The sequence below is a fragment of the Leptodactylus fuscus genome, chromosome 1 (genome assembly GCF_031893055.1).
Source record: "Leptodactylus fuscus isolate aLepFus1 chromosome 1, aLepFus1.hap2, whole genome shotgun sequence".
Classification (NCBI taxonomy): Eukaryota; Metazoa; Chordata; class Amphibia; order Anura; family Leptodactylidae; genus Leptodactylus; species Leptodactylus fuscus.
In genome coordinates this window covers 220451583-220512530 of record NC_134265.1, presented here as the reverse complement: position 1 = coordinate 220512530, position 60948 = coordinate 220451583, and the positions used below count along the sequence as shown (strand labels likewise).

Sequence of the window (60948 nt, the reverse complement as noted above, 5' to 3'; positions counted from 1 at the left end):
GGTTTTGTGGTTACTGCACCACCAGGAACTAAAAGTGACTGAAATTAATCTGTGTTTCACTTAGGGATCGTTCACACTACCGTCGGTGTCCGACAGCTAGTGTCCACTGCTAATGTCCATTGCCACAGGTATGACCTTACTCTTCTCCCAGTCACATACATTACCACTAATTGTGGGTTCCCCCTACGCCCAACAGCAGCACAACTGGGGTAATCCTGCCCCTATGAGCTGTTAGGACAGGTGGAATATTTAATTACCTAACAGCAATTAACCCCTATAAGAGGTCAGAGGACCAACTCCCCTTTGTGTTTTTTTCTGTCCTGTGGGACAGGACAGGTGGACGGGGGAGAGGTGCTTTGGCCTCCTATAGGGGTCCCCTCTCCCCCCCTAAAGATTGTACCTTGCTGCGTGGCTCTCTCCCTGCGCCGGTCCGGGTTCCCTGCTGGAGCAAGTGGGTGTCACCTGATGGTCCCCGGGATCTTCTGCTTCCAGTATCCTGGGTGATGACCATTGTATCTAATCCTCCGCTCTGCAGGCGGCATCGCGGACGTCCGGGCGCTGCAGGTTCCGGCAGGTAGGAACCTTTTGTCTGCCGGCGGGGGCTGGGAACTACTTCTCAGCTCCCAGGTTCCGTCCGAGCCGGGGACTGCTTCCGGGGAAACCACGCATGCGCAGGCCGCGCGACTAAGGTATGTGCCGCGGCAGGCTGCGCAGGATCATAGGAAACAATGAACAGCAGGTAAGCAACTGCTGTTAGTGTGTCTTCCCTCCCCCCCCCCCCCCCCGCTTGCTCGAAGGGGGGGGCGAGTTGTTATGAAATTAGGTGGAGCTCGGACCCAGGTGAAGGGGGCGTGGCTCCTCCCCAGTCCCTCCCCCAGCCGACCTATTTAAACCCCCCCTCCACCACAGTATGGTACCTGTCGCTCCGGTTGCAGGTACTTCTGAAGCATTGTTGCCTCAGGAGAAGCTCAAGAGCTGGAAGTTCAACTGCGTGTTATCAAGGTTGGTGGTGGTGGTGCTGGGGGGAGGGGCTGCTGCTGTTGTGGCTACTGTTGTTGCTGAGGTCCGGATTTTCTGTTTTATGCTGCTTCTTTCCTCCTAGTATGTCCTCCTCATCCTCTTCGACCCTCCCTCGGAGGAAAACCACTGCGAAGAGGAGACATCTGTCTTGTGCCCGATGTAATATCCCCCTCCCTGACGCCTGTGAATACAGGTACTGCCAGGGATGTAGAGCGCCTCCCTCCGAAGCTACCCCAATCAGAGAGATGGTCTCCTGGGTTAAGGACTTCGTGTCCCAGTCCATGAGGAAAGTGGATGAGACCATTTCCCACCTCGCCAAGAGGCCTTGGTTGGAGCCTTCTGAGCCCTCCCTCCCGCCCCTAGAACGCCTTCACATCGGGGAGGTTGAGTCTTCAGAGGAAGACCCGGTGGTGGTGGAGAAGGAGGTGTTTCCCCTCGAAAAGATGGGTAGACTTTTCAGAGTCCTCAGATCATGTGATCGGGAGGCAGGGGAAGGGCCAAGCAGGAGGGCAAAGTCCTTTAAAGCTAGTGCGGACCTGGTCCAGGTAATGGAAGGCGAGTGGAGGCGTCCCGAGAAAGCATTTACACCTTCCGCTAGGTTCAGGGCACTTTTTCCTATATCTGAGTCCCAGCAGGGGGCCTGGGGACCACCGCCAAAAGTAGACGTGGCAGTTGCCAAACTATCCCGCCGCACAGTCCTGCCAGCCGAGGACGGCTCAAGTCTGCAGGACCCGTTGGACCGCCGCGTAGAGGGGTCCCTGAGGCGGGCATACTCTGTCGCCTCGTCGCAGGCCTCCGTGGCCATATCGGCTAATGAGGTGGTCTCTGCCCTACAGGCCGAACTATCTTCCCTTGCTAGGGATATAGACACGGGGGTCCACCGGGACGACCTCCTATCGGCTATGTCCGATATTAATTTATTGGTGGACCACTTGGCTGAATCCTCCAGGTCGCAACTAAGACTCGCCTCCAAATCTATGGCCCTCACCACTGTGGCCAGGCGACCGTTGTGGGTTAAACCATGGAGGGTGGACAACTCCTCCAGACTAGGGCTTTGTACCCTGCCCTTTGAGCCCGGTAGGCTCTTTGGCAAAGCCCTGGACAAAATCATGGAGGATCTGGCGGACACTAAAACTAAAAATCTGCCGCAGCCGCCAGAAAGGAGAAGAACTGCCTTTCGAGGCCGAGGGTCCTCCACCAGAGGTTTCAGGGGGCGTGGACGCTCCGCTCCCCAGGGCCGAGGTAGAGGACGCGGTACTTTCCGTGACCGTAAGAAGGATCCCTGACCCATTAGTGGTCTGCCATCCTGGGAGAAAGCGGGCCCGTCCATCTAGGGCCCCGACGCAAAGGTCCCAGGGTCCTTGGCTACATCTAGGCTCCACCGGCCGAGAGAACATCTTGCCCTTTTTAGGGCCCCAAACAACTTCATCTTTGAGTACCCGTCCAGAAGGATCTCCCTCCAGGCTTCGTGGTTTCCAGAATCTTGGGCGAAGGACTCAGGTTCATCTTCGACATAGACCGCTTCCGTCTCGGGACACGGCTTCCTTAGGGAACCTTCAGGCCAGGTACACTCGCAGGATCTCTCATAGCTCGGCCCAGGACCTTAGATCAATGGGACGAACACCCAGATGGAAAACCTTGTCTTCAAGTTTCCACCCTCCCAGATGGCAGAATTTCAGCCCCCCCTATCTCCAGGGGAGTAGTATCCACGGGTCTTCCCCCAGCTCCCTAGTAGGGCTGGGGAGCCCTTTAGGGGGACAGAAGGCCTCTCAGAGCCAGGATCAAAGAAGACCCGTTAAGATTTTTCACGATTCCATCAAATCGAATCCAGTTCCGGGGATTCACCAGGGACTCTCCTACCTGGAGGCACCTTCTCTATGTCAAGAAGCTGCGAGTCCGAAATCGCTGTCCCTAGGGACTAAAAGAGCCTATCCAGTGAACCATCAGTGCCCGGCCATGATTGGCCCGGCAGACCCATCTTCACGATGGCAGGTCCTCGGTCAGGTTTACCTAGACCCTGTTGACCACAGATGCCTCCCGGTCCAGGGGAGCTCATCTGGGGGAGACCATGGTACAGAGCACCTGGCGTTACCTGAAGAGAACGCGCTTACCCAGCTGGCAAGAAATTACCAGAGCTCAGGTGAAGCTTCTGACGTGGACTCCACAAATTCGGGAGTAAAGAACCAGGACGGACAGCCTGTTCACAGCCGTTTACGGTCATCCCGGACAGAGGACCCTCTCCACGTCACCAGACGCCAGGATCCTCATCTATTTGGATCTATGTATTCCCCAGCGGCCAGCGGTTCAAATTCCAGGTTACAGTCGGTGGGACTGACTCACCAAAATGCGGAGGACCTTAGCCAGGTCATCCCCAGACCAGGATGCTCTCCACTATCCTATCAAAGGATGAGGTCTCCCCGAGGTGGATCTGATGGCCACCTCAAACGGCGCTGCAATATAGGAACGTCGCTCCCCAGTTCGGGAAGACAATCCTCCAGCGCTGTATGCCCTGTCAATACCAGGGAGGATCAGACGGAAGTGCGTCTACCCTCGTCAACTGAGGATTCGGAAGGTATTGACAAAACGCAGGCAGAACCGGAACTTGGCAAGGAAATCGCCATTCTGGTTAAAAAGGGCATGGTTCACCGTCCTCACTCTCATGAGACGGAGGAACACCTGGAGGCTTCCACCAGTGTAAACTCTGGTAACCCGGAACAGCCGGCCCTATCAAGGCCTGAACAGATGCAACCTCACTGCCTGGAGGTCAGCCAGCCTTTAGCTGGCAGAAGAGGATTATCCCAGGGAGTGCTAAGAACTTTGGCGCACTCAAGAGCAGAGTCAACTAACCAGAGCTACCAGAGGGTCGCCCGAATCTTTCAGAACTGGTGTTCGAGTAACCAGCGCGACCCTGATAGGAATGCAGTCTTGGAGTTCCTACAAGACGGCCTGGAGAAGGGGCTAGCACCTGCTACCTTGAAAGTCCAAGTCTCAGCTCTGTCCGCACTCCTGGAGACCCGGCTAGCACTAGATCCTCTGATTAAGCAATTTTTAAGAGGGGCTACTAGACTCCGTCCTCAGGTGCAGCCACCGGTCCCGATCTGGGACCTGGCCGCAGTTTTGCAAGGGCTCTGTGCGCCCCCCTTTGAGCTCCTATCTGAGGTGGATTTGAAGTACCTAGCATACAAGATAACTTTCCTGTTGGCAATAACCTCCGCCAAGAGGGTCGGTGAGCTACAAGCCCTAGCGGCCTCTGAGCCATTTATAACCTTCTTTCCAGACAGAGTGCAACTGAGGTTTGTCCCAGGATTTTTGCCAAAGGTACCCACGCCTCAGAATGTTAACCAGGCAATCGTCTTACCAGCGTTTTTTCCCTCTCCCACCTCTGAGTGGGAGGAAAGGATGCACAAGTTGGACTTGGTGAGAGCATTGCAGATTTATCTAGAGCGGACTGCGTCCTTTCGGAAGTCAGAGAATTTGCTGATCAATGTGTTTGGCCACACCAAAGGGACCAAAGCATCCAAACCAACTCTATCAAGATGGATTAGAGAAGCCATTATCTGCTCCCTACGTGCTCAGGACCTCCCGGTACCAGACCTTATCCGTGCCCATGCCACCCGAGCAGTGGCGACATCATGGGCCGAGAGACGTTTTCTTTCCTTGGAACAGATATGTGCAGCGGCTTCTTGGAGTTCTCAGCTAACTTTCGCCAAACATTATAGACTTGAGTGGCGAACAAGGGAGTCCACAGCATTTGGACATTCGGTATTGGCATCAGCTTGCCAGAATCACCCGCCCTAAGGGAAAGCGATACTTGCTAAATCCCCAGTTGTGCTGCTGTTGGGCGTAGGGGGAACGAAAGATTGTGAATGACAATCTGTTTTCCCTTAGCCCAAACAGCAGCACAAGGCTCCCTCCCTATGCTGTAATTGTACTATTTGTTTGGATGTCATATTACTTCTGTTAAATAGATGTCTAAAACTTTACTTGCTACTAACACAAAGGGGAGTTGGTCCTCTGACCTCTTATAGGGGTTAATTGCTGTTAGGTAATTAAATATTCCACCTGTCCTAACAGCTCATAGGGGCAGGATTACCCCAGTTGTGCTGCTGTTTGGGCTAAGGGAAAACAGATTGTCATTCACAATCTTTCGTTACATATCTTACATTGCTTCTAATGGAAAAGAACATGTGTATCCAGACAAACAGTAGTAAGCGCATGTGGCTGGGAGCGCAGTATGACAGCAACCCCTATGTTGTGGTTTGTGTTATATGACCTTAGTTCAGTGTCGTCAGCTTTACAATTATTGCCCGGCACTCCGAGGACCTCATCTTTGATTTTTTTATTTAAATCGGCACGCCGAACAAAAAAGGTTGCCTACCCCTGCTCTAGATGTATACTGCCCATAGCTGGGTTTCCGTAATGAAGGCCCCGGCCTCCCCCTGAACGCCTGAGGAAGACTCTTCCCTTTATCGTCGGCTAGCCCCTCCATGATGGGGTCCAGCTCCTTGCCAAAGAGCCTACCTGGCTCAAAGGGCAAAGCACAAAGGTTATATTTCGAGGTATTATCCGCCCTCCAAGGTTTTAACCACAGAGGGCGCCTGGCTGCCGTGGACAAGGCCATAGCCTTTGCCGCAATCTTCACCTGGTAGAAGGAGGCCTCCGCCAGATAATCCACCGCCATGGATGTAGAGGAAAGGGAATCTAGCAGCTCATCACGTGGAACCCCCGAATCGATATCTCTGTTTAAAGTAGATATATTCGATCTCAACAATTGCACCACTTCACTGGTGGCGATTCCCACTGACGCCTGAGCGGCGGCCGAGGTATAAATGTGGCGCAGAGAACCCTCTGTACGCCTATCCATAGCGTCCTGTAGATTGGAGCCATCTTCTGATGGCACTACTGTACGTCTAGATAATTTGGAGACAGCCATATCAACGCGCGGCGGCGGACCCCAGCGTTCAAATTCCGCTTCTTCCGCCGGGAAGAGGGTCCTAAACCTCCTTGAAATTTGAAAAGATCTTTCAGGCCGCTTCCACTCAGTTTCCATGGATCTTGCCAATGCTGGTTCCACTTTAAAGGATCTTGGTCCTCTTTGTTCTGACGCCTCGCCCCTATCGGGGCGCACAAGTTTCAACAGCCTGGGCATTTTTTCCAGAGGAAAGGAGGGACCCGCAACCTCTGATTCATCATCCGTGGAGATCTCATCCAAGACCTGAAATTCGTCCTCCAGAGGGACTGACCTCGACGGAGGGTCCAAACGCGGCCTCTTAGCGAGGTGAGAAATAGACTCCTTCATTTCCTGCATCGAGTCCTCCACATATTCTTTGACCCAGGAAATCACCTCCCGGAATTGGGACTCCTCCGGTTGCGGGCCTCGACATTGGCGGCAGCGGGAGTAATCGTAGTCGTCCGGCAAGGGGATGTCGCAGCCCCTGCAAGGTGCATGTCTGCGTCTCGACCCAGACTCCCTACGCCGGTCATCTCCAGAGGAAAGTGAGGAAGACATCTATAACAGAGAATATACCATAAGCCACAGCAAGGATATAGGAGTGGAGGACTCCACCATATACCTCTGATACCTCGTCTCTGAGGGATAGCCAAGGCTGTGGTATCACCAGGAGCTTAGGGAGCTGACCAAGCCAACAAAAGCCTGAGCAGCAACTGCCAGAACCCACGGTGGGATTATATAGCCCCACCAGGAGAAGACCGCCCCTAGGTCCGCCTCCAGGCCGAATGCAAGGGCTACCAAGCCCAAACCCAACACCCCTCTTACCTTTCCTGTATCCCTGCCTCCTTCTCTCCTCACAGCCTATTGCTAAGATAGCCAGGGGGAGCCGCGAGCGGGGGAGGCAGGCCGTCGGACGCGGGATCCACGCATGTGCAGACCACCGCCGGAGGAGGAAGGAGCAAGCCGGAGGACGCACACACGCCATGCCGGCATCAAGCGCCAGCCGCCTCGGCCCCCGACATATAGCCGGCAGACCGGGACCCGCCGGCTCCAGGTACCACATCACACCCGGATACACGCACAGGGGGAGAGAACCTCCCCCCCCTCCACCTGTCCTGCCCTCAGGACAGAAAAAAAACACAGTGGGGGGGAGGTCCTCTGTCCTTTTATAGGGGAAGGCTGATGTGATTAAAAGTTCCGCCTGTCCTAAATGGCTCACAGGGGCAGGAATACCCCATACGTTGTGCTGCTGTTTGGCGCAGGGGAAAAGTTGTTGTTGGACAGATTATCACCTGACCTCAATGTGAGACACACAACTCTTCTGGCTGATTTTGAGAGGGCCAGAGACCTAGAAGAAAATTTTCTGACATCTAAGGGGGAGTTTACATGGAGCAACGTGCCGCGTGATGTGACACGTATACGGCGTGTGAGATTTTGAGCGCTGTATACGCACCCATTGCGTTCAATGGGAGCCGGGATCGTATATGCGGCGTTATTTTGCAGCCGTGATTTTGCGGCCGCAAAATCCCACGGCGTATATGATCCCGGCTCCCATTGAACTCAATGGGTGCGTATACGGCGCTCAAAATCTCACACGCCGTATACGTGCCACATCACGTGGCACGTTATTCCGTGTGAACTCCCCCTAATTGTGAGTCATATAAAAACTCTGCAGCAGTTTTCAAGAAGGGACATGAATGAAATATTTCTTCCCTAGCAGCATCTACTTCTAGCTCTCTAGTTAGGTGGTTGAGCCAAACTCTAAGAGCCCTGGTCACTGGGACAGAGGGTAATGGGGGTATTACAAGCAAGACTCTGAGAGCCCTGGCCACTGGGACAGAGGGTAATGCCGTTTTACAGGCCCCACTGCAGAAGTAGGATTTATTTTTTATAAACAAGAGAATGAGCTTTATGGTCCATTGGCTCTTTCTGGAGCGCTGAGTCTTCAGATAGGAATACAACCTTTCTGGATAACATGGCCACTTGAGGACTGAGTCCCAGCTTTTTGTCACAGAATCATCTAGTTTGTAAATAGTTTTGATCCTCATCCATTCCTCCACCACTGGGTGACTTGGGAATGACCAGTACTTGGAAGCCAGAAAATAAAACACCCTTTGCCTTTTAGGCTTATACTGCACAGTTTAGTCTGGCTCCACCATGACTTAACACTTGTAAGTAATTTATTAAGGCCGTCTATAGGCATCAAATAAAATTCTTCAGACTGATCTGAATTAGAGGCCCTAGAGGAGGAATCTACTTCAGAGTGAGAAGGTGCAGCTGACTCCTGTATACTCTCATCAGTAGAGGAGGACGCTCTGGCTCTTGTAGTTCCTCGTGCAGATTTAACCCCTGCACTGCCTCTGATATTTGCTGTTCAACCAGTTTAAGAAACCACCTGGATCCTCCATGGATAATGGAGCTGCAGGACATACATAGGGCTCATATGTGTCAGAGAGCAAGTCATCAGGCAATGGCTGTCACACTTATCACAAACTCTGTGTCTTGCTTTATGGAACCCTTTCCTGGAGCTTTCTTGAGAAGATGACATCTAAAACACAGAAAACACATACTTAGTAGCTGCACAGCAAGCATTAGGTATACACATGCAAACATACATGAGGCAAAACAGCAAATATAGCATGATAAACAGAGGCTATAAGACGTAGGCCAAACCTCCAAACTCTTCTGGCAGATACACGGATGGGGATGGCTGCAGGCATGTGCCATACTTACAGTATAGGGTAGAGTAGTCAGCTGTGTGCACTATAGCCAAGGAAGCAGCCAGCATTATGAGATGCTGGGAGCATTGGTGCACATGGTGATGCCACTTCTGCCCTTACTCAGCCTCGGCTGAAGGGAAAACATCACTTCCTGGAGAACTCACTTTCCTGAATATGTTCTGCCGGCATAAGGGGGGGGGGGGGGGGGGTATAGAACCCCAACATATGAGCTCTTGCAACAAGATTGTTGTTTGGGCGCCGCCATAATGGTACACCTTCGCCACTGAGGGACAGAGATCAACCCTGTATACAGTGCGGGAAAGCCATCCCATCTGCCTCGATGGTAGCAGATACACCATTATCCTGGGGGATGGATCCTGTCTCCATGTCGGTTACCTATGAAAGAAAAGATAAATACACTGTGTCCTACTCTCTGTGTCCTATTTATGCCTGGGGTCTGATTGGTTAATTGTTTGACTACTGCTTAACCTGTCTCTATGTGGTTGTACCTAGGGAACTATAACCCATGTGTATTGTGCTGCCGAGGGTGACCAGGAAACCCCATATTGTGCCGCTGGTAGGACGACAGGGAATGTGGATTTGCCTTAGGACTCCTGCAGAAACAAGTCTCAGTTATTTTCTGCATGCCTGCTCTTCCAGGGGTTCAAGGCCACTTTCAGAGAATGGAGTAGGAGATCCTACCAGTTTGGGAACAGAACAAAGGAATTCTGAGAGAGGAGGAGAAGTATTTTGGTGCAATTTACCTCCTTCCTGAGGCCATGGTGGGCATCATATATGGGGAACCCTCAGCAGACCGCAAATCCACTTTAATCCCGGTTTCACCAGGGGTTGTTCTTGGAAAGACCACTTTCTCTTGTTTACTCACTGAAGCAGGAAATAGACTTTTGTCTTCAGAAACTTTATTTTTTTCTGTTCTGCAGCTCCTGCTGCTCTTCTCATACTTATTTCTGCTCCTGTAGAGGCAGAATTCCTGGGGATCAATCTCTGCACAGCCTCCACTGCAGCAGTTGGCAATAGAGATGAGCGAACACTGTTCGGATCAGCCGATCCGAACAGCACGCACCCATAGAAATGAATGGAAGCACCTGTGACGCTGACTTTGCCGGCGGCCGGCGTCACAGGTGCTTCCATTCATTTCTATGGGTGCATGCTGTTCAGATCAGCTGATCCGAACAGTGTTCGCTCATCTCTAGTCGGCAATAGGACATGCTTCAGATGGTCCAGTAGGTTAACCCCCTGGAATACTTTTTTTTTTTTTCTGCTTGGACCCTACCCCATGTAGATTCACTTTGCCCCTTGGTCCCCACCCACAGTCCCTCTGTAACAAACAGATGCCTTCGGCCAGTCTGAGCTCATCTGTCCTCTCTGCCTTCCGGTGCTTGCTTGGTTGCACATATACTAAAATTGAACGATCACAGAAGATTAGCAGACCCCTGTGCTAGGATGACAAAATATATCGCAGCTATGTCATTCTATTACATTATCCAAAATATATACTCTAAGTCTTAGTATTTTATATATGCAAGCACTAGCCTATGCTTGCGACTTAGCCTGCGTGTTGTTGGCGTTGATGATCTGCCTATATTCAGTAAATTGCTGCAGTCAATGGTTCACCTCCTCCGGCCTTTCGGCAGCTCTCAAGCTGGCCTGCCGCTGTACTTGTTCCTCACACCGTGCCTGTGATTGTTCCATCATCTCAGCAGTGGGCTGGGATGCCATATGAAAGCGTTGTTGGCGTCGATAACCCCCCTGAGCTCCACTTGAGGAAAAGTCTGTTGACTTCTGGCTACCTTCATAGCTCTTGCTGTTTTAGAATTTTGCGACAAATTAGATTTTCTTTTTCCCGGCATGTTTGTCAGCACGCTGCCTGGAGCAGATCAGATAATATGCAGATGCTGGTACACAATGGACTTCGTGTTAGCTGTGTGTTTGCATAGAGAAATAACAGACCAGGCTTTATCAGCAACCTGCAATTAGCTGAAATAGTACTGTTGCCAAGAGCAGTGTAATATAGTATATGAACATAAATTCAGTCATGAAGCCATGTCAATTACTGGGATAAAAAGCCTGTGTGTTAATCGAGGTTACAAGCTATCTATGTGCCACATTTCATCCAAATCCGTTCAGCCGTTTTTGTGTAAACGAGTAACAAACAGACAAACTTTCACATTTATAATATTAGTAAGGTTTGTTCTCTTAATTGCTAATTGTAACCATCTGTCTTGTAGAAAAATTATATTCTATAATGTAAGATTCCTTAAGTGGTGGTAATCATTAACTCATATCAAAGGTATCTTAAATACTGATGGAGAGACCCATTAAAGAGTTTGTCCAGGCATTCATTCATTTATTTTATTTTACATATGGCGGGGGAGATGACACAAAAAAAAAATCATTGCTCACTTGTCCCCGGTGCTCCAGTGTATTCTCATGGGACTCTTCCTGAGTTCTGCTAAAGCCATTGATTAAACGATCAGTGACTTCAGGAACAGACCCATGATGTCACAGGTAGTGACATCGCATGCCCTTCGCTGAGGCCACTGATTGTCCTCAGCAGTCACATGTGGCTGGGACGTCCGCCATACCTCAACACCAGGAGGAACCAGAGCACCGTAGAAAGGGGAGGGTTTTTTTTTTTTTTTTTCACTGCCCTTGGCTGATTAAACAAAAAAAAAAAAAAAAGAAATTAAATGGGTTGTCCATTTTGGCCTGGACAACCCATGATATAGCGGACATATGAGAAACATCTGTTTGAGCTCATATGTCTAAAGCTTTCTGTGAGAAATGTACTAATGAGAATAGTGATTCAAGTTAGTTCATCAAATAGGAATGCAGAGATTATGTAAAGAACGAGACTTTCAAGTATTAAAGTGACTTATAGGCCCTTCCCTTTTGAGTACACTCCCAAATTAAATTGTAACTATGGTCCGTGAAGTGGTATTCTAAAACAGTAAATCATGGGATATTGCTAAATATGAGATCACCTTATTATAGGTGGGAATTCAACCACGAGAATAAAGGGGCTGCAATGTACCACTGTGCATTTACTACGCGCCTATCAGAATGTAATAGTTTGGTGTTGAGCGTATGATTTTCTCAATTTGGGGCAAACGCATACTTTAAGACAACTTGTGCTTATTAGAAGAAAAAGCAGATTGTTAATTTGAATGTGTATATTTTTTTTTTAAATAAAAAAAATTCCATTTTAAAATGCGACATGGGACTACATTGATCACTTATATTTTGCGGTATTTCTAAATAGAAATTAAAAAAAAAAGTTATTATGTATATCTGGACATGAGATACAACTGCAATTTTCACATTAAATGTATATTGCATTAGAAAAGAATAACCACATGAAAAGTCACAAACACCCCCCCCCCCCCCCCCCCAACTATTCATCCAAACAGTCTCTTTCCACCACATCACATTTTCTTCTATTATGGTTTCCAAAGTTTTAGAAGTCCGTCTTCACTGTAAGTACCAATCAAATTCTGGTGAGGGTGATGGGCAATTCCAATAACATCTTTCTCATGCACCTAGACAAATAAAATAAAGATCATGAAATTTTGATGCATCCATGGAAAAGTTTAAATAAAAACTGAATAACGCTGAGTCCACACCAGTGTTCGGGTCTTCCTGCAGAAGACAGGAACCTGTGATACCGAGTCTGGCCGTGAGCGCTGGTGAGTGTTTTTTGCGCTCCGCGGTGAAACCAGTTTTTTAAACCGGACACAGTCCTGCATGTCCGACTCTGTGTCCGGTTAAAAAAAAAAAAAAAAAAACGGTTCCACTGCAGAGCGCACAAAATGCTCACTGGCACTCACGGACGGACACTTTTCAAACCCATTCAAATGAATGGGTTTGAAAAATGCCTGCAAGTTTCCGTTTCCTGTCCAGTTTCAGGCAGGAAAGGGAAACCTGCAAAACGGAGGCCGGGATGCAGATGTGAAAAAGCCCTAACTTTGCTCGTGACATACACCCTAGCTCGGTAGTCATGTTCATTATCTTGTCCAGTTTTGAGCAGTACAATATTCATGTTGCCAGGGCTTGCTGGCTTATGGGTAGGATTACCAAAGTAAAGAACTATATTCCTATTTTCCTCATCCCTTCTCAAAGTCAATGCCATTTACGGTTGCCTGCTGTACACAAAGCACTACCGCTTTCTTACAATATGTATGGCTGTGCTGTGTTTACAAAGATGTCTGACATGTACACATAAATATAAAGTATTGCTTTGTGAGTGTTTACACAGTAAAAGCATGACCATAAAAGAACTTACAGTTAGAGTTCTCTCCAGTTTGCCGGTGACTGTGCTGAAGCAGTACAGCACAAAATCCTCTCCGACACAGTAGATCCACTCTCCTCTGGGCGATAATGTACAGCACACAAAGTCACCACCTTCTCTCTTACCAGAGCTGAAGCTTCTTACAATCTAAACGGCATTAAAAATGCAAGTCAGCGCTTAGCTACACGAGAGTCACATCATCACATATACTGTAACAACTTGGCAGGAAGATGGCTTTGTTCACACAAGGTATGTAGAATTGTAAAATTGCACCAGTTTTGGATGGAATTGGAAGAGATACCAACTCTGATCCCAGCTTCAAAATGGAAATGACTTAGGATTGTAAATTAAAGTATACAATTATTAAATATATTTATTGGAGGCATAATTGGTTGCATATTTACTTTCATAGGGATTAAATCATTTGTTTCCCGAATTATAGGAGCTTTAATGCTTCTGTCTGACTATGACTTTCAGCCATTTATGAACAAGTTGTAGTCAAGCTGTAAAAAATACATGGGCCGGAGTCACCTGTTTGGCCCACTGACTCCACACCTTCTCATACGTCACCTTAGTCTACATGCGCATAAATGTGTACACGTGCCAGCTCCATGGTAAAAAGCAATTGACGACACATAGATGATAACTGTGTGTGTCTCCATTGACCCATACATTTTCTCCGGTGAGCTCGGGCTGCAAAATGGACAGGTAAAGGACCTGTTCTGAGTTTTGCCCCAGGCTCACAATCCCATACATAGAACCATGATAATGGTAGTGGACTAGTCATAAAAACCACAGCTAGGACACTGACAATGATACCAAGTCCCCAATACCAATAGGCAAACCAACCATGTTCCAGCTCTTTAGACCCTTACCTGTCCCTGCATGTTCATAATAACAACAGTATTTGATCGGTTACACACAACAAAGTGTTCTGGATTCTTCGGCAACAGGATAACACTGTTTACTGTGATGTCCGTTCCAGCAGTGCTGCCGAGGGATTTAAAAGTGTTGGCGCATTCTGTGGTCTTTACATTCCAAACCTTCAACAAAATACACAAACAATGTATAAGGTACAGAAAATGTCATGCCATTCATATGACAATATAAATCGGGAAGAATTCATTCATCTTTTTTTTTTTGGGGGTAAAAACGGTCAGAAATTGGTGATTTGCAACTATTAATTTCACTTGCAACTAAATTAGATGAAAGTGGAGTTTTTTACCACTGGCCTCAGAACTTTTCAGAAAGTGGCCTAGACACAAGGCCTCCCCTGGAGGATTCGCCTACTCCTGATGAAACACAGGAGACAAAGAAAGTCGTACAACATGCCAGTCTCTAATCCCCTGCCCCTCCAATTTACTTATTTATGAATTAGGGCTGAAATGCTGCTGCACAAAATGAGACGGGTAAAAATGTGTCACATATTCTCATCAGAACATCATGTGTCAAAATGCTGATTTTCATTTTTAATCTTCTATACGTCTATAAACACAGTATATGTAATGAAATTAATAAATGGGAACTGCTTTATACACGCTGATTCTGAACGTGTTTTAACGTTCAGAATCAGGCAGCGTATTAGTAGTGTGAATGCACCCTTATATGGTTTTATTTACATTTTAACCCATTATAACAAAAATCCAAAACTGTGCCAATTTTTTTTTTTTTTTTGTTTCTAAAAGTCGCCATATTCTGAAACCCGTAGCTTTTTTATACTACCATGTATGGGGATGCATAGGGCATCTTTTTTCAGGGCCAGGAGTACTTTTTAGCTATATAATTTTGGGGAATGTCTATTGCTTTGATCACTTTTTATTCAAATTTTTATCAGAGTCAAAACAGTGAAAAAACGGCGATTTGGCACTTTTGATTTTTTTCCTCGCTACAGCATTTACTGTATGGGAAAAATATATATATATATATATATATATATATATATATATATATATATATATATATATTTTTTTTTAAATGTAGATTGTAAGCCCACCTAGAGCTCACAATGTACATTTTTCCCTATCAGTATGTCTTTTTTTGGAATATGGGATGGAAATCCATGCAAACACGGGGAGAACATACAAACTCCTTGCAGATGGCTTCTTGCCCATGGCGGGATTTGAACACCAGGACTCCAGCGCTGCAAGGCTGCAGTGCTAACCACTGAGCCACCGTGTGGCCCCAAATATTTTTATAGATTTGTAGACCAGGCATTTTAGGACCCAGGGATACCTGATATGTATGTGTTTCACAGTATTTAAGTGTGTTCTATGTGTTTTTATGCATTTATTAGACCCCTTAGAGTCTTGAACCCTAGGGGGTCTGATCACTTATGCAATGCATTACAAAATACTGGCATTTCTATTGCAGGCTCGATCAGCTTTGACTGAGGCACCAGAAGGGTACCGATCGTGGACATTAGCTATGGCGACTGACTGGCTCACAAGCGGCTGCCATCTTTAAACACCTGACATCCTCCATTCTAGTACGGCGCTGTCGGGAAAGTCAGCAGGAAAACATTTTTGTAAATATAAAGTAATTAAAAATTTAACGAAGTTTTAAAGATTTATCTAATCATCTTAGTGGTTGTCTTGATGAAACTTGAGGGTTTAGATACAATACACAAACAGATACTGTATAATACTAACAATGACCGACTGGCACAGTGGGGTAGAGGGCCCTGCCCGCAAGGGCTTACAATCTATGAGGGAAGAGGGATAGAGACAGAAGGTGAAGGGAGAAGCTGTTCAGGTGGTGGTGGGACAGTAGTGTTATTGGGGGTTGTAGGTTCATTACTATACCTTAACAGTGCCATCAGAAGAAGCACTAATAATGTAGTGACCATCCTGTGTAAAAGTAGCCTCATTCACAAAGGAGGAATGTCCTCTGAATTCCTTCAAGGTTTTACCAGATTTCAATCCATGGATTCTGAAGTTTCAAAATAGATTAACATTAAAGTAACGCAAGAAAACAAATGTTAAGAAACACAAGCAGACAGACCCATGCCCTCCACAATGACGCTACTAGAGTAAATAGTCTGCCAACCTGTAGAGCTTCCATATCATCTCTTCACCATAAAGCATATAATATAGTATTGATAAAAAGAAACATCAATCTTCACACACATATATAGGCATAGTGGGCACTGTGCCCATTAAGTCAGCCATGGGAGTACAGCCCATCTACTAAGGGAAACTCTATTCCCGACCATTTCACCCCTTCAACATTATAAACTCAGTTGAGAGTGGTGTTGTAAAAAGGAAAGATTGGTTACAAGCAAGCTTCTGTTTGGAGATTTCTATGCGAAGGCTGATAGGAGTCCTTGGGCTTGAGCAAAGTTCATTACAGTTAACTCCAAGTAGAAGAACACATTCAGGGACACTAAGTTTAAATGACTATAACTCTGGAGTCGCGGGGGCTAGAGCCACGATTTAAAAGAAGGCAAAGACGGTGTCTGACGGTTAGGCCACATAATGTTCTTTAGAGTTATCCAGAAGTCATGTGTAGAATTACGCTAATCCTTCTATGAAAGACGGTGATGTTAAGGGGATATTCTGATGGCTGGTTGCCAGAAATTTGACTTAACCCCTTTTGAGACTTACCAGACTCCTCTGCCCTATCAGAGGTCTCCATAGCTATGTCTCTTTGTTCTGTTTCATAGTTTGTTAACTAAATCTATCATCATCTGTAAACTTAATTCTGAATAAACGTTTATCTGCTTTATCCATCTGAGAGACAGTTTATCTCTTGGCTTTGTGTAAAAGTGGGAATACAGGGAGAGATTAAATATTACTTGTTAAAGGCTAAAATGATAGCTCTCTAAAGGGTTAAAATACACAGAGGACATCACAGTTGTCTCAGTAAGATTTATTTTCAGACAAATTCAAAATCTGCAATAAAAAAGTGACAATTTTGGGAGGATTTATTTTTTAATGAGATTGTTAGGGGGTTAAGTCATAATTTATTATTTAATAGAGCTGCTGAATTACCATTATAAAGGGTTGTCCAGGACCTGAACATTTTTAATATTGATGACCTATCCACAGAATAGGCCACCACTACTAGATCACTTCGGGTTTCAGATGTTGGACACCCAACAATTGGCTGGAACTAAGTATACGTCAAGTCAATGGGAGTGGTACTGCAGTTCCTGGAGTCACTGTTACATAGTATGGAGCTCTGCACAGCATGTGGATAGGGCATTAGTATATATATATATATATATATATATATATATATATATATATATATATATATATATACACACACACACATATATATATATATATATATATATATATATATATATATATATATATATATATAAAATCTTCAGGTCATGGACCACCCCTTTAACTCTTTCCTTGCTGCCCATGTATTTATACATCTGGATAGAGTGGCACTTTAGTAGAAAATGTATGTAGTATGTCCTTGCTAGTAATGCCGAATACTCAGAATCTGCTAGAGCTATGAAGAAGATCTTGGATTCATTTTAAAGATGAGAATCATCATGATGGCAGCTATAAACCTGGAGCGATCGTCTATTTAAACAGACTATGTAAACGGACATCCATCAGTTAGTAAGTTTTATAACATTCACTTTCGAAATGTGTTGCTGTGGTATAAAAGCTGGAAAACAATAACTCACCTGATAGTCTGGTCAAAGGAAGCACTGAGGATCTGACTGCTATCTTTTGAGAAACTAAGGCATGTGACACCTTTACTGTGAGCACGTTCAAACCTCCTCAAACACTGTCCGCTCTGAATTTTCCACACCTGAGAATTGAAAAGAATAGTTTCATCTCCTTATACTGTGTAGGCACAAGGTAATGTAGGGAAAACAAATTTCATTGGCATCAACATACCTTAATTTTACCATCTTGTGCTCCAGTTGCTAACATTTCGGTATCCCTACTAAAGCACATGCACAACACTGCATCATCCATCATCATGAAGTTATCCTGCGCTTGGTACTTTAAGTCCTAAAACAACAACATATAAGAATATTAGGGCGACAACAGCTTTTACCTTTCTGAAAGTCACTATGGGTAAAGGTTATTCCCTCATCTACCACTGAAATGACTGGTCATTAATCTTATCTATTTAGATGCACAGAGCTACACTACTAGTAAAAAAATTATATTTCATATGGCGAATACTACATTTAAGTGGCTGCCAAGACATTCATTTATTTCACAAATAGAAATCAAAAATACTGTTATATACATGTTACTTACTTTTCTTATTTTTCCTGTTGTGAAATTCCACACCTCAATAAATCCATCCACTGACCCAGTCACCAAGTACTGGCCATCTGGCGAAAAGCGGGCACATTCCACGTGTGATTTCTGACCAAACTGTTCAAAGAAAAATACAACAAAATATAGTGTGTTCTCTAAGAAATATACCTAGAATACTTTCCTACTAAACATCATTTTATGGGTATATCCACACAGAGGAATTTGGTGCTGAATGTGAGGCCGATTCGGTCTCAATATCGGCTCCAAATTCTGCCTGAAACCAGCCTCCTTTGATTCAATGGAAGGCAGACACTGATTCAGCTAGTAGAAAAAAATCAGAGTCACATTCGATCTTCAGGTAGATTCCACCTGATCACTCCCAATGAAGTGAATAGGAGAATGCTGAATTTGACACAGTATTTGGTCAAGCAGAAAAATTCAGCTTCATGTTCCTGAATTTTTCAGCTAGAAAAAATTCCACCATTTGAACATTCCTTAACGGTACTGAATCTCTTTCACATATGGGTTTTACAAGCATCTGCATTGAATTTATCTCCCTTGAAGTGAATTGGTGTACAAAATGTCATGACATGTGAAATGCAACAAATAAAACAAAAACTCCACAAACTCGATGTGGAGAATCTGAAGATCCGTTTATCGCTTTACCTTTATGTGTCTACTTAGTTGTGTGGGAAACTTTTCTTCTTCCACATCTTTCACAGCAGCTTTACCACGAAATAAATCAATGGTCATTCCAGGAGGCAACAGTCCCTGATGCTGCTGCCATTTCAAAGCCTTAAAAAGAGTAATCATTTTTTAAACAAAACTTTTTCGGCCATTTATGTGCCTGCAGTACTAGATACATCATTCATAGCATATAATATGAATAACCAGTGTGTACAAAATGGTTACTTTAGACCAGTAGTTCCCAACATGTGACCAAGGCTAAGAACCACTGGTGTAATATTATATGTTGCACTGCTTGTGGGACGACCCCCTTGTCCAGGTGCTATATTTACTTTAGAAGAGCAATGAGCGCTTGCAGCAGTACTGATGGAGATGCTCGTTGAAGTTTTTGGAGTCCCGGGAGCAAGTGATGAGATGCATTCATTCTGCTCCAGGCGCCAAGTACTGTTGTCAAAGCAGGCTCCAGAACAGAGAGGAGGTGAGGATCAAACTGGTGAGTAATGAATACAGCTCTGTACTCGCTCTAGGGGTGCCACTAACTGTAATGAGCACCTCCTTCAGTGCCAATGGAAGTGCTCATTGCACTTCTAAAGTAAGCACAACCCCTACTGCCATGAGCACCATGCAGGGTGGCATGTAATGAAAAAAGGAAAAAAAGAGAGTCAGCTCACCTCTCCTGAGCAAAGGTCCAACTCTTGGTGGAAGTTGAACAAAAAGTCAAAACAAAACACCGACAAGCACATAGAAATAGAAAAAATATATTTTTTTTTTCAATCCTGTGTGTTGGTGTGCTTTTGTTCTTGCATGTAATATAGTCATCACTGGATGTGGGGGCCATTATGTTTCACAGGTGGGTAACTGTTGGAACCATGACATTCATAAGAGACTACTACTTTAGAGCTACTCAGTTGGGACTTTTTCTCACTATGGGGTACTTTGCTTGAATGCCTCAAATGTTTTCTTGGTGTAAAACATGCCACCATTGGAGTAGACACTGAGGACATAAAAGGCCCTTATTTATACTGAAGAGTAAAATTACTTACAGATATATTTTAGATAAGTGTATAGTTCTAAGTTTGTGGGAACAGTTTTGGGAAGGTCTTTACTGTTCCAGCTGGACTGTGACACTGCACAAAGGAAGACTAAAAGACATGGTGTGCAAAGGGGAGGAACTCCTAAAACACTTTTCAAATGAACCGTCATGCCGATTGCAAACCAGACATTCCAATCAAACATCACCGCCTAACCCCACAAATGCGCTTTTATTAAATTGACAGACAAACTCCCAGAGAGAAACTGCAATATAGAAAGCCATAAAAAAAAAAAAAAAAAAGTCACAGTTGCAAAAGGAGGTCCAACTTTATAATAAGTGCTTATAGTTTGGGAATGGGAGGTCCAGCAAGCTGAAATTTGGCGTGTGTGAAGGTCAGGTGTCTACATTATTTTGTTTAGTAAATATTTCTTTACCTGCCCCAGCAAAGCCATGAGACGAGAAGGAGGTACCACACTCACTTCACCAGCAAGAGCTTGGGCTATTGCCGCCCTTCTTTTCTCTTTACTGCTGCCATCTGGATAAGCCTGGAAGAATCAGAAATCAGTCAAGTGAAAGAAGCTAAAGACATTAGGACAGATTGATGAGGAATGGCATCTTAGGAAGTCATCATTTTTTGTGAAAAAGTCTGCAGCATTTCATTCTTTGTTTGCAAGAAAACTGGAATACAAGGCATGATAAATTTGCCCCATTGTTCAAATAGAGTCAATAGAGTTCTCCTCAAGTGGAGCTGAGGGGGATCATCGACGCCAACAACACACTCATTATATGGCATCCCAGCGAGCTGCTGAAACGATCACAGACACGGTGCGAAGAACAAGTTCAGCGGCAGGCCAGCTTGAGAGCTGCTGAAACACCGAAGCATGCAAATCATCGATGTCAATAACAAGCTCATTATATGGCGTCCAAATGAGCTGCTGAGATGCCGGAACAATCACAGGCACGGTGTGAGAAATAAGTTCAGCAGCAGGACATCTTAAGAGCTGCAGAAACGCAGGAGCAAGCAAACCATAGACGGCAGCAATTTGCTGAATATAGGCGGATCATCGACGCCAACAACACGCAGACGAAGTCACAGGCAGAGGCTAGTAAACCATATACAAAAGCTAGTGATGTGCCGTTTGTGAGCTTCCTATATCACCTGAATGACAGAAGTCATCTCCTGTCTGACAGCAGAGTTAACCAGCCCCTGAATGGATTTCCCCTCCTCCATTTAACATAAATTTATGGTGTGATCCAGTGTACAATTCACAGATGTCCCCTGTGCAACCAATCAGGTGTGACTGAATCTAAGCCATACTACCAGTTTAATTGTTTAGTAGCACTGATACCACTTACTTTTTGTAGTCCCAGTGGAAGGGTTCTTCAGCCTGTATACTAAACGTAATAGAAAACTACGGCACACACTTACTGTGAATGCTGGAATCACGTGGTTTATTGAAGAACACATAAGTGAACAAAAAGTATCTATCTACATCCAGAACTCAGTAATAGAGAAAATCCATGTAACAAATCTGCGATCTGTGGAAGAATAACATGCCATAGGGAAAGACAGCCACTAGGTGTGTAGGCTGTCAGATAGTATTATGAGATAGGTAGGACAGTTTTAAATAATACTCACAGGACTTGCTGACATAAGTAATATGGGGTCCTACGACAAACTTGTTTTCAAAAACTCTGGCATCATCAACATTAACTTTTATACCAAACTCACAAATAGCAATATCCTTCTACATTTCTCCAGCAGTCACCCAAACAAAAAAATCCTTACCTTTGCCAATTAAATCGGACTGCAAATTTCCTACATGTGCATTGAATGTTTCCGATACTGCACAGACGCCATAGTACTTTTGTCAGCAAGTCCAGTATGTGTAATTTAAGATGCCATCTTTTCAATATCATTATACTATTCAGTAGCCCACATTTCCATAGCAATCTTTACAAGTTGGTCCTTCTTTCTCATGCACAGCATAGGTACAATCTGCTATTATTTCTTGGACCTCCTGACCTTTCTTTCAATGTGTTTTCCATAGCCCTGATCCACCATTGCTAGACTGTCACTATGTAATTAAGGACCTAGTGGCTGTTTGTCTTTCCTCCCCCCCCCCCTAATTTTCACCCATTCTGTTTTGCCCTTCCTTCCTACATTTTGGTTGATTTTCCCTTATTTTCTTCTTCTTCACTGTATTACTTCCACATTTTAACTCTTCTCTGTAGGACTTGAAAAATGGTTTGTGATGAGCCTTTTATGTCTCTGTGATATTTTGGCACGCTATATGTTTTATTTATGGCATATTATTCGTCCACAGATCACATTTAATCTTTAATCAATTGCACTTTTGTAATTAATCAATCAAAACATTGTGTTATAATTGATCTGTTACATGGATTTTCTCTATAATTGTGTTTTGAATGGGTTTATATATGCAGTTTGTTCACTTACATGTTCTTCAACAAAGATTATGTGATTCCAGCATTCACAAAAAGTGTGTGATGTGTTTTCTACTACATTACAATACCATAAATTGGCTACAAAGTGACTTTTTTTTTGCTCAGTTTTCTGTCGCATGTAACATTGCTCCCATAGATATCAAGTGTGTCACAAAAAAAACAAAACGTTAACAGATTAATGCGAGGAATGTGGCAGCACTTTGCATGAAAAACGTGCAACAAGGTGCTGATTTTACAACATATGAGATTCTATAACATACCTCACGGGGGTCAAAATACGATCTAGCCAGGAGGTTTTCCAGATGTATGTATCTTTCTGGCTGGGTCTGTTTTAACATGATCATTGGGTCAGTCTGTCTCAGAAGAGATCTGGCAGCTCCAAGCTCACGGAGTTCAATCAATTCCAAAACAACCTAGAGAGAATAATAATAAAATGGCAAAAAACATTACACAACTTCATATACAGCATAGAAAAATCTCGAATGTGACACTGCCTTAAAACAAACCTGCCAGGACATTCTGTGTATACACAGCTATGAGCGCCGCCTTGTAGCGGCTCCCCTCTGACTCTGGCGATCACGTGACCCAGATCAGCTCTATCGTAATGTGCAGGAGGCTAAATGTACCAACCAGAGACTACAGGGGAATCATCGTTCTCTCTGCCCCCCCCCCAAAAAAAAAAAAAAAAAAGTGACCAGATGTCTCCAAAGGTCTGTTATGACCATAAGGGGACACAGTGAAAAGAAAAAACATTTTTAATAATTAAAAAAAAATAACTAAATAATATGCAAATAAAGCACCCTTTTTTTTTGCAGGTTCTTGCCCCACGTCCGACAATGCCATACAAAATAAAAATTACCATAATGGAGAGTAAAAACTATTTAAAAAAGTTTTTAGTAGCACTCTGTGTTATAACAAAAAAAAAAAAAAAAAAAGAAGAGTGAAAAACAGACACGACTTCCCTCCTCTTTTGTTTATATTATATTTTTTTTTTTATAAAACACATGCAAAAATAAAGAAAACATAAAAATAAAGTCCTATATGTCACCGAACACAGACGCAGAAATTAGTTGAATAATCCAAATAATAAAATTGTTAAACCCTCAAAACCGCACATACAAAAAACCCGAAAATGAGAGAAGCGGTTTATGCAAAAAAAAAAAAAAAAACCCAACCCACTATAGGTTTTAGGAAACAGAACCATGTGTTCTAGGGAAAAAGCCGTGCCAAAAATTGTTTTAAAAACCCCTTCAAAATTCCATTCCGAAATGAGTCAAAATCCTGAAGCAGGTTGTCTGCCTGCTTCAAACCTCTTAGATAAAGTCAGTTATGATAGGGTCCAATAAAAAAATAAATTAAATAAAAAAAAAAAAAAATGGACACCAATCACAATGGACACTAACTGATAATGGTTAATGTGTATCAGGGTATAATAACACTCCTTAGGGATAGTGTGCACCTTCACAGGTGAATGGAGACTTACAAGCCATTTTCGCCCCACTGGGGGATTATGGTAAAAATATGCAAATCAGTTTTCCAGGATGTAATTAAGAAAAACAGTGCCTCTGTTCACTGCCTGTTAGGACAGCCCCCCCTAACATCATGCATGACTTTTTTTCAATAAGCCTAATAACATGATGCAGGGATTATTGCCAAACTAGTATTTCTATTCCAAAAGGAACAGAATCCCAGCTGTGGACAGCGCTGTTTCGATCTATTGGATCTCATCATCACAGTTTGGCTGGGTGAGAAACTATAAACCAGGATCAAGGGATAATAACTCTCCTTAGGGAGTGTGCAACTGATCCATCAAACTATCCCTTATCGTAGACGCTGAACATTTAAAAAGAGGGCTATTTTTTCTTAAAATATGAAATATTGCAACTTAATGGTATTTTACTTCTGAGATTGTCCATTGATCTAGGGCTTTATTATCATCCCCAGATATGGAGATGGAAGGGAATTTTGCCTATGAGGAGGAAAATTGGCTTTTGTCTTCCCTCCACTTCAAAATAACAGGCTAAACTCTATTCACATAAGTCTTGCTCCAGACTTACTAGCTAGATGTTAAAAATAACTAGGTTTTCAAATGTATCAATTGCAAAAATAATCTGAGGTGACAATTTCATCATGTATAAACAAAAAACTTACTTTACCTGTTCATATAGATCAATAAGTGTCTTGTCTGGCAGTTTTAGTGACTGGATAGCCTGCAACACTGTATCCCAATGGCCACTGTTAATGTCCGCCACAAAGCTCTCTATACTGTCCACTGTATTTAAAGACACAGTAGTCTCCTCCTGTAACGTTGCCAATGTGCGGTGTAAGCTGTTTTCTTTCAAATATTGCATGATGAGACGGATGACACTGTGAAAAATAAAAAGTTTGTTAACTTGTTGCAAGATGTGGAATAAGCACAACTAATACGGATACAGTGTGACTGGCACAGCATTAGGGGACACACTAGATGTTAAAGTGTAACGCCCCTTTTTTTTCCTGTTGTTGTATCAGGGTATCTGTCCTGTTCAATATAACTCCAAAAAACAGGCAGCACACCAAAGAGTATGTGGTGAAAAAAGTGAAAAAGGTTTATTGCCTCATGCTGTGAAATTTCTGCCTAAAGAGCCTGTTTCAAGCCAAAGCTAGATGAAGTGTATTGAAAAGCAGGGAGATTATACTGAAATATGAGGCATTAGTCCTTTCTGGAAGTTAGTGTGAATAATTTATTTTTCACTTATCCTCATACGTCTTGGTCCCTCTGAACAAACAGACTATAACGCTCAGACTATCAGTGGATAAGACAGGGCATCACAGCAGTGGCCACTGACTGGCTAAACAGCCATTTCCCGAGTGTTATGGCAGGGTTCACACTACAGTTGGATATATGTTATGATAATGTCTATTAGAAAAAGAACAAAATGGACACCTATCGTAACAGACATCAACTGACACTAATTAATGTTAAAGGGGTATTCCCATGAACATAATCATATCTACCGAATATTTGTGGATAATTTAAACATTTTTGTAAATATAAGTAGTTAAAAGTTCTGCAGTTTTAGAGGTTTTCCCAAACCATCTTAGTGCTGACAGTCTGTTGTCTTCATTGGTTGCCAATGGATACGACCACGAACGCAGAAACTTTCTATGGTCAGGGGCTTGTCAGGAACTCAGCCATGATTTTCTTAATGTAGCAGGGCCCGTCAGACAGGGACACTACATGTATCAGAAGATATCATGGCCACAATAGGGAAGTCATGGCTGATTTTCTGACCTTAGAAAGTTCCTAAATTTATGGTCGTATCCACTGGCAACTGATCAAGATAACAAGACTGTGACCACAAGATATTTAGAGAAAATCTTCAAAACTCTAAAATTTATATTTGCAATAATGTTTAAGGGCTAGTTCACACAGAGTTTTTTGCAGGCGGATTTTGACGCGGTCGGCTTTGCCCTAGGCCTAGAAGTTTGAAGCCAACCCCCAGAAGAAGACAGGTCAAGACCCTGTTACTGAAGATGATGGAGGCGGCGCAGGAGAGTTCTCTGGCAGCATTGGGGATGCCCCCATTGCTGTTTGAGTGCTGGGGACACCCCCAGTGCTGCGAGAGAATGCATTTGCATACCTGCAAAAACCAGGATTTCAAGTGAATGGGGGCGCGGAGAAGATATTTAAAGGTAGAAGAAGAATAGGCTTTCTTAAGGCTATGCCAACGTGTTAGGGACAAAAAAAGGCGTTTGAATGATAGGATCCCTTTAATGTAAAAAAAAAATAATAATTTAGGATTTTTTTTTTAGTCAGCACATGTGACGGATTGCGTGTATAATGGAAGGGAAAATTCCACACTACGTGCCCTATATATTTGATGCTAAAATGGCAGCTGTAAACCAAAGTCCTTCAATGACTTCTCCACAGGGTCATCAGCCAGCTATTGGGAATGCCATATCTGCCTGCCGCTACTGAGGTGATAGCAGACTGACGGTATCACATGATAGAGGTGACAACCTCTATGTAGACAATTATTGGGGCTTTATAGGTTGTCACGTGGGACTAACCTACTTGCCGATTACGTTCTAAGCAGACTCATCAGTTGTCAGAACCAGACAACCCCCTAGATAGCTGTGTATGCTGAGCGGGTCCTGCTCCTGACACATCACTGATGCTGAGCCTCAATGGCGGTAACCACTTATGACCGCGCACGACACATCCTACCAGCAGGAACTCTGCGGCAGTTCAGACGGCACCACTGCTTCAGTATCATACTTACTCGGACGATTCGATCTCGATAGACATCTTGGAAGCTTCTCTGACGCAAAACACAAATCTAACAGTCCTCCCAACAGCAACGTTGTCCCGGCCTCACAACAATGTCGTCACCACAGAGCGACGTCCGCTGAGTTATACGTCACTTCCGGCTCCTTCCTGTAGTTACATAAAGACAATGCTGGCTGGTAAAATAAATGGTAAATGTCCAGTACGCAGTGGTTCAGTAGGTGGCGCTAGCTCCTGTCACTGTTAGTATCAGGCATCATATGCTGTATCCACGTCAAAGCAGGCAGGAAAGGGGAAGGGTTACATGTAGCCGGGGTGGTGCAATGTAAGTGAAAATTCACAAGTAAAAATAACGTGTATCCTGGCCCCACCTGAAGTATGGTGTGAAAGTTTATTTGCTCCCGTACATATTACAGCATGGAATTATTTTACCTCATACAAGCAACTTAAGTTCTTCCTGGACACAGGGCCGGTTTTATACAAAGTGGGGCCCTGACCAAAACTAAAAGCGGTACGCACATATCCTGACATACCAACACCATCATATTCAGTCATTTCAGAAGTCAGGGCTGCGCTTCCAGCGGCATTCATATAGTCTGAAAAGATCAGGAATACAAAAAATAAAATAGTAAAGATATATATAAATTTGTGAAACTGCTATGTATGTACTGCTATACCATACCTCCCAACTTTTGAAGAACTGAAAGAGGGACAAAATGTGCGGCGCGCGTAGCGCACTGCAACAAATTTAGCCCCGCCCACTTTTGTGTTGACTCTGCCCATTCTCATTAATTTTTCATGTGCCCGCACACAGTATAATCCTCCTACAGTCACCTGTAAATTATATGCCCCCCTCTATCTCTCCCCCAGTTTCATATACACCCTTCATCTGCCCCCAGTTTCATGTCCCCCCTCCATCTCTGCCCTCAGTTTCATGTCCCTCCATCTCTGTCCCCAGATTCATGTCCCCCATCTCTGCCCCCAGATTCATGTGCCCCATCTCTGCCCTCAGATTCATGTCCTCTCCATCTCTGCCCCTAGATTCATGTCTCCACATCTCTACCCCCAGATTCATGTCCCCCAATCTCTGCCCTCAGATTCATGTCCCCCCATCTCTACCCCCAGATTCATGTCCCCCAAACTCTGCCCTCAGATTCATGTCCCCCCATCTCTGCCCCCAGATTCATGTTCCCTCCATCTCTGCCCCCAGATTCATGTCCCCACATCTCTGCCCCCAGATTCATGTCCCCCCATCTCTGCCCCCAGATTCATGTCCCCCCATCTCTGCCCCCAGATTCATGTTCCCTCCATCTCTGCCCCCAGATTCATGTCCCCTCCATCTCTGTCCCCAGATTCATGTCCTCTCCATCTCTGCCCCCAGATTCATGTCCCCTCCATCTCTGCCCCCAGATTCATGTCCCCTCCATCTCTGCCCCCAGATTCATGTCCCCCATCTCTGCCCCCAGATTCATGTCCTCCCATCTCTGCCCCCAGATTCATGTCCCCACATCTCTGCCCCCAGATTCATGTCCCCTCCATCTCTGCCCCCAGATTCATGTCTCCACATTTCTGCCCCCAGATTCATGTCCTCTCCATCTCTGCCCCCAGATTCATGTCCCCCCAGATTCATGTCCCTCCATCTCTGCCCCCACATTCATATCCCTCCATCTCTGCCCCCAGATTCATGTCCTCCCATCTCTGCCCCCAGATTCATGTCCTCCCATCTCTGCCCCCAGATTCATGTCCCCCATCTCTGCCCCCAGATTCAGGTCCCCTCCATCTCTGCCCCCAGATTCATGTCTCCACATCTCTGCCCCCAGATTCATGTCCCCTCCATCTCTGCCCCCAGATTCATGTCCCCACATCTCTGCCCCCAGTGTCATGCCATCCTCTCCTTCATCTGCCCCCAGTTTCACGTTCCACCTCCACATTACATTTACCTTCTCCTTCGTTCCCCCGCTGCTCTCTGCGCGCCTCTCTCTCACTGGTGCACAGTTGTAGATGCGATGTGACGTCATCACATCGCGTCTACAAGCCAGTAGGCGGCGTTCAGCGGTGAAGCAAGGAGCTGAATCTGACGCAGATCTGAGTTGAAATCGGGACATACCTCCCTCCAACCGGGACCGCGGGACATGTCACCGGAATTGTGAATGTCCTGCGGAAATCGGGACAGTTGGGAGGTATGCTATACTGGGGAGAATTATTACCACTATACCGACAATTAACAAACAATACGCATCATGAATAGACCAACAACAACTCTATACAAGTATGTCAGTATATAATGTCAGGGTTCCACAACCGAACCCTACACAGATCAGATGTACTAGCAGCTTCCGAGTGCCAGACGCTGCTTGTGGACAGGATCAGCACCACTACTATTCAAATAATAGGAGCGGTGCTGCAATTACCCAGAACCACCACTATACAGAGGATGGCGCTGCTGTGCCAGTCCTATTACTTGAATAGTAGTGATGCTGCATCCTCTCCACTATAAACTGTCAGGACATGGAGGCAGCTACAACAATCAGACCCAACAGATCACAGACTGATGTCCTGTCCTGTGGATTCTGTGGAAAAGTCATCAGTATCAAAAATCAGTTTGCGGCTACAAAACTCCTTTTAAAATAGTGAATTAATAATACTCTTTTCTGCCCCCAGTAATAACAACCCCCCTTTCTGCAATAGAAATCACCACCTTTTTTACCGTCTTATGAGTTATTATAGTGCCCCCTTATAAATAATAGTCCCTGCTTATGATTAATAGTGCCACCTTACTAATAATAGTTCCCCCGCCCCTTCAGGAGTAGTTTCCCCTTATTCGTAATAGTTCCTTCTTACAAATAGCCCCCCCTTATAAATAACAATTTCCTCAGCCTCATTAATAATAATCCCTCCTTATTAACTATAATTCCCCAGCTGGCCTTATTAATAGTTCCTCCTTATAAATAGCCCCTCCCCCTTATATAAATAATAGTTGCCCTAGCCAGTGGCGTAACTACCGCCATAGCAGCAGAGGCAGCTGCTACAGGGCCCGGGACATTAGAGGCCCGGTGACAGCCGCTATCGCTGCTATCATTATACTCGGGGGTCTTTTCGGACCCCCGAGTATAATGATCAGCGGCCCGGGAGAGGTAAGAAACATAAAAAACACTGTTACTTACCTCACGATCAGTGCAGGCTTCAGCCTAGTTGTCTGACGTCACATGGGCCGGTCCTGCATCCCGGGTCATGTGACGTCTGACGTCATTGAAGAGCGACTACTTCGGAGGCCAACAGCATAGGAGCCGGGAGATAGGTGAGTAACAGAGGTGTTTTTTTATGTTTTTCTCCCCCTGGGTCTCTGATTATTATACTCTGGGGTCTGAAAACTATGGGGGATAATACTGTGTGCAGGGGCCACTATGGGGGATAATACTGTGCGGAGGGGCCACTGAGGGACATAATAGTGTTTGCAGGGGCCACTAAGGGACATAATAATGTGTGCAGGGGCCACTATGGGGCATAATGCTGTGTGAAGGGGCCACTATGGGGCATAATACTGTGTGCAGGGGCCACTATGGGGCATAATGCTGTGTGAAGGGGCCACTATGGGGCATAATGCTGTGTGCAGGGGCCACTATGGGGCATAATAGAGTGCGCAGGAATGCGTAGGAGGGGGTCGGTCGAGGTCGTTCGTGTCGGTCAGGGGGGGGGGGGGGCCCAGCCATTCCTAGTTACGCCACTGCCCCTAGCCTTATTAATACTAAACCCTCATTTTATATATTGCCCCCTTATTAATAACAGTTTTCCCTGTGGCCTTATTAATTATATATAGCTTTATTAATAATAGATTCTTCTTATAAGTGTAATATATCTATATAGAGAGAGAGCTACCGGTATTTATAGGGAGTAACTTAATAAGGCTGGGGGAACTATTATTAACCACTTCAGTACCGGGCCAATTTGTGGTCCAGGACCAGACACATTTTAGGTTTATTATGTATGTGCGGTTTTGAGGTCTGTAACATTTTTCCCGTATGTCTCAGTCAACTAATTTTTGCGTCTTTTTTCGGGGACACATAGGGCTTTATTTTTATGTTATCTTTATTTTCAAATGTGTTTTAATTTTTTTTATATCTGGGAAAATATAAACAAAATAGGAGGGAAATTGTGTCTGGTTTTCATTTTATTTTTTTTTTAAATTTAATAACACAAAGTGTCACTGAAAAACTTTATAAAATAGTTTTTCCTCTCCGTTACGGTAATTTTTATTTTGTATGGTGTCGTCGGGGGTGGGGCTATAACCTTTAATAACGGCGTTTTATTAGCGTATTATTTATTTATTTTTTATTATTTTATTTACATTTTTTTAAAAACTTTTTTATTATATTTTTATTTTATTTTTTTTCCAGATTGTGTCCCCATAAAGTCATAAGAGACCTTTGGGGACATCTGATCACTTTCTTTTTTGTACTGGAGGCTGATTTCTCCTATAACTGGGGCTGCTACATTTAACCTCAGATACAGGAGAAATCCAACCTCTTGCACACTGCTACATGGTATACAGAGCTGATCTGAGTCCTGTAGGACCCAGCAGCTCTGGCAGGACACTGAGCCCGACGGATCACGTGTCTGCCGGGTCAGAGGGCAGCTGATTTATGGCTGCGTGCATAGCCGTGTATACAGCGCTCATTGAGTGCTGTATACACAGCGATCGAGATAGCAGGGGAGGTAATAAATCTTCCCTGCTATCTCTCTAGGAGCTCCGGCTGAAGTTACAGCCGGCTCCTAGTGAAAGCAGCTACACGGTCTCCGTGCAGCTGCTGTATTCTGGTGGACGTACAGGTACGTCCTGGCAGAACTAGGCAACCACTTCCAGGACGTATATAGTCTATGGGCGGTCCGGAAGTGGTTAATAAGGAGGGGCTAATAGTTCCCCTAGCTTTATTCTGCATGGGGACTCCCCCCCGAACGGAATACTGAACGCATTGACAAGCGGTGAGTTTATGAAAGCACACAGATCCCATAGACTATAATGGGGTCCGTTTGTTTTCTGCTCGCTGTCCGCATGAGTCATGCGGAGAGAAAAGTACATTATGAACTACTTTCCTCTCCGCATGAATTGCGCAGACACTGCACGGGAAACAAACGCACCCCATTATAGTCTATGGGGTCCATGTGCTTTCATAAGCTCACCGCTTGTCAATGCGTTCAGTATTCCGTCTCATGTCCCCCCATCTCTGCCCCCAGCTTCCCCCCATCTCTGCCCCCAGTCTCATGTCCCCCCATCTCTGCCCCCAGTTTCTCCCCCCCATCTCTGCCCCCCAGTATCATGTCCACCCATCTCTGCCCCCAGTTTCTCCCCCCATCTCTGCCCCCAGTTTCTCCCCCTCATCCCTGCCCCCCAGTCTCATGTCCCCCCATCTGTGCCCCCAGCTTCTACAGCCGAGCCCGGAGGGGTGTTTGGAGGGTGACGGTGGCGATTTGGGGTGAGTAACCCACATTTAAAGTAGCCTATTCACCTTTCGTGGGAAATATGTAGGTGTGTGTGAAATTTCACCCAAATCCATTCAGCCATCCGAACATTCAAACATCCAAACACACAAACCCACAAACTCACAAACATTCACCTTTATAATATTAATAGGATAATATTATATATATATATACTCCTGATGAATTGCTCCAGTAGTTAGGCAATCCAAAATGGTGGAATATACAGTCACACAGCATGGGATGCAAAAACACAGTCTCGATAAGGCTTTCGCCCCCACTTTGTAGAGAGTACTGGTGATTTGGGTTATGCTGGGAGCAGTAGTTCTACAGAAATAACATACAGTCTTTAGGCAGACACGGAGGCAGTATCCTGTTCGTGATGCCACAAAAAACAAGAGGATGTAACACTCAAGAGGGCCACGGCTGGTATCACGGGTAATACATAGAAGGAATGAAGGGGGAGGAAACTCTTTACCTTATATGCAAATGTCCATACCATCTCGGTCTGCAAGGACTATTAAAGGGAATGGGACGAGCATTGAGGGGTGCCGTGTGCACTGTGTGTGTGGGAGATGTGAAATGCATGGGTGTAATGTGAGGGGAGAGATGTGGGGTGCAGGGTGTACCCAATGAGAAATGGTTGGGAATGGGAGGGATCAATTAGAAGTAGGTGGATCTAAATTTGTCATGGCCCACCCACGTTTTGTCTCTCTTTCTGTCCTTTAAAAGTTGGGAGGTAATGTTTCATGGATAACGGTACAACTCACCTGGGTTTTCCAGTTTTCACTGCACTCTGTATAGTGTTTAGTGTTATTCTATGGAAATTTTCTTTAGGTTTACTTTAGGCTTTAAACCCATAGTTTTGTGCAAGGGAGGTGGAAACATATTTACTGATCAACTGCCCCATTCATTCTAAAGGAGCAAATTTTCTGACCCAAGGCTTTCATAGTAATTTTATTTCTCTGAATAATGTACTGGTACACAGACATATATGTATATAAGCCAGCATATGGTATGTTTTAAAAAAACAAAACACAAAAATAATATACCATTATTAATAATGGTATATTATTTTTGTGTTTTGTTTTTTTAAAACATACCATATGCTGGCTTATATACATATATGTCTGTGTACCAGTACATTATTCAGAGAAATAAAATTACTATGAAAGCCTTGGGTCAGAAAATTTGCTCCTTTAGAATGAATGGGGCAGTTGATCAGTAAATATGTTTCCACCTCCCTTGCACAAAACTATGGGTTTAAAGCCTAAAGTAAACCTAAAGAAAATTTCCATAGAATAACACTAAACACTATACAGAGTGCAGTGAAAACTGGAAAACCCAGGTGAGTTGTACCGTTATCCATGAAACATTACCTCCCAACTTTTAAAGGACAGAAAGAGAGACAAAACGTGGGTGGGCCATGACAAATTTAGATCCACCTACTTCTAATTGATCCCTCCCATTCCCAACCATTTCTCATTGGGTACACCCTGCACCCCACATCTCTCCCCTCACATTACACCCATGCATTTCACATCTCCCACACACACAGTGCACACGGCACCCCTCATCTTTCCCCCCATAATTCACCCTGCACCCCACATTTCACCCCCCCACAGTACACCCAACACCTCTTTCCCCATAGTACACCCTGCACCCTGCATCTCTCCCCCCCACAGTCAACCTTGCACCCCACATCCCCCCAGAGTACACCCTGTACCCCACAGTACACCCTGAACCCCACATCTCCCCCATACACAAAGAACACCCTGCACCCTGCAGTGCACACTGAAACCCACATTTCTCCTCCACACACAGTCCACCCTGCACCCGACATCTCTCCCCACACAGACAACCTTGCACCCTACATCCCTCCACAGTACACCCTGCACCCCACAGTACACCCTGAACCCCACATTCCTCACCCACACACAGTTCACCCTGCATCTCACATCTTTCCCCCCCACACACACAGTACAACCTGCATCCCACATTTCTCCCCCACACACAGTCCACCCTGCATCTCACATCCTCCTCCCCCAGTACCTTAGACCACACATCTCTCCATCTCTTCCAGCACTTAACGGGATACTAAGACACGTCTACCTAGTCACGTGACAATCTGATGCCACACAGGTCCTTCTGATTACAGTAGTCAAGCTTTCCCCCAATCACCACCCTCTCTTATCCCTGTTACATCTGTTATAAGAGTGGGTGGTGATCGGGGGAAAGTTTAATAATCAAAAAACTTCTGGGGCAGAGCGGGACACGCGGTAATGTAATGTCCCGGTACTGCTCGTCCCATTCCCTTTAATAGTCCTTGCAGACCGAGATGGTATGGACATTTGCATATAAGGTAAAGAGTTTCCTCCCCCTTCATTCCTTCTATGTATTACCCGTGATACCAGCCGTGGCCCTCTTGAGTGTTACATCCTCTTGTTTTTTGTGGCATCACGAACAGGATACTGCCTCCGTGTCTGCCTAAAGACTGTATGTTATTTCTGTAGAACTACTGCTCCCAGCATAACCCAAATCACCAGTACTCTCTACAAAGTGGGGGCGAAAGCCTTATCGAGACTGTGTTTTTGCATCCCATGCTGTGTGACTGTATATTCCACCATTTTGGATTGCCTAACTACTGGAGCAATTCATCAGGAGTAAACTCCGCCCACAAAACTTCCCCCGCGTGCCAAAACTGGGTGTCGCCATCTTTACTAAAGCACTGAATCCTCAGATCCATCCCAGTTGTTACAGAGCTTCAGCTTCCCTGCTTCCAGTACTTTTGCAGAGACTCCTCATCTCTTCGGGGACCAAAGTGATCTTCATCCTGCCTGCATCTCCAGCTCATCACTTCTGCAAGAACCTCAACCGCCATTGTTCGCTGTTATCTGCCATTTCTGGGATACAGATAAGTGCATTTTATAAAGTGACTTTGTATTTGCTGAGATTTGCACTTCGTAAAAGAGACAGAAGCCTTATTATTTTACTTAAAGAGACAGTATCCTAATTTTTGCAAAAATGTCTACATCGCCTCAGGATACAGCTACCATCTCTGCTCCAGCTCCTGGTAGAACGACAGGCTTGCCTTTCTTTATAGGACCCTCCAGTCTTCCAAGTTACAGAGGGGATCCTCATACCCTTGCTGAGTTTCAAGAAATGATATTGCGTACCCTTGAACTTGTATCACTTTCTCCCACACAGCAGGTACAGCTTCTCTTAGGACAACTTGAAGGTCCAGCTGCTGAAGAAGTTCGTTCCTGGCCACCGACAGAAAAGATCACCGTTGACCAGATCCTCACTCGTCTGAGAAAAGAATTTGAAGTCCAATCACCAACTGAGGTTCGTCTTAAATTCTATGACAGACGTCAGAGACCAGGCAAGCTGTACAACGTACCATCAAAGTTCTTTGTGCCCAGCAGAAGTTTGCTAACCGTAATGGTGAAATCTGTCGTGTCCGTATCCAGGATGCAAGACCCGTTACTCTGACTCCTAACAGTGAGACTCTCATCTGGTGCCGAGTTCGTCCAGGCATTAACAACGAAGATTACGAAGCTCTTCTTGACCCTATTCAGATTAATGGGCAGCCGCTGGTGAAAGCCGCCAGAAGCATCGTTACCGTCTCCAACAGTAAAGTACCAGTACGGCTAGTCAACCTAAGTGATGCACCTATTGAATTGCACAAGTTCAAGTCCGTTGCTCAACTGTATCAGCTTGATTCAGAAGACATCCTAGATCAGGGGTCTCAAACTCGCGGGCCGCATGCGGCCCCCCGAACAATTTTGTGCAGCCCGCACAAGCCTAGGGACGCCGGATCCGAGTTGAATACATTGCGAGATGATTATATCCACTAGCCGCTACGTTCTGGCTAGTGGACATATAGGCGCGATGTGATGACGTCACATCATCACATCGCGCCTACAGGTCTATTAGTGAAACTGCAGAGCGTGGCGGGGGAGCGTTGGATGGTGAGTATAAGTGTTTTTTTGTGTGTTAAAGAGGACCTTTCACCATTTTGCCCACAGGCAGTTCTATATACTGCCGGAAAGCTGACAGTGCGCTGAGTTCAGCACACTGTCGGCTTTCCCGATGTGGGCCCAGTGTGAAGAGTTTACGGTCCGGTACCGTAGCTCTTCTATGGTCAGAAGGGAGTTTCTGACACTCGCGCTGTACTGTGGAGCGGGGAGGAACTCCCCCCTCCCTCCCTCCCTGATAATGCTCGTCTATGGACGAGTACTGTGAGCAGAGGGAGGAGGCGTTCCTCCCGGCTCTCACAGCACAGCGCGATTGGCTTTGCTGTGAAGAAGGACGTCTCTGACTGAGTGTCAGAAATGCCCTTCTGACCATAGAAGAGCTATAGTACCGGACCGTAAGCTCTTCACACCGGGCCCACATCGGGAAAGCCGACAGTGCGCTGAACTCAGCACACTGTCAGCTTTCCGGCAGTATATAGAACTGCCTGTGGGCAAAATGGTGAAAGGTCCTCTTTAAACATTGAGGTGGAATGAAGGGGCTCATGACACTGGAGGCAGACGAAGGGAGGGGGGAGAACGGCATGACACGGGCAGAAATGGAGGGACATGAATCTGGGGGAAGAGATGGGGGGACATGAATCTGGGGGAAGAGATGGAGGGACATGAATCTGGGGGCAGAGATGGGTGGACATGAATCTGGGGGCAGAGATGGAGGGACATGAATCTGGGGGCAGAGATGGAGGGGACATGAATCTGGGGGCAGAGATGGAGGGGACATGAATCTGGGGGCAGAGATGGAGGGACATGAATCTGGGGGCAGATGAAGGGTGTATATGTAACTGGGGGAAAGATGGAGGGGGGACATATAGTTTACGGCTGACTGTAGGAGGATTATACAGTGTGGGGGCACATGAAAAATGAATGGGCGGCGTCAACATAAAAGTGGGTGGAGCTAAATTTGCCACGGTGCGGCCCGCCGACTGGCTGGGATCTTGCTCTGCGGCCCACATGCTGAGTTGAGTTTGAGACCCCTGTTCTAGATGATGAAGCACTTGCTTATCAAAAGTCAATTCATGTCCCTGCCGAAGGTACTCACAAACCTACTACCTTCTGGTGGAATGAACTCAACATTGGGGATGCGAATACCCCTATTGAACACATCAATGGTGTCATCAAAGTGGCGAAACGGTACAGCCAAGCTTTCAGCAAGCATCCACTTTATTTTGGGAAAACCTCTTTGATCCAGCATAAAATCAACACAGGTGATCATCCTCCTATCAAGGAAAGATACCGCCCAATCCCTCTTGCTAACTACCAGCAAGTAAAGAAGCTGATAAAGGAGATGAAAGACACCAAAGTCATCCAAGAAAAGTCAAAGTCCTTGGGCAGCACCTATTGCTTTGGTAAGGAAGAAGGATGGTAACATCAGATTCTGTGTTGACTACAGAAAATTGAACAACATCACACATAAAGATGCATATCCTCTTCCATGGATTGAAGAATCCCTCACTGCTCTTGCTTCAGCTGCATACTTCTCAACTCTCGACCTAACCAGTGGCTACTGGCAGGTAGCCATGGCTCCTGAGGATAGAGAAAAAACAGCTTTTACCACCCCGATGGGACTTTATGAGTTTAATAGCATGCTTTTTGGGTTGTGCAACACTCCAGCAACATTCCAGCGACTCATGGAAAGATGTCTTGGCCACCTCAACTTCCAGAGTGTTTTGCTGTATCTTGACAATGTTGTTGTGTATTCTCGCACTTATGAAGACCATCTGAACAACCTAGCAGAAGTGTTCCAGGTTCTTATTGAACACGGCCTGAAGATAAAACCTTCAAAATGCCACCTGCTAAAACCAAAGATCAATTACTTAGGTCATGTAGTCAGTGCTGAAGGTATCCAGCCTGATCCTGACAAGATCTCTGCTGTCAAAGACTGGGAAACTCCAGTCTTTGACAGCAGAAGTCAGAAGTTTTCTAGGATTCGCGGGCTACTACCGCCACTTTATACCTCCCTTTGCACAGGTAGCGGAAACACTGACAGAATTGCTACGTGGTTGTCCTAAAGAAAACTCAAACAGAAGACTCCTAATTGATTGGTCTGAAAGACAAGAAACTGCATTCCAAACTTTGAAAGCCTTATTGACTTCTCCTCCAATTCTGGCTTATCCTGACTACAGCCACCCTTTCCGTCTCTATACAGATGCCAGCTATCAAGGCCTAGGAGCTGTACTGTCACAAGTCCAGAACAACAAAGAGAGAGTCATCGCTTATGCCAGCCTAAGCTTGAGAGGTGCTGAGAAGAATGATCACAATTACAGTTCGTTCAAGTTAGAGCTGCTTGCTGTTGTGTGGGCCGTCACAGAGAAATTCAAAGACTACCTTGCGGCTACACCATTTACCGTTTACACAGACAACAATCCTCTAGCTCACCTAAACACAGCACGGTGTGCCCTTGAACAGAGATGGGCTTCCAGATTGACAAACTATTGTTTCGACCTCAAATACCGCAGTGGTAAAACCAACATAAACGCTGATGCGTTATCCCGTTTGCCTATAGGAGAAGAACCTCCTGAAGAAGACATGTGGGAAGATGTTGAGATGCCTCCCTTCTATCAAAAGTTTGCTACGCAGAACGTCATTACTGCTACACAGACTGAAGAAGGTCCTCAAGAGAAATCTGACCCACTTCAAGAACTATCTAGATGGCAAACCCTCCAGAAAGAATCTCGTGTCATAGGTGAAATCTATGATTACCTAACCACTGGAAGAATACCTGTCAGACTCAGAAAACAGTATACAGATACTGAGCTCAAACGCCTATGGAGGCAGCGCAAAAGACTTTTCATCCAGAAAGGCTTGATTCTGCGCAACACCTTAGATCCTGTTTCAGGTGAGAGGTTGCACCAAATTCTCATTCCTAGGCGTTATGCCAAGATTGTTCTTGATGCCTACCACGATCAATCTGGACACTTTGGAGTGCATAAAACTGAAGCCACCATACGCCAACGCTTCTATTGGATTGGAATGCATGCCGACATTGAGAGTTGGTTTAGTGAATGTCCAGCCTGCAACCTTACTAAGACTGGTAAGAAGGATGCTAGAGCACCACTACATCCCATCCATACTCAGAGACCAAACGAGCTAGTTGCTCTTGACCATGTGAAGTTAGCACCAACTCGTTCAGGCTACACATATGCCCTTACCATGGTGGATCACTACTCCAAGTGGGTTGTCGTTGTGCCAGTTAAAGACCTCACTGCACGTACCACAGCCACCACATTCTACTGCGAATATGTGAGACACTACGGGTGTCCTGAAGCAGTTCTAACTGACAGAGGACCTGCATTCAAGTCCCAGCTTTTCCAAGAACTATGCCAGTTCCATGAATGCAAAAAGCTGAGAACAACTGCCTACCATCCTCAAGAGAACAGACTTTGTGAGAAGGTTAACCAGATCTTCATCAACATGCTGAGAACAGAATCTGTCACCAAACAAGCAGCATGGCCTCAACTACTTGATGAATTAGTGGAGATCTACAATAACACTACCCACTGTTCTACAGGCTATTCACCATACTTCTTAATGTTTGGAAGACAAGGTCAACTTCCAAAAGATCGTGCTTTGGGAATTCAGATACCAGATGTGATCAACCCTCTGCCAAAGACTGATTGGGTTCAAGAACATCAGCGCCGAATGCAAGAAGCACAAGAGACAGTTGACTGTCGCATGAAAGAAACTCACAGACGACAAGAAGAGAACTACAACCAAAGAGCTAATGCTACACCTTTACACATTGGTGACAAAGTATGGTTGAAGAAGTACCACAGAACTGGAAATCTTGATTCTCTTTGGGAAACAGAGCCATACACCATTACAGCAATTCCCTATCCAGAGTCTGATGTTTATGAAGTAAAGAAACCAGGCATGGCTCCACAAACAGTGCATCGGAACCGTATCAAATTGTGCAACAAAGAGGACTTACTGATGATGTCAGCAACACCACGAGTTACAACTGTCTACCAACCCGTTCCTGTGATGGAAACTCCCCCAAGACAGCCTTCTGTAGATGAATCGATCTTCAGATCTCAATTTCTTATCCCAGGCTGTTACCAGTTTGTCCCTGTTCCAGTTTCTATCCCCACTCATGTTCCGGTTTCAGTTGTTGCCCCTGAACCAACACAAGATGGAATTCCGGACTCCAGTGTTGCATTTCCAATTGCTGCTCCTGAAACAGCACAAGATGGAGTTCCAGTTTCCAGTGTTCCTGCGCAAGTAGAAGACCAAGTGCTGAGGCGATCAGAGCGAAGCACCAAGGGAACTCCGCCAGCTCGCTATAGAGACTGAGCAACCATATCCTTTCATGTATATATACTTTGCCTCTCTCATATACCTATGTCCTTATTAATTAGTTAGTTAGAAACCATTTAAGCCTCTGTACCTGGGTAATCCCAAGCATTTTGTTATGTTTTTATTTTGCATTATATATTTCTCTACAGCCTATGGACTACTGAGGACTGTATTTTGCCACATAGTGCCTACCCTGAGCCTTTCCATGGACAATGCCCTATTGCGGAAAGAGACTCTACCCACCTATTGGCATTATGTTTCTACTGTATACTATATTTTGGTTTTGCATATATTCACGGGGTATTGTTCTTTTACATAAGTCATGTCATATTGTTGTTTGCCATCATTCTGTTTATTGTTTCTCAGGTATCCAACCCTACTACCTGTGTGCATCCCATCTCTCTAGGTTCCTCCGCACTAGTTAGTCGCCGAGGACGGCTCTTTTCTTAGTGGGGGTGTATGTAATGTCCTGGTACTGCTCATCCCATTCCCTTTAATAGTCCTTGCAGACCGAGATGGTATGGACATTTGCATATAAGGTAAAGAGTTTCCTCCCCCTTCATTCCTTCTATATATTACCCGTGATACAAGCCCTGGCCCTCCTGAGTGTTACAGTAAGCCGTGCAGGACTGCGGGACAGGAGTTTAAAATAGGGAATGTCCTGTGAGACGGTTGGGAGCTATGCATTAACCCCTGAGTGCCTCACATAAGGGGTACTAATATGTGAGACATGGGTATCCCAAGTAAATATGGGTGCATGCTCACAAAGTGGTAGCCAGTGTTCTTGCTACATAGTAATGAGTTTAATGAGCCCAATAGTTTTTGGTTTTTTTTATCTCTATCGTGTCTATCGTTCGGCACTCTGTTCTCAGGTTTCCGTCTTCTGCATGCAGAAGACGGAAACCTGTCATGCCGAGTCTGGCCGTGAGCGCCGGTGAGCGTTTTATGCTCTCCGCGGCGAAACCGTTTTTTTAAAACCGGACACAGAGTACTGCATGTCCGACTCTGTCTTCAGTTTTAAAAAAAAATGGTTTCGCCGCGGAGAGCATAAAACGCTCACCAGCACACATGGCCGGACACTTTTCAAACCCGTTCAAATGCAGAACGGACTCCCGGGCGCAGATGTGAACGAGTCTTGAGAGAGAAGGGTGTGGGTAGCCCTGTGTGGCCACCAGTAATCACACGATTATACTGTATTATAGTGTGATCATTGTCAGCTGTTCCTATGTGAGCATGTGTCCTATCTCTGTCTGTAACTAGTACTTCTATGTACCTGACAAAATCCTAAAACCATCTGAAGAATCTGTGTGTCAGCTGCATTTACATGCCTAAACATGGTTTATCTGAACTGATATACTGCGCTCCAGGGGAAATGGGAGAAAGAATCAGTGGAATCATCTATTAGACTGATGAAATTATTATTGGAAGAGGAGACATTGGTTCTGGCTAGGACTAGTCAAGAATTAAAGGAACAAATTGAATTGCCAAAGAAATTTTCTGCAAATGCAGATTTTGAACGTAGGGAAGTTACTCTACAGCAGACAGTGGAGCGCTTTATGGTTTACATGAAGCACTTTCAGAATAAACGTGACCTGGAGGATTTTAGGGGGGGGGGGGGGTGGAATCTTCGATTTCTCCAACAAAGGTAGATCTAGGAAAGAGACAGATACTGAGGCATCTAGCTCGGAATATGAGGGGTCCGATAGTGATGCCCCTATCGAAAAGATAGAGAAAAGGATACTCACCAGAATAAAGAAGACCCCCAGAGGTTTTTGAGCCCTCAGGTGAGCCCCCCTGGGGCAGAAGCAGAGGAAGAGGTTCTGGTAGTGGTAGAGGTTTTTTTTTATCAACAGGCCCCCCAATATCAGACTACCTCACGAGGGGCAGAAAGTAGATAGGGGGGTGAACTCAACTGATAAGGATGCGATGCAGATTGTTAATCTTTCATCACATATACTCACTTTAGAGGAAGAAAGGGTTTTGAGATATGGTTTATCGTTTGTACCTACACCCCACTTTGATCTTTTTTCCTGGGTTAAAGACCTAAATCTATTTTGTAGAAAACTGAAGTGGAGGAAATTCTTCTGTTTGGCTGATAAAAGAACCTGTGAGACATTGGGAGTTACAGCAGAGGATTTCCCCTCCATTAATTATTGGGGGGTCTCTGGGAATAAGCTAACAGGGAAATCGGTGAAGGACCTTTTACTGAACTTCATGTACCTTCAAATAGGTTCCCTCCATTATCAGATGATACAATGATAGATACCTTCTTGACAGTGACTATAAATCAACTAAGATTGCAGATGAAGTGGGTAGGCGACATCTGGATCGATCAAATCTTTCCAGGGAAGAAATAAGGATCCTGCAGGCACTTGAAAAAGATTATTCGGTGGTGTTGAAACCCTCCTATAAGGGGGGCAACTTGGTTCTTATGGACCGTGGGGGTTACATTAAGATGTGTCGAAACATTCTGGAGGACAAAAATTGTTATGAAGTCCTTCCAGAAGATCCAACAAACCACTATTTGGCAGAACTGAAAACATTGTTAACTAGGGCAAAAGAGGAGAATCTTATCAGTGACAGTGAGCTCAATTTTCTGTTACCAAGGCACCCTGTAAGGCCAAAGTTCTATGCACTTCCAAAAGTACACAAAGGTCTAGTACCTTTGAAAGGTCGCCCTATAGTGACAGGAATTGATAGTGTCACACAAAATATTTCATACTATGTGGATGAGATCCTCAGACCCTTCATTCTGGCATTTGCCCTCATATGTAAAGGAAACTACCGACATCTTGCGTAGATTGGAGGATCTGGTGGTGCCACCTGAGGCATTCCTGGCTAGTTTAGATGTGGAGGCCCTCCACAGCTCCATACCCGCTGTTATGGGGTGTGGGGCTGTGGAGGGCTTTCTGCGGTCCAGGGGCTCATTTTTCTCTGCCCACAATTATTTTACTGTGGACCTCCTCCAGTTCATTTTGACCCACAACACCTTTCTTTTTGACTGCCTCTTCTTCCACCAGCTCAGGGGTGTGGCCATGGGGAGCCCATGTGCCCCCACTTATGCAAACTTGTACCTGGGCTGGTGGGAGAGGGAGGTGGTCTTTGGTGATGAAATGGGCATCATCGATTTGGTTCTGGGTCAGATACATTGATGATGTTCTGTTGATTTGGAGAGGCACAAGAGATGATTTTGAGGAATTTGTGAGGGAGTTAAACATCAATCGGTTGGGTTTGTTTTTTACATCAGAGATAGAGGAGCATTCAATCACCTTTCTAGACTTAACCATCTTCAAGTCACCATCAGATAGATTGGGTACCACTATATACAGGAAAGCAACATCAATAAATTCCCTGTTAAGCTGGCAAAGTTAGCATCCTTTTTCACTGCGTCGTGGAATTCCGAAGGGCCAATTTTTGCGGTTGTGCAGAAATTGCACGAATGTGGCTGATTATGAAGTGGTGGCCAGTGATTTGCGCAGGAGATTCCAGCGCAAATCACTGGCCTGCGCAAGGCTCATCAGGAAGCCCTATCACGTGACAGAACATCTCTGCTCAAATCAGTTGAGAAAGAAAAAACGGCAGATATGCGAATTATTGCAACCTTTGATTCCGCAAATCGTGAAGTAGTGGATGTCCTAAAGAACACCTGTAAAATTTTGAAATTGGACCCGGATATTGGTCTCCAGATCAGTGATTACCCACTTGTCACATATAGGAGGGGTCCCAATCTTAAGGACAAATTGGTAAAAAGCTACTTAGCACCCCTTGCAAATGATAACTGGTTAGGGAGACATTCTAAGGGTCTAGTGGGGACTTTTGCCTGCGGCTCTTGTCGAGAATGTGTTTCAATCTTCCCAGGCAAGATATTTAGGAGTACCTCGACCAACATTGAATATACGAACAAAAATTTTATAAACTGTAAGACAAGGGGAGTTATCTATTCGGGCAGTTTTTCCACCTGTGGGTCTCAATATGTGGGTAAAACCATTCGTGATTTCCGCAGGAGGATTAGGGAACATATAAATGATATCACTAGAGGCGAGGATACCCCTTTGGCAGGTCATATATGTGACAAACATGGTGGAGATACATCTATTGTGAGGTTCCAGGGGGTAGAATTGGTCCATCCCTCCCCTCGGGTGGGAGATTTTGATAAAAAGCTCCTCCAGCGGGAGGCCAGATGGACTTTCCTATTAAAGACTGTGAAACCCTGGGTGCTAAATGATGGTATCTCAATTGCATGTTTTACAGTTAGGGCCAGAAATATTTGGACAGTGACACAATTTTCGCGAGTTGGGCTCTGCATGCCACCACATTGGTTTTGAAATGAAACCTCTACAACAGAATTCAAGTGCAGATTGTAACGTTTAATTTGAAGGGTTGAACAAAAATATCTGATAGAAAATGTAGGAATTGTACACATTTCTTTACAAACACTCCACATTTTAGGAGCTCAAAAGTAATTGGACAAATAAACATAACCCAAACAAAATATTTTTTTTTTCAATATTTTGTTGCGAATCCTTTGGAGGCAATCACTGCCTTAAGTCTGGAACCCATGGACATCACCAAACGCTGGGTTTCCTCCTTCTTAATGCTTTGCCAGGCCTTTACAGCCGCAGCCTTCAGGTCTTGCTTGTTTGTGGGTCTTTCCACCTTAAGTCTGGATTTGAGCAAGTGAAATGCATGCTCAATTGGGTTAAGATCTGGTGATTGACTTGGCCATTGCAGAATGTTCCACTTTTTTGCACTCATGAACTCCTGGGTAGCTTTGGCTGTATGCTTGGGGTCATTGTCCATCTGTACTATGAAGCGCCGTCCGATCAACTTGGCAGCATTTGGCTGAATCTGGGCTGAAAGTATATCCCGGTACACTTCAGAATTCATCCGGCTACTCTTGTCTGCTGTTATGTCATCAATAAACACAAGTGACCCAGTGCCATTGAAAGCCATGCATGCCCATGCCATCACGTTGCCTCCACCATGTTTTACAGAGGATGTGGTGTGCCTTGGATCATGTGCCGTTCCCTTTCTTCTCCAAACTTTTTTCTTCCCATCATTCTGGTACAGGTTGATCTTTGTCTCATCTGTCCATAGAATATTTTTCCAGAACTGAGCTGGCTTCTTGAGGTGTTTTTCAGCAAATTTAACTCTGGCCTGTCTATTTTTGGAATTGATGAATGGTTTGCATCTAGATGTGAACCCTTTGTATTTACTTTCATGGAGTCTTCTCTTTACTGTTGACTTAGAGACAGATACACCTACTTCACTGAGAGTGTTCTGGACTTCAGTTGATGTTGTGAACGGGTTCTTCTTGACCAAAGAAAGTATGCGGCGATCATCCACCACTGTTGTCATCTGTGGACGCCCAGGCCTTTTTGAGTTCCCAAGCTCACCAGTCAATTCCTTTTTTCTTAGAATGTACCCGACTGTTGATTTTGCTACTCCAAGCATGTCTGCTATCTCTCTGATGGATTTTTTCTTTTTTTTCAGCCTCAGGATGTTCTGCTTCACCTCAATTGAGAGTTCCTTTGAGCGCATGTTGTCTGGTCACAGCAACAGCTTCCAAATGCAAAACCATACACCTGGAATCAACCCCAGACCTTTTAACTACTTCATTGATTACAGGTTTACGAGGGAGACACCTTCAGAGTTATTTGCAGCCCTTAGAGTCCATTGTCCAATTACTTTTGGTCCCTTGAAAAAGAGGAGGCTATGCATTACAGAGCTATGATTCCTAAACCCTTTCTCCGATTTGGATGTGGAAACTCTCATATTACAGCTGGGAGTGTGCACTTTCAGCCCATATTATATATATAATTGTATTTCTGAACATGTTTTAGTAAACAGCTAAAATAACAAAACTTGTGTCACTGTCCAAATATTTCTGGCCCTAACTGTATATAGAAAATCTGTATTAATTTGGGGTCGGGGACCCTAATGTATATGCGAGGGTTATAACTGCTTTATAGGTTGCCATTGGGCTAACCTTATTTCTTGATTATGGTTATGGGTAGTTTTTTTTGCCTTTTTTGTTTTGGGTTGTTATGAATGTGGTACCTGGTATGGTACTACGATCCTGGTTGGGGAGACACGTATGAGGATTTGTTATTCTTGTTTCCCTGTGCGTCCCTTATGTTCAGGATCATTCATTACCTCATGTTTCAATCCCCTTTTGGTGAGGTATCCTGGGGTTTGTCATATGGTCATGGTGGTCTAGATGTTCATCGGGTCACATACTTTACCTGTATAGACATTTCCTCTGTAACAAAGTATTATTGTGAGTTGTAGGGAGGAGGAGGCTTGAGTGTATTAGGAGCAGCCTTTCCCGCAGCTCTATTGGCTTGTCGATGCCATTCAGTGAACAGGGAGCACGGGGTGGAGTCGGCTGAACGGAGATATGACACACCTCCGACTTCCGATTGGTGCTTGCCTGCGCATGCACAGTGGAGGCGTGATTTCACATGCCGGCTGTCAGAATTATCACCCCGGCTCGTGTATGTTGATAGGATACAGCACTGGATGGGGGGCGTGGCCTTGAGCATTTAAACTTGGCGTGTTCTCGCACTCCCCTTACGACTAAACATCAATGCCGTGGGGGGAGCGGGAGGTGGATTAAGAGACGCTAATGTAATTAAGATAGTGGTCAGTCGATCTCCTGTGTAGAACTTAAAGAGGACCTTTCATCAGATTGGGCACAGGCAGTTCCATATACTGCTGGAAAGCAGAAAGATCTGTGCCCCGGGTAAAGCGCTATCGGTCCCGGTACCCTAGCGCTTTACAGTCAGAAGGGCGTTTCTGACAGTCAGTCAGGAACGTCCTTCTCCACAGCAGTGCCTATCGCGCTGCACAGTGTGAGTGCGGAGGAACGCCCCCACCCATAAAATAGCAGGAATCCACAGCAGTTACTTCTTGCTATATACGTGCAAACCTGATTTTATTAGGGGTGTCCCCCACAAAATAGCAGGAATCCACAGCAGTTATTTCTTGCTATATACGTGCAAACCAGCTTTTATTAGGGGTGTCCCCCACAAAATAGCAGGAATCCATAGCAGTTACTTCTTGCTATATACGTGCAAACCAGCTTTTCTTTGGGGTGTCCCCCCCTCCCACAAATTTGCAGGAATACAGAGCAATTACCTCCTACTATATACGTGCAAACCAGCTTTTCTTTGGGGTGTCCCCCCCCCCCCACAAATTTGCAGGAATACAGAGCAGTTACCTCCTACTATATACGTGCAAACCAGCTTTTATTAGGGGTGTCCCCCACAAAATAGCAGGAATACACAGCAGGTACTTCTTGCGATATACGTGCAAACCAGCTTTTCAGGCAGTGTGTAACCCCAAAACAGGGCTACAGAGCAATTAGGTCCGGCTATGTATGTCCGGCTCAATCCAGATATCCAGGGTGTGTACCCCCTTAACCTAGGTGGGAGACACTGAAATTTAGTCTGGCTATGTACGCTCAATCCAGATATCCAGGGTGTGTACCTCCAAAACCTAGGTGGGAGACACCGAAATTCAGTCAGGCTATGTACGCTCAATCCAGTTTTTCACGGTGTGTACCACCAAAACCTAGGTGGGAGAGACAGAAATTCAGTCCAGCTATGTACGTTCCATTCAGATATCCAGGGTGTGTACCCCCAAAACCTAGAAGCAGACACCGAAATTCAGTCAGGCTATGTACGCTCAATCCAGTTTTTCACAGTGTGTACCCCCAAAACCTAGGTGGGAGAGACAGAAATTCAGTCAGGCTATGTACGCTCAATCCAGTTTTTCATGGTTTGTAACCCTAAAACCTACCTGGGAGACACAGAAATTCAGTCAGGCTATGTACGCTGAATCCAATTTTTAAGGGTCAACCCCCCCAAAGCTAAGTGGGAGACACAGCAATTCAATCAGGCTATATCAGCTCAATCCAATTTTTAAGGGTTTACACCTCGAAGCTAAGTGGGAGACAGCCGTTCATTCAGTCAGGCCATGTATGGTCAATCCAATTTTTAAGGGTCTACCCCCCGAAGCTAAGTGGGAGGCAACCGTTCATTCAGTCAGGCCATGTATGGTCAATCCAATTTTTAAGGGTCTACCTCCCAAAAGCTAAGTGTGATACACAGCAATTCAGTCATGCTATATCAGCTAAATCCAATATTTTGCTCAATCTAGTATTGTTTGCTCTCCATGATGTGAACTATTCCTTTCTCTCTTGAAAAGCAACCCAACATGAAGTCAGCCATGTGTCCCAGTGTGTTACTTGGCATGACTTCGCTGCCCCCAACTGTAAGGGTCACTCTCCATTTCCTCCATTTTCCACTCCCCTTCACACCATCCGTGCTGACGCAATGGGATGCACTGAACTTCACCCTCAAGCCTCGTGTGGGACAGTGACATGAAATGCCACTTAATCCCCCTCGTCTTCCTCCACCAGCCAACGGTGCAAAGTTGACAGGAGTGTGCTTTGAATGTTTTCAGCCTAGCAGAGGCTACTTCTCACTTACGAAAATGGCCGCACTTTGACCTGTATATCAGACACAATGGTGTAGGTTTCAAAGAACCTTTGCACCAACAAGTTGAAAATGTTGGCCATGTGTGGACCGTGTTTGAGTCTGGAAAGCTCCAGATCTGCTACCAGGTTCCGGCCATTATCACATACGCAAACATGCCTGGGCCCAGGTGCAGCGGGGAAAACCATATTGCCATATCATCCTGGATAGCATCCCTCACCTGGGAGGCAGTGTGCTGTCTGTACCCCAAGCTGATGAGCTTCAGCACGGCCTGCTGACATCTCCCTATGCCAGTGGTACAGCGTTTCCAGCTCATAGTTGGGGTCGAGGTTGCAGCGCAGGAGTAGGCTTTCAGAGAAACCCTGCCATGAATTTTGGGCTGGGTTGCACCCTGGGCCCAGACTCCACTACATTCACCCGGCCTGTCATTAAAGATAAGTAGCATCCCTGACCGCAGGCGCTTGTCGATGCGTCGGTGGTCAAGTGGACCTTGCAGCAAAGTGCGGAACTCTGGGCCCGACTGATGTTATGGGACACGTGCAGGCGCAAGGCGGGGACAGAGCACGAAGAGAATTAGTAACGGCTAGGCCCAGCATAGGGAGGTGCCCCAGCTGCCATCTGGTGACGGAAGACCTGGGTATCCAGAAGCATAAACGCCAACATCTCCAGGGTCAGCAGTTTTTAGATGAGCAAATATAGAAAAAAGTTTTTGGAGCTCACCATGTATGTAATAGAACTCTTCGCTTCTAAGTTTTTAGATGAGGCCGTTAAAGGCTTGGGCATGTGGGTGGCTTGCGCTGTACTTCTGCCTGCAATTAAACGCCTGGGAGATGGGGAGTGGCTGGGAAGAGGCGCATGATGGTGCAGACCAAAAGGGCGGATGAGGGTGAACTCCCCAATGTGTCAGAGACAGATGTGTATGTGTCCAGACTGGTGTAAACAGTGGAAGAGGCAGTGTCGGCAACGCCGGGCGATGATTGTCCTGCGTTTGCGCTCTCCCACTGAGCCCAGGGCTTGCCTTCCAAATGACAGCGCACGCAAAAGGTGGTAAGGTTGCTCTTTTCAGAGCCCCTACTCAGTTTAGACTTGCAAAGTGTGCAAACCGCACTAAATTTGTCATGTAACTGGGGACACTAGGCACCTCAGTGGCGGTAGTTTGGCCAGGGGGTGCCGCTAGCCTCCTGTGTGACAATGAAATCATCTGCCACTTCGTCATCCTCCTTTTTCTCCATCAATATACGCTGTGAAGCGGACAGGAGTGTGCACTGACTATCCTGCTGGAATGGTTCTGCTCCTATGCCCGACTCCTCAGTGTACAATGCGCTATCCCTGATGGTGATAGGGATTCTTGCATCACACACAGTCAAATTTCACACACAGTCAATGCGTCGTCAAATTTGACCCTCTTGGTGGACTCCTCAAAGACACGGAGAGATCTCGCATAAGTCTGGCAACATGGGCGAGTTTTGCATGAGTGGCTAGTACATGGAAAATCTTTGGCCTTGCTGCCTCTGGACATGCCTCTGCCTCTAGCCACCTTTTTTTCTGCTTAGCTCGCCTCCACATCTACACTGCTTTCCCCGCTATCCTCAACAAAGGATGAGATTTTTAACTCCGGGGGTCGAGGATTGCAAAAATCCATTATTGTTTGCTCTCCATGATGTGAACTATGCCTTTGTCTCTTGAAAAGCAACCTAACATCAAGACAGCCATGTGTGCCAGTGTGTTACTTGGCATGACTTATAATGAGCTTCTAACCAGCACATTTGGGGGAATCACGGTGGATTTAGCCTCTAACCGGAAGAGTTTGAGGGCATTAGTGTGAATTGAATTCAAAAATTAAAGTAGAGATAACCAATGCTACGTGCCCAGTTAATAAACAAAAATGGGAGATAGGTAGGTAACTATCAGGGACGTATTTAAAATTTCACTTTTATTGATATGTATTAAAAGCTATACTTAGTACAAGACAACATAACAAAAATGTGGTATAAAATACCCCAAAATTAACAAAGGTAATGATAATGTGCAACCACCTAGCTTGTGGGGGAGTGGGACACACCGTCCTCCACAATCGTTTATTTACCCCACTAGTGTTACACTTCTTATCTTTGTTGTGGATAATGGGTTAAAGAGCAGGGCTGGAAAAACGTGTGCTATAGCCGCCTTTGTTATCTATAGAGTACTGGCTGGCAAATAACTCCACTGCTATAGATTTTTCCTTCCCATAAGCTGGAGCTACAGTTAATAATTCATTTTGTTAAAACACTGAAGCTCTCTGCTGTGCAATAGAATGCCTACAAAAGAGGACTTGTTAGCAGGCTGGTATACAGAGTAACCGGATAGTAACACCTATCAAAAGCTAAGGTAGTTATCCGGGTAGAGCTGCTCTGCTGCTGGTAAAGCTGCTCTGCTGCTGATAAATCACATGCAGCTCAGGCAGCTCAATTCCCCTTGCCTGCTTTAGGGCTAAAACAATAGCCGAGATAATCTTAAATTTAGCCTGACGCGGCGTTTCAACATACTAACACTCTCCCTGTCAGCATGAATCATCAGAGGCTTTTGTTGTGCACAGGAGATTAACTGACCACTGTCTAAATCACATTAGCGTCTTATGATATGACTCCCGTTTCCCCCATGGAATTGATGTTTAGCCATCAGTGTGAATTGAACCTAGTAGGAGCAGAATTGTGCAACGCTGATGGTGGAGGAGTATGAGGAGGAGGAGGAATTGTAGAGGGTGAGCACACACATAAAACTTCATGTCAGGGTGCTTGACACTGCTGGAAATGAAAATGATGGGTCTATCCAGTGGCTGTTCATTTTGATCGGCGTCAGCCGGTCAGCACTGACAGCTGACAGCTGGCTGTGCTTATTCGTGATGATGCCACTGGCTGCGCTGAAGACATTTTCCAATAGCACGCTGGCGTCAAGGCAGGAAAGGACCTCCAATGCATAGAGCGCAAGTTCCAGCCACAAATCCAACTTGGAGACCCACTAAATGTAGGGGGCAGAGGGATCGGACAGGACAGGGCTGGGGTCGGCCAGGTACTCCTGCAACATGCGCCTATACTTGTCTCTCCTGGTGACACTAGGCCCCTCAGTGGCGGTAGTTTGGCCAGGGGGCACCATTAACGTGTCCCAGACCTTGGAGAGTGTGCCCCTGGTGGGTGTGGACCGGATGGCAGTTGTTAGCCTGTTGGGGGCGAGTTTTGCTTAGTGGCTAATACACGGAAAATCTTTGGCCTTGCTGCCTTTGGACATGCCTCTGCCTTTAGCCACCTTTTTTGCTGCTGCGCTTGCATCCACATCTACACTGCTTTCACCCCTAGACATCACCCCAGTCAATGCCTCTGCCTGTATCCACCTTTTTTCCTGCTTAGCTTGCCTCCACATCTACACTGCTTACCCCACTATACATCACCCCTCGTCGTCCACCAACTCCTCTTCCAATTCCTCACTCTCCTCTTACTGCAAACCGCACATGACAACAGCATGCCCTGATGGCAACTGTGTCTCATCATCATCACTGAGGACAGAAAATGCTGGTTGCGGATCCACAACCACAAAATTGCCAGGTGATGGCGGATGCTCCAGTGTTTGGGCATCGGTGCACACAAAGTCATCTGGTAGCTCCTGGGATTCGGGAAGTGGTTCAACAGAGGGAAAGGACCCGAAAAGAGATCCTGGGAGGGGGCAAGTGTAGGATGACTCTGTTGGGAAGACTGGAGAGGAAGGAGGGGCAGACTCTTGGGTATGAACACAACTGCAGGTAGTGGCTGACCGGCTGCTGGAAAAGCAGCTGGAAGCATTATCCGCTAGCCATTGTAACACCTGTTCCTGGTGCTCGGTCCTGGTCTGCGTTGTACGCTGCACCGTGCTTAACGCAGCTGTCATATCAGCAATTGTGATGAGCGCATGCTAATGTTTCTTGTCCAGTGGAAAGGATGGGATAGGATTTCACATAAGTCTGCCACTAATGGAAACTCATGTTGCAGAAACTGAGGGAGCTGACTTTGCTGAACCCTTGGGTTTTGTAGATGGAACTCCATCAAAGGTCTCTGCTTCTCACAAACACTGCTCAACATACAGTATCTAGGGTTTTAGCGTGTGTCGACCTCGCACAACAGCTGGTGCTTCAGGCAGATATAGGCGTTGCTGGAGTGTGTTGAGGCTAGCACCAGGTACTGTAGACTTTCCAAAGTGGGAGCACAAGCGCCGCACTTTAACCAGTCGCTTGTGTAAATTGGGGTAAGTTGTTAGAAACCATTGCACCAATAATTTGAAAACGTAGGCCATGTGTGGACCGTGTTTGAGTCTGGCAAGCTCCAGATCTGCTACCAGGTTCCGGCCATTATCACATATGCCAACCTGCACCTGGACCCAGGTGCAGCAAGGCAATAAACATTGCCATCTCATCCAGGATGGCATTCCTGACCTCGGAGGCACTGTGCTGTCTGTCCCCCAAGCTGATGATCTTCAGCACGGTTTGCTTACGTCTCCCCACACCAGTGTTGCAGTGTTTCCAGCTCGTAGCTGGGGTCGATTTAATGGCGGAGGAGGGTGGTGTTTCAGCACTCCTGCCAGGAATATTGGACGGCGAGACAAGGCAGGCCGCTACAGTTTGCGACCCGGTCCCAGCCTCAACTACATTCAGCCAGTGTGCCGCGATTGAGATGCAGCGTCCCTGGCCGCATGCACTTGTCCACGCGTCGGTGGTCAAGTGGAACTTTGTGCAACTTAGTGCAGAACTTAGGGCCCGCCAACACAATGAGAGTGATGGTTCTGGAACCACCGTTTTAGGGGCTAAGAATTTTAAAAGGGCTAACACTCTGCTGGTGCAAGGCTCAACTCACCCAAAGGGCCAAAAACACTGCTGGTGAATTTTGTTCCATTCCAAAGGACTCTGTGTTTAGATTTGGCTCAGTCGCAGCTCCAGAACATGCCTTTGAAGGCAAGGTTTCCTTTAGTGGCTCCACCTCAGCAGGATGATGATGGTGAAGCTTGGTTAAATCTGGTGTCAGAAGGGAAAATGGTTTCTGATCTACATCTAAATTACTGGAGCATGTTGTTTGGACTATTAACACCTGATCAGAACCCTGTAGAGGTAATGTAGAGTCCAATATTAGAGGACCATTACCGGTAGTAGTAGTTACAGCCAATTCTCCACCTTTGCGGTCCTCTAATAATAATAATAATAATACATTTTATTTATATAGCGCCAACATATTCCGCAGCACTGTACAATTTATAGGGTTCAGATACAGACATACATAACAAAGAACGTCATTTTACACAATGGGACTGAGGGCCCTGCTCAAAAGAGCTTACAATCTATGAGGTAGAGGGGGTGACACAAGAGGTAGCAGGGGCGGCATTGCTTATACAGTGTTCAGACAATTTTGTGCATTAGGAATTGTGATAGGCTTGTCTGAAAAGATGTGTCTTTAGTTTGCGTTTGAAACTGTAGAAGTTGGGAGTTAATCTTATTGTCCGGGGTAGAGCATTCCAGAGAAGTGGTGCAACTCGGGAGAAGTCTTGTATACGAGCGTGGGAGGTTCTGATAATAGAGGATGTAAGTGTTAGATCATTGAGTGAGCGGAGAACACGGGTTGGGCGGTAGACAGAGATGAGGGAAGAAATGTAGGGAGGTGCGGCATTATGGAGAGCCTTGTGGATGAGAGTAATAACTTTATATTTTATTCTATATTGAATAGGCAGCCAATGTAGTGACTGGCACAGACCAGAGGCATCGCTGTAGCGTCTAGCCTGATAGATGAGCCTGGCCGCTGCATTCAGAATAGATTGTAGAGGGGAGAGTTTAGTGAGGGGAAGACCGATTAGTAAGGAGTTACAGTAGTCAAGGCGAGAATGAATCAGAGAGACAATAAGTGTCTTTAGTGTATCTCTGGTAAGGAAAGGGCGTATTCTGGAGATGTTTTTGAGGTGGAGGTGACATGAATGTGCGAGTGATTCAATATGAGGGGTGAAGGAAAGGTCTGCGTCAAATATGACCCCGAGGCAGCGGGCATGCTGCCTAGGAGTTATAGTAAGGCCTGAGACTGCAATGGATATATCAGGGACAGATCTGTTAGATGGTGGAAACAGTAGTAGTTCAGTCTTAGAGAGATTTAGTTTCAGATAGAGCGAGGACATGATATTAGAGACAGCAGAGAGACAGTCACTGGTGTTCTGTATGAGTGCAGGGGTGATGTCACGGGAAGATGTGTATAATTGGGTGTCATCAGCATAAAGATGGTACCTGAAGCCAAATCTGGCGATGGTTTGTCCAATGGGGGCTGTGTAGAGAGAAAAGAGCAGGGGGCCGAGGACCGAGCCCTGAGGAACCCCAACAGCAAGGGAAAGAGGGGAGGAAACAGAGCCCGCGAATGATACACTGAAAGTGCGGTCTGAGAGATAAGAGGAGAACCAGGAGAGCGCAGTGTCATTGAGGCCGACTGAGCGGAGCATAGTGAGGAGAAGTTGATGGTCAACAGTGTCAAAAGCTGCAGAGAGGACCAGAAGAATAAGAAGAGAGAAGTCACCATTGGATTTAGCCTTTAGTAGATCATTAGAGACTTTTGTGAGAGCTGTTTCAGTAGAGTGCAGAGCACGGAAACCAGATTGTAAAGGGTCAAGCAGAGAGTTAGCAGAGAGATAACGGATTAACCGAGAATAAACCATGCGTTCCAAAAGTTTAGAGATGAAGGGGAGGTTAGAGACGGGTCGATAGTTAGCAGCACAGGATGGGTCCAGGGAGGGTTTTTTCAGTAGCGGGGTTATAACAGCATGCTTGAAGGAGGATGGGAAGATTCCAGAAGAGAGAGAGAGGTTAAATATTTTAGTAAGGTAAGTAGTGACAGCAGGGGACAGAAATTGGAGAAGGTGTGAGGGGAAGGGGTCACTACTGCAGGTTGTGGGGCGAGATGAACAAAGTAGCTGGGAGACTTCCTCTTCTGTAACAGGTTCAAAAGATGAGAATGGACAGTCTGAAGTGCGGCTGGTGAGGGGATCAGTACTATCGTAGGTGTGGGAGTCAATGCCACCTGGGGCTTGGGCAGTAATTTCCTGACGGATCTTATCAATTTTATCATGGAAATATATGGCCAGGTCATCAGCACTAAGGTATGTGAATGGCGTCTGTACCTTGGGTGTGAGTAAGGAGTGAAAGGTTTCAAAAAGTCTTTTAGGGTTGCTGGAGAGAGAAGAGATGAGGGCGGTGAAATAGTCTTGTTTGGCGAGGTAAAGGGCAGAGCTATATGTTTTAAGCATAAACTTGAAGTGGCGGAAATCTGCAGGTGAGCGTGATTTTCTCCAGAGACGTTCGGCACACCTAGAGCATTGCTGCAGAAATCGTGTCTGTGGCGTGTGCCAGGGTTGCTGCCTCCTATGTGGGACTTTACGAGTGGAGGGGGGAGCAACCTCATCCAATGCATTTTTGAGGGTTTCATTATAGTGACTGGTGGCCAGATTGGGACAGGAGATTGAGGAGATGGGGGACAGGGAGGTCTGAAGAGTATCTGAGAGGTGCTGGGTGTCGATAGTACGCAAGTTCCTATATGTGTGATGGGTAGGGGCGTCTTGTGAAGGGGAGAGAGCACTGACGGTGAGAGATAGAAGGTTGTGGTCAGAGAGCGGCAGAGAAGAGTTAGAAAATTTAGAGACTGTGAGGAGTCGATGAAAGACTAGATCAATCGTGTTACCATCTATATGTGTGGCGGAAGAAGAACATTGTGAGAGACCAAGAGAAGTGGTTAATGAGAGAAACTGTGAGGCAGCCGGGGAGTGAGGGGGGGCAATAGAGATGTTAAAGTCACCCATGATGAGGGTAGGAATGTCACTGGATAAAAAGTGGGGAAGCCAAGAAGCAAAGTGGTCCAAAAATTGGTAGGGTGAGCCAGGTGGGCGGTAGATCATGGCTACATGTAAGGAGAGTGGGCGGAAAAGTCTGATAGCATGGACTTCAAATGAGGAGAATATGAGTGAGGGGACCGGGGGAATGGACTAAAAAATGCACTGCGGTGACAGAAGTAATCCGACCTCTCCACCCTGCCTATTATCAGGCCTAGAGGTATGTGAGAATTGTAGGCCACCATGAGACAAAGCAGCAGGGGAAGCCACATCTAACTGCTAGATCCAAGTTTCAGTAAGGGCGAGCAGGCTGATGGATTTACTAAGGAATAAGTCATTAATGTATTCTAGTTTGTTACACACTGAGCGGGCGTTCCAGAGAGAGCAGTTAAAAGAGACAGGGGAGAGATGAGGGGAAGGAACACGGTAAATATTGATGAGGTTTGTAGGCCTTCTATGTGTGCAGGGAGAAGAGTTAGTGAAGGAAGGAGGGCCGGGGTTAGGAGAGATGTCCCCAGCAGCTAGGAGGAGCAGAATGGACAGAGACAGAAGGTGGTTCAGGGATTTATGTGGGCGCTTATGTTTGGTGTCACTGCTAAAAGAAGTAAAGGGGTGATTACAGAGTGTGAAAAGTGTGTGAGAGCTGTACATGGGAGAAGGAAGAAGAGAGGGACTGACATGGATGGAGTGTACTGGTGGTAGAGGTGACGGAGAGGTCTGCAGGAAGACAATGGCTAAGATAGTAAGAGACAGTGCAGCTACAGGATACCATGTGGTAAAACTTGTTGTTTTAGGTTGAAATTTACCTGGTGTTCTGCCATGGTTAGCCTGTTTCGTGCCCTGTTTAAGTGCCATGTATAAGTGCACTTTGGTAAATCTGCACTTCGGTTAAGATGCATGCTGCAGATGAGATGCCCCCGCATATGAGATGCACCCCATAATCTATATCTACTTATATAGGAAAGCACAGCTTCAGACTAGCACTAATTTAAGTCGTTAACTAATTAATCTACAAACTGTGACACATGAGGAGACTGGCAGTGTGGATCCAAGTAAACACTTGGCCAGAAACAGCAATAAAATCAGTGAGGATCAAAAGACTGACACTAGTGCAGATAAGAAGACATGGAAGTGCAAAAAATATACAGCCTGGATGAAATGCTAGGATATAGTTCAGTAATCATGCAGAAGTGAAATACAGGATTATATACCATTGAATATTACAGCAGATGATCGAAGGGAGAATTCAGACAGCAAGCAGAGGTGGGTTCAATAGCAGATTATATACCTGTATGAAGAGAGGAAGAATGAAGGTCATAATCGTGCCATGTATAAGTGCACTTTGGTAAATCTGCACTTCGGTTAAGATGCACTTTGGTTAAGATGCATGCTGCAGATGAGATGCCCCCGCATATGAGATCTCTAAATAAAAGTTACCCCCAGGACTTGATGCCAAAATGTTATCAATTTCCCAATCAAAATCAAGGTCAATGTCTGGGTCCTCAGTCCAATCCACTGCATCAATCCAACACAATGAGAGGGATGGTTCTGGAACCACTGTTTTAGGGGCTAAGAATTTTAAAGGGGCTAAAACTCTGCTGGTGCAGGCTCAACTCACCCAAAGGGCAAAAAACTCTGCTGGTGCAAGGCTGAACTAAGTTAATGGGCCTAAAACTCTGCTGGTAAGAGGCTGAAGTCACCTAAAGGGCCTCAATCTCTGCTGGTAGCTCAGCTTAAGGGCCTCTACCTTAATTTGGAAGGGCTCACGTTAAGAGCCATAAAAGTGAATTTTGGAAGGTCTTACCACATCACACACACACATTCACAATGACAGTTCAGGGTGGGTACTGTTGGATTTCCCATTGCCTATTCCATCTGTGGTTGTCATCGGCAACGTGATTTAAAGGGGTGCTTGTTAATGTTTCTTTAGCTTAAATTTGGGTTTCTGTCCATCCATTTGGGGAAGAAAGAAGGTTTCCAGGTATATTCCAGAATATTGAGCAGCTATTCAAAACGAATATCAAATATTGTACTGTTTGTTCATCTCTAATTATAATGCTAATGCATTGCAAAATACTGGCACTTCTATTGCAGGTTACCTAGCGTAGCCTGCAATAGAAGAAATAGAATGACAGGACGGGGAGCCTTCACAAGGCTCCCGGCAGTCATAGAAACATGACGCAGAACATGAAGCTTACTCCAGGTTCCTGCAACCACAGGGAAAATGGAAGGGTTAATGGACGTGATCGGTGCAGGCACCGATTGTACGCAGTACTGTATAAAACAGTAGGCATTCAGTGGCTATGGCGATCGCCCAACTCCCGATCGGCCACCATAGTTAAACACCTGGTATCCGCCGTAATAGTACGGTGGATGTCGGGAAGGAGTTAATAATAAAACTCATGAAACAGGCCTGGACAGAAATGATGGTTCCCTTTACTTAACATTTTGTTGCACAACCTTTTGAGGCAATCACTGCAATCAAAAGATTCCTGTAACTGTCAATGAGACTTCTGCACCTCTCAACAGGTATTTTGGCCCAATCCTCATGAGCAAACTGCTCCAGTTGTCTTGGGTTTGAAGGCTGCCTTTTCCAGATGGCATGTTTCAGCTCCTTCCAAAGATGCTCAATAGGATTTAGGTCAGGGCTCATAGGCCACTTCAGAATAGTCCAATGTTTTCCTCTTAGCCATTCTTGGGTGATTTTAGCTGTGTGTTTTGGATCATTGACATACGACTGAGACCAAGCTTTCTGACATTGAGCATCACATTTCTCTCTAGAATCAATCCCTTGATAGTCTTGAGATTTCATTGTACCCTGTACAGATTCAAGACACCCTGTGCCAGATGCAGCAAGGCAACCCCAGAACATAACAGAGCCTCCTCCATGTTTCACAGTAGGGACAGTGTTCTTTTCAAGATATGCTTCATTTTTCCGTCTGTGAACATAGAGCTGATGTGCCTTGCCAAAAAGTTAGATTTTTGTCTCATTTGTCCATAGGACATTCTCCCAGAAGCTTTGTGGCTTGTCAACATGTAGTTTTACTACTACTACTTTTGTCAGATTCAAGTTATTTCTGTGACCATTGTGGATTTTTCTTTCATTAAACAAGGGATACCAACAATTTTGTCCAAGTGTGTAACAAGAAGAATTAATGGTAAACTTTAAAATAACAGGTGCCATATTAATAGAGTCTGTATATGCAATGTCGAAACCATCTAAATGATGTAGAAAAAAAAAACTTTATATAACACTCCTTGATGATATCACAATGTTAAACATACACCTATAATACCATATTAACCCCTTCCCGCCGATGGCATTTTTTGATTTTCGTTTTTGACTCCCCTCCTTCTAAACCCCATAACTTTTTTATTTGTAGAGCGAGCGATTTCGGACGCGGGGATACCTAACATGTATATGTTTCACAGTTTTTAACTACTTTTATATGTGTTCTAGGGAAAGGGGGGTGATTTGAACTTTTAATTCTTTTTATATTTTTTTATATTTTTTTTTTTACTTTTTTTTTAATTTTTTTTTTTTGCATTTATTAGACCCCCTAGGGGTGTTGAACCCCAGGGGGTCTGATCACTAATGCAATGCATTACAATGCTAATGCATTGCAATGCATTGCAAAAAATCATCATCTCTTTTGCAGGCTGCATAGACCAGCCTGCAAAAGAGAGAATTTGCAGACCGGCTGGGAGCCTTTAACAAGGCTCCCGGCTGTCGTGGCAACATGACGTCGGCCCTGGAGCATGCTCCAGGAGCCGGCGATCCCTGCCAAAATGGCGGCGCCCATGCGCCACCGGGAAAATGGCGCCTCCGGCGCCTTTGACAGCAGCGCCGGAGGGGTTAATGCCTCCGATCGGTCCGGGGACCGATCAGAGGCATTAGAGCTGGTTGTCTACTGCTTAAAGCAGTAGACACCCGGCGGCTATGACGGCCGCCCGGCTCCCGGGCGGTCGCCATAGTTACAGACCCGACACGCGCCGTACTATTACGGCGCATGTCGGGAAGGGGTTAATAAGGTTTACAGAACCAAAGATTATATATAGCTAATAAACCATCAATGGCACTTGGGAAAATTATAT

The 60948-nt window shown here is 45.4% G+C and overlaps 1 protein-coding gene and 1 non-coding gene across 2 annotated transcripts; one reads left to right on the top strand and one right to left on the bottom strand.

Moving 5' to 3' along the window:
- Positions 1–10087: 10087 nt before the first annotated feature.
- Positions 10088–10189, top strand: LOC142190925 (U6 spliceosomal RNA). The gene has a single exon (XR_012714568.1). It is a non-coding gene; the product is annotated as a U6 spliceosomal RNA (small nuclear RNA).
- Positions 10190–12116: 1927 nt separating this feature from the next.
- On the bottom strand, positions 12117–26846 carry SMU1 (SMU1 DNA replication regulator and spliceosomal factor). The gene is made up of 12 exons (XM_075282650.1): positions 26695–26846; positions 24586–24796; positions 22690–22842; positions 20395–20505; positions 18907–19035; positions 18238–18357; positions 17866–17982; positions 17649–17776; positions 15802–15928; positions 13876–14043; positions 12995–13147; positions 12117–12251 (listed from the first exon to the last, which is right to left on the bottom strand). Exons 1-12 carry the CDS (start codon positions 26718–26720, stop codon positions 12153–12155), a joined length of 1542 nt encoding a protein of 513 aa, XP_075138751.1. The 5' UTR covers positions 26721–26846; the 3' UTR covers positions 12117–12152.
- Between the last annotated feature and the right edge of the window lie 34102 nt (positions 26847–60948).

Excerpts from the sequence above, each read along its gene's own strand:
- SMU1 (XM_075282650.1), bottom strand. The coding sequence starts at position 26,720 with ATGTCTATCGAGATCGAATCGTCCGA. Across the intron at positions 20,506-22,689 it reads CGTATTTTGACCCCCGTGAG|GCTTATCCAGATGGCAGCAG; the intron begins GTATGTTATAGA and ends TGATTCTTCCAG. Across the intron at positions 15,929-17,648 it reads TCCTTTGACCAGACTATCAG|AATCCATGGATTGAAATCTG; the intron begins GTGAGTTATTGT and ends TTGAAACTTCAG.